Genomic DNA, 72089 nt, shown 5'->3' with positions numbered 1-72089 from the left:
TGATGGACCAACCCTGGATTTTTGAGTACGATCCTGAGACAAAGCGACAAGGTGAGGAGTGGCAAACTGAGACATCTCCTCGACTAAAAAAAGCCCAAATGAGCAAATCAAAAATTAAAACATTGCTGATTTGCTTTCTAGACGGCAGGGCTATATTGAGCTTAAAGAATTTGCTCCTCCAGGATAAACTGTCAACCAGGTATTTACAAAGATGCGCTTGAAAGGCTAAGGAAAAGGGTGAATCGAGTGAGACTGGATAGTGCAGTCAAGTGGATGATGGTTCATGACAACACCCGATATCACATGTCCATTTCCATCACGGAATTCTTGACTCCAAAAAGCATGCCTGTTATTTCACAGTCCCACTATTCACCTGATCTGACTCCTTGTGACTTTTTTCTTTTCCCGAAATTAAAGCATGTCTTGAAAAGACGTCATTTTGGGACTCTGGTGAACATTCAAAAGAATGTGACCGGCATGTTAAAGCCACTACCACTTGAAGCCTTTCAGCAGTGGTATTAAGACTGGGAACAACGACTCTACTTGTGTATAGCTGCCGAAGGGAACTACTCTGAAGGGGACAATATTGTGGACAGAATGAAATTTTCACTCTGCTGCGGAGTATGCGCTGATATGAAACTTCCTGGCAGACCGAGACTCGAACTCGGGACCTTTGCCCTTCGTGGGCAAGGGCTCTACTGACTGAACTGCCCAAGCACGACTCACGACCCATCGTCACAGCTTTACTTCCGCCAGTACCACGTCTCCTACCTTCCCCTAGGCTGTGGCTAAGCTATGTCTCCGCAATATCCTTTCTTCCAAGAGTGCTAGTCTTGCAAGTTCGCAGGAGAGTTTCTATGAAGTTTGGGAGGTAGGAGACGAGGTACTGGCGGAAGTAAAGCTGTGAGGACCGGGCGTGAATCGTGCTTGGGTAGCTCAGTCAGTAGAGCAACTGCCCGCGAAAGGGAAAGGTTCCAAATTTGAGTCTCGGACTGGCACAAAGTTTTAATCTACCAGGAAGTTTCACAGTATTGTTGTTTGAAAAAAAATGAAAACTTTTGTAGGCAAAAAATCAGTCTCATTACTTTTCTCAAACATCTCATACACAAAATTGCGGGAATACTGCCTGCTACACTCATCCGCCATCCCACATAGTCCCAGGCGTTTTCTACGGGATCAGAAGATTTAGTGGCTAGTCGAGGTACCATAGGGTGACAGTGTTTGTTAAAGAAGGAAAGTAAGCATGTAACGCTGTAAACAGAGCTTTTCCCATCTTGAAAGATGTGAGCGTCCACAGCATATTAATTGTGGATATGCAGCGAAAGGGGAACATTTTGTCACCAAAAACATTGAAATAAACATTCTGGTTCATGTTCACGGTATCCTGAGTGAGTAGGCCCAATTCATGATACGAGAAAAACCTTCAAACCATCACAGAACCACTTCCAGCCTGAATTACAGCCTCCACATAGTGCGGATTAATTGCCTAATTGGGCTCTCTTTGCAGTAGACGCCTTTCCTCATTTGAAAAGTGGCTCCTCGGACAACCTTACGTACCTCCAAATCAGTGTGCGATTTGCAGGGGTGGATGGGGGGGATTCCCCCCCCCCCCCCCCCCCCTCTGCATCAGACCATCCCCTCCTCTGGTTTTAGTTTATGCATCCTAACCTGGGATGTTTATTTCCCACGCACTGGAGTAAAACTTTACATATAATTTAAATTTGTGGAGCCGATCACTGAAAGTTTTTAATACAGTCTTACTATTAATACTATTAATATGATTGCTTATTAATTTTGAAAAAGTGTTATGTAGTAGTTAAGCATTTCAAAACATTTAGAACTAAATCATCATTATCATGTTGTCATCGTTGCTTTCGTCTAAGGTGCGTCAACCGTTTACTTGTGAGCTTGCGAGGGAAGTAGTGTGACAGTCATACCGCAGCAGCCGTACCGCAGAGTTGGGTTAGCTGGGGGCCGAAATTCCCACCCCGGGCCCTGACAGGGTGGTGACTGGCCCGGTACCCGTGCGAACATTTACTGTTAGGCCACCTTTTGGCAACGGTATGGCGCGGACTAACGCGCCTTGGACGAAAGCACAAAGTAGTGCGAAGTGAGCAACGGTACTGGTCAGACGGGATCGGACAGTCTGACTTCGCTAGCCGCGAACCACGTGGGTGGAGCTTAACACAGGCTCCCCAGCATCGTGTACTCCAAATTAATTGGTGCCGTTCGTTCGTTGCCTCGCGTCCGCCAAACACACGGTGATCTTCACACTTCCCGCTTCAGTAGCTTCATTAGTGAGTTGAGTGCGTCCGGGCCTGTAAGAACTACAGAATTTCAGGATGTCATTCAAACAAAGCAAAATTTCTGATTTCCTTAAGAGCAGTGCATTACCTGATACGTGTACAAACTCTGACAGTCAGGATACTAACAGTGATGCTAAAAGAGTTAAAATAGACAGTGAATGCAAAAAAGAAAACGGTAATGATGGTGCTAATACAGTGGAAGAGACTGAATCTCCGGTGACTGAAAACTGTGACACGTCTCAAGGTAGGAATGGGAGTAACAGTACTCTTGAGATTATAGTAGGAAATTGTGTTGCCTTATCACGTTTTCAAAACTGGCAGAAGACTAAGCCGTGGCTGTCCGTAAATGACAAAAACTTAGTAATATGCACAGTGTGCTTACAAGTTCGTGAACTTAAGGTGGAAAGCAGTGAACGTGTGCGTATCGATAAGGCGTTTTTAGCTGGTGCTTCTGCTAATAACGCCAAAAAACTAAATGATAAAATCGGGGATCATGCAAAGTGCAAATCACCCATGAAGTGCGTAGAAATCATGAGTATAAAAGAAAAGAAAAGTTTAGAAAAATGCGTGAGTGAAAGTGAAAAGTTGTGGGGAAAGCAGCATCAAGAAAAAGTAATCGGAACTGCTTCGTTGTTCAGATCTGCATATGTAATAGCTAAACAGAAATTATCATTTAAATCGTATCCTGCAGTAATCGAACTACCAAAGCGTAATGGTTTGTCAGTCGGTAATATGCTTCATTCTGACCATGCAAGCCGAAATATCATTATGTTTGTAGGAGAAGAAATGAAAAAGAATCTTGCTCACTTCCTTGTAGAATCGGATACAAACTTTAGTATCATGATGGACGAAACTACAACGGTTTCCAATAAAACTTGTTTAATAATATATTTACATTTGTCCTTTGAGGGAGTTGCTTGCAATTTTTTTTTTTTTTTGACATTGTTGAATTAGAAAGTGTGACAGGAGAATGCATTTTCAGCACACTGTTAGCAGCTCTTGAAAAGTATGGCATTACAAAAGACGTACTAAAAAAACCCCTTGTACGTATCGCAACAGATGGTGCCTCAACAATGCTTGCACCTTACAAAGGCGTAGCCGCTCTACTGCGTAGTCATTTACATAAGGATTTAACTGTCGTTCATTGTATGAACCACAAAATTGAATTAGCTGTCCACGATGTTATGAATGATGTAGCGGATGTATACCATATACAGGTTTTTTTTAGATTCCTTATATACTGTGTTTTCTCGAAGTCCCAAAAATCAGAGACTACTACAAAGTGTTTCACAAGAATTATCCTCGCAGCTATTAAAACTAGGCCGTATTTTTCGCGTACGTTGGGTTGCTTCCTCATTTAATGCTGTTCGAGCTTTTCTTGAAAGTCACAGCTCTCTTGTCCATTTTTTTGAAAAACTGAAACATGATGGTTCCTGATCACAGGATAGATCTAAATTTGGTTTACTAAAACATCTCACAAAGTGGTTGCTTGTAATGGAATTAGTTATGCTTTATGAGGCCCTAGAAGTTCTGCAAGTATTATCATTTTTTATGCAGAACAGAAATTCTTCAGTCCTTAAAGCAAAACAGGAAATTGACGTGGCTATAAGAACTCTTGAAACACTGAAAACAAATGACTCGCCTCGAATTAGGGTGATAGTACAAGAGTTGGAGGAAAAGCGCACATTCAAAGGGGTATTAATTAAATAACCATCTTGTGATGAATATAACAGATTTCAGACATTTCGGAAGAAATTTTTTCAGTCTTTGGTAGACAATATAAAAAACCGTTTGAGGACCTGGATTTCTTTTCGGGTGTACGCGTATTAAATTCAGATACATGGCCTTCAGATGATTATGAACGTGTGTTTTATGGTGACATGTCAATTTCTCGCTTGTGTAATAAGGTGGATTTTAAATTACGTGAAAGCACGTATGCATCACTAGTTAAAGATTTTCGAATCTATAGAGAAAATCCTCAACACATGCCCAATTCTGTGAAGGAACTTTTGAAAGCAGTCGATGTTATATCTACGGCTGAATGTGAACGCGGATTTAGTGCCATGAATTTAACACTGATCAGTGAAATCACTTACAAATTCCGACACTTTCAAATCTACTTTTCATTTCAATAAATGGACCTCCACTGCATTGCTTCGACGCAGAAAAATTTGCAGCAAGGTGGATCAAGTCTCAGCACCATAGCGCCCTTGACAAACCAACAGACAAACCCTCGAATCTTCAGGGGCAGTCTCATTCATATCATCTCTTCAACTAAACTCTGTAAGTTAAAATGGCAATTATATACTGCAGTACTAGCTGAACCGGCCACACTTTGCTGTGACTTTGTCATTATACGATGATTTAACAAATTAACATTCACTTATAATTTCAGAGTGTTAAAATTAAGCACAAAAAAACAAAAATTTTAATTTTACATTTTATTCATCTCTTATTTTAGTATAGTTTGAGTTTCGTATTCTCAAAAGTATTTCTACTATCGTACTCATTATTTAAAGTCGTTAAGATAGTACCTGCAGATTTTATTTAATTGCAATCTTTCATTTATAAATTTATATGTTACTTTCATAGTTCGCAATTGCCGAGTGATAGAAACCTTTGACCATTCGATTCATGTGTGTATGCTTATTGTATACTGTAGACTCAGCAGTATTTGGCCTTTAATGCGGCAACCACGTATCCCAGCCCCCTAGACAACAAAACCATCCAAAACTTTTAATATTTCTACTTTGAGTTGGAGGGCACATAGTTGAGGGCCACCACCTTTTCATCATTTTTTAATTAGAAAGCCTGCAATCGGGGGCTCATTCGGGATTTGTGTCCTGCAAAGTGGTAATTCCTTTGCTCTCTTTTATTCAGCATACTATGCGAAGTGTAAAAACCATTGCAAAACCAGTAGAGATTTCTGTAGAGTGAACCTCTCACAAAACACAGTGTGAGATCGTTTTTTTTTCCCACAAGTAGGTTCATGAGAATAGTGAAATTATGCAGTAATTTTCACAACTAACACATGCTATCGATAGAGATCCTAATCTATAACGTGAAAGGCAATTTGCATGGGGGCTCAGGGTCTAAATAAGTTGAGTGCGGGGAACAGTAGCGGTTAGCGCGTTTAATGGACAGCGGTATTGGAGACGGTTGGAACATGGCGGTAACCGGCAGCAGTTACAACTACATCAGGCAACTTCTCTAGTGGTGGATGCAGATCATCAGCAATACGACGGCAGCTTCTTCCAGTACTTCAGGACAGTCTTCAATGTCGACTTCCACTACAACCGATGGCTTCACCATGGCAGAGGGAACCATCTCAGATCAGATACGTGCCTGCGCAAATAGAGAGAAACTGTTTGTTTCTGAAGTTCACGCTCCACTTATAGATCTCGTGAATATGAAACAGTCACCTAATATGTGTTATTCTAAAAACAGAAGTGAGCTGGTTAGTCCGTAATCAGAGTGCGAAACTGTAACTAGTAGGAATTCAGGCAAGGGGAATGAATGTGGGGGAGATATGATGTCTCAGCTAATGCAAATGATCCATGGATTGGGAAATAATATGAAAACAATAATATATAATACCAATACAATTCAAACAGTTACGGATACAATTCGGGCTTATATAGGTACAATGCGAACTGAAATAGGTTCCGCTGTGAAAGAGGAAGTTGAAAAAATTATGGGTAACCATGAAAAAGCAATTGATGATAAATTAAAATGTGTCCGAATGGATATGGGGAAAATTACAGACGAAATTGTAATAGTAAAATCTAAAATCGAATCAGTGGAAAAAGATCTTGAGGAAGAAATGGACAAGATTCAGATGGAACTTGGGGGTAAGGTAAGCAACTGTATAAAAGCGCAAGATGCTCATAAAGGCGATATAAATTTAGCAGTTAGCGACATTGCCAATCGTTCAGGTGAGTGGGAGAAAGAAATGGGAAAATTAAAGATAAAATAGAGGCCAGTATCACTAGTGAAAATGAATTTAAAAAACAAATGCAACAGATAAAAGGTGATTTAAATTCGTTAGCGTCCCAACAGGCCACACTGGTTATAAATATCCCTTGTGAAAATACCGGATCTGTGAAATTTTACACAGATGACGGAAGATATCACGCAGTAAATTTCTTGGCCGCGGCATGTTGGAAAAAGCGAAAATAAAATATGTTAAAACGGCATTTGGAGGAAGACCCACAGTCTTGGGTAAATGTTAAATGTAGTTCATGCGAATCGTACGAAGAGTTCAAAAAGTGTTTCTTGAACAAATTTTGGAGTGAGGCAAAACAGACGCGGATCGAAAATGAATTCTTAAATGGGCCAAGTCACAGGTACGGTAATGGGACGATGATAGATTTTTGCAAGTGCGAACTTGGCAAACTTATGCATGTGAAAAATCCGTTGGGGGTTTTAACGGAAATCACCACGTTAAAAAGGCGATTACCCGAAAATTTGCAGTGGGATCTTGACCATAGTCCATGTGACTCCGTGGGCGAATTTCTAGAATTTGTAGAAAAAATAGAGAGGGCTTTGAAGTTCAAACCTCAGAGCAAACCGGGTGGTAGTTATGAAAATGGGAATCCAAATAATCACCACCAATCACCACGATAATAATCGTGAGAGAAATCAATGGAATTCTCAGGGAGATAGTAGCTGGAATGAGCAGATTGGTCAGAGAACGAACAGGAGTGATAACTTCCATGAATGGGATCCAACTAAAGAACGCAAATTTGACGGGGAAATTCGCGCGAAGTGCAATCGCGTAACAACCAGTCGGGAAACTGATGTTCGCCACGTCTCAGATCTGGGGAGGGCGATCTGAACAGGCGATGAAAAGGACTGGAGATAATGGTAATGGTAGAAATGTTGATAGGTTTGGAGAAAGGCAACAAATATATAATATGGAGTTTATTAAGGAGGAAGGCTATATCGGTAGCTCTTTCAATAAAAGCAGGCGCGAACGGCGGAAGCATAGATTTGTGAGAGATTCAAGTAATGGTAATAAATTTGCGGGGAATGATGTAAGTTATGAATGTGTAATGAATGGTGATAAAAGGAAAGATTCAGCGGTTCAAAAGGAAGTTAAAGAGGACATGAATTTTGTGAAAGCGAATTGTGTGGAGAGTTCTGAAGAGGTAATAGCAAATAGTGGCAGTTGGGATAAGGAATGTCTTGTAGTAACAAGTATTTGTGAGTCGGTGAAAAGCGTCAATGTTAGTGAAGGCGGCGTAGCTTTGGTCTCGCCAGCTGCAAGTGAGGGTGACTGTGTTTCTGGCGGAAAGCGTCAGTGTCACTAAGGAAGGCTTAGCATTGGTCTCGCCAGCAGTTGAAGTTAAAAATGTAACGGAGGAGGTAGATGATTTCTGTTTAAAGGAACAGAGTAATGGTAATTTATGTAATGATGTAAAAGCTACTGGTATTGATACTTCGGAGAAAGGAATTTACGCGTTTCTAGTCACAAATGAAGGCGAAACATAATGTATTGATGAATGTGTGGATCTAAAACGTTTGTCAGAGTATGAATGTGAGAATGTATGTAAAGTAGGATCGGGTGTTAATCTGGATGAAAAGTGTGTAGAAATGGCAGTGTGTGCTGATTTTTGTCCGATCACAGCGGAATGTAGCAAGCCTAGAAGTCGCAAAATTGTACAACAAGGTAGCAGCAATTTGTGTAATGTAGCGGCGGAGGATAAAGTTGTGTACAATTCATGTAAAGTTAATTTGTCGATGGAGGAAAGTAAGGTTTCTGATGTGAATTTTTGTAGTGATTTAAATAGTATATCAGCAGATAAGGTTCCTGAGATGAATATTTATGGTGATGATGGCTTAGGCATCGATGTATTATTTCAGGAAAATAAAGTGTTTAACAGTGGATTGATGTGTAATTTTGATGAAGCTGCAAGTGTCGATATTTTGGAGGGAAAAAACGGTAAAGTTGTGCATGCTGTGGGTAGTGAATCGGCAAAATGTGTGGAAGAACTAACAGAAAATTTAGAGACGGCTGAAATAAATAGTGTGGATGCGGACAGTTTGTGTAATGATGTTCGTAAAAATTGGTATACGAAGGAGGAGTGTGATTCTAGTGAGACTGATTGGCGTTGGTACGGTAGAACGTTATGGTCGTTGCTGCCGCATATTTGGAAACGTGAGAAGTTTAAAATGGCAGAGGGTATATAGAGAAAGGGCAGAAATGAAAAGCTGTTCTAATTTGTAATTGGTTGTAGTAGTTTTGGAGGGATAATTTTATGTTTTACTTGGGGATTAATTAATAATTTGTTAGTTTATTGTGGCACTGTAAGTGTGCAAAAGGGGGAAGTTCAGGCACTGAGGGTGCATGAAGGTCAGTGACCTCGTAGATTTAAGTAAAATATGTATTGATTTATGCTTGTATGAGAGTGTGGCAAAGAATTTAGTGGTCAATTTGAAGTGTATTAAAAATTTAATTGTATGTGCACGCAATATTTGGTGCTTGCAGGTAACAAGGATTGATTAAAGTCAATTAAATAGAACTTATGGGAATATGAGCTTACTGTGATTCAGTTGTTTGCCATATGAGGCCGGCCGCGGTGGTCTAGCGGTTCTAGGCGCTCAGTCCGGAGCCGCGCGACTGCTACGGTCGCAGGTTCGAATCCTGCCTCGGGCATGGATGTGTGTGATGTCTGACAGGTTTCAGATAGATTATATAATGGTAAGACAGAGATTTAGGGACCAGGTTTTAAAATGTAAAACATTTCCAGGGGCAGATGCGGACTCTGACCACAATCTATTGGTTATGAACTGTAGATTAAAACTGAAGAAACTGCAAAAAGGTGGGAATTTAAGGAGATGGGACCTGGATAAACTGACTAAACCGAGGTTGTACAGAGTTTCAGGGAGAGCATAAGGGAACAATTGACAGGAATGGGGGAAAGAAATACAGTAGAAGAACAATGGGTAGCTGTGAGGGACGAAGTAGTGAAGGCAGCAGCAGAGGATCAAGTAGGTAAAAAGACGAGGGATAGTAGAAATCCTTGGGTAACAGAAGAAATATTGAATTTAATTGATGAAAATATGAGAAAATATAAAAATGCAGTAAATGAAGTAGGCAAATAAGAATACAAACGTCTCAAAAATGAGATCGACAGGAAGTGCAAAATGGCTAAGCAGGGATGGCTAGAGGACAAATGTAAGGATGTAGAGGCATGTCTCACTAGGGCTAAGATAGATACAGCCTACAGGAAAATTAAAGAGACCTTTGGAGAAAAGAGAACTACTTATATGAATATCAAGAGCTCAGATGGAAACCCAGTTCTAAGCAAAGAAGGGAAAGCAGAAAGGTGGAAGGAGTATATAGAGGGTCTATACAAGGGCGATGTACTTGAGGACAATATTATGGAAATAGAAGAGGATGTAGATGAAGATGAAATGGGAGAGCCGGCCGCGGTGGTCTAGCGGTTCTAGGCGCTCAGTCCGGAACCGCGCGACTGCTACGGTCGCAGGTTCGAATCCTGCCTCAGGCATGGATGTGTGTGATGTCCTTAGGTTAGTTAGGTTTAAGTAGTTCTAAGTTCTAGGGGGCTGATGACCATAGATGTTAAGTCCCATAGTGCTCAGAGCCATTTGAACCATTTTGAGCCATATGACTTTGTTCCTAAAGTATCGTTTCTGCTGGAGGGGATCTTTAGCGAGCATCCTGGTTGTTTAGGAAATGGTTTTGTTGAGGGGTTTCTACTTTTGGTTTTCGTTGCAGACAGATTTGTCACGATAAACAGTGGAGCTCGGAATTCAGAGGCAGACACGATTTCTGCGAGGCACTTGGTCGAAAGACTGATGTGAGTTGATCAATATTTTGTGCGAAAATCCGTGTGAGCTTGTGTAGTGCGACGGAAAACATTAGTGCAAGAAGGCGCCTTAACGCTGAGGGATTGGCACAAGAAGTGCTTACAAAATCGCACATAAATGAAAGCTCATTTAAAAATTTTATATCTTGTCCAAAAAAAATTACATGCAGGCATTTATTTAATATGCCGTTTCGTACATAATTTGTGTTCGATTAAGCTTATTTCGAAATTCATACTGCTCCCACGCCACTACAAAAATCTTGTAAACACTATTGGCCTGGCGTTTTAATCACTTAATTCTGTTCTTTGAAATTTGTATTGTGTGTACTTGTATGAACTGAGCATTCTTGCAAGCCAGAATGTTAATAAGTGGAGGTGTGTGAGGTAACGGGTGAGTTGCGGCACCCTGGAAATATTCTATGTTTGGAATTGGGGCGGTCGCACAGGACGCTCGTCAAAGCCGCGGCTCGTTAGCCACCGCGTGATGCCGCACATTAGCTGGACCACGTGGTGCCGGACGTTAGCCGGGGTCCAGGCGTGGCGTGGCTGAGAATTCCATGTTGACGCTGTGACGAGGACGGTGCTCTGTGTCGATGAAGGAGATGTCTATACCGGGAGTGCCAAAGATGGCGGACTTTGTGAAACGATAATGGCAGACATATCACAGTTCGTATTGAAATTAATAGTAGCCAGATGAATCATGATACCCCAAAAAGAAACATGTACCTTACTATTATTTGCACGACGATTCTGATGGTGTAATCAGATTTTCAATATCTTTATTAGTTTAAAGTTTAGTATCTGACGATAAATTATACAAGTATCACCCAGCAATGAATTTCCAAAATGTAAACGCTTCATCCGATTTCGTCGATCGACGTGTCTTTAGAAAGCTATTAGTGTAAATCTAAATTGGTATAAATTACCGGCGTGTAACTTGAATAGTACATGAGTTATTGGAGGTTAAACTGGCCGATTCCTAACGATCGCGTCAGGCCATATGTACTCGTACTCCACAGTTACACGAAAAATCGGTAGCAGCATGATTAAAATATATTTATTCATCTATTTCTTTTTTATATCCGATATATACTATTCATGACTGGCAAGATATCGGTCCCACGGGCTCCAAAACCTTCCAGAATGTTTTAAGTTCAAGCTTAAAGACGGATAACAAATGACAAAAGAAATATTTTTCGTGTGATATAATTAACAATTTTCTAATTTTTTCCCTTTACTTGTACAGTGAAACCTTTCTTCCCGTCAAATTTCATGATCATACATAAAGGAGAAGTACCTTATAGTTTCTAATGAGGGAGTATCAAAATGTGTGACATGAATGGCCGTATCTTGTTATCGCATTGACTTAAAAACGTAACATTTTTACACCGCCAAAGGACTACAGACCTCAGTCTGTGACATAAATTCCAACTGCATACGTCTATCCGTGTCTGAGAAAAAGGGCTCTTAATAGACAGACAGATAGACGGACACTATGATAACAAATGACCAAAAAATTTGTTCGTGTCATATAATTAAAAATTACTGAGAAACCTTGCTTATTGCCAAATTTAATGATTCCATATCAACAGGGAGTACCCTGTAGATTTTAACGACTGAGTTTGCGAACATAAAATTATTTGACATAAACGGCAGTATCTTTTGATTGCATTGACTTTGACGTTTATTATACCGAAAGGTATCGTAGAACTTAATCAGACATATAATTTTGAGCTTGATACGTCTGCCCGTTCCTCAGAAAATGGGGTCTTAGCAAACGGACGAACGACAGACGCACAGTCTAATAACAAATGACTTTTTTTTTCGTGTGATATAATTTCAAATTAACAATTTTCGGATTTTTCCGTTAGGTTGTTGTGTGAAAGCCAGCTTCTCGGTAAATTTCATGATTCTAGATCAGCGGGAAGTCCCTGTGGGTTTCAATGGGTGTGTTTTCGAATATCAAAATATGTGACTTAATTTGCCTTATCATTTGATCGAATTGTTACATACTTCACTTTTTTTACATCACCAAGAGAACGTGAACCTCAATATGCGACATGAAATCTACCCTTTCCTGATAAACAGGGTTTTGAACAGTCGGACAGACCGACAAACACACAGACGGACAAAAAAGTGATCCTACTCTGAAAAGCCAATGACACTGGTACACCTGTCTCATATCATCTAGGGCCCCCGCTAACACGGAGAAGTGCCGCAACGCGACGTGACATGGACTCGACTAATGTCTGAAGTAGTGCTGCAGGGAACTGGCACCATGAATCCTGCAGGGGTGTCCATCAATCCGAAAGAATACGAGGGGCCGGAGGTCTCTTCTGAATAGCACGTTGCAAGGCATCCCAGGTATGCTCAATAGTGTTCATGCATGGGAAGTTTGATGGCCAGCGGAAGTGATTAAACCCAGAAGAGTGTTCCTGGAGCCACTCTGTAGCAATTCTGGACGTTTGGGTGCCACATTGTCTTGCTGGAATTACCCAAGTCCATCGGACAGCACAACGAACATGAATGGACGCAGGAGATCAGACAGGATGTCTACGTACGTGTCACTTGTCAGAGTCGTATCTAGAAGTATCAGAAGTCCCATATCAGTCGAACTCCACGCTCCCCACACCATTACAGAGCCTGCATCTGCTTGAACAGTCCCCAGCGGACATACAGGGTCCATGGATTCATGAGGTTGTCTCCACACAGGTTTCCGAGCGAGGTGGCGCACTGGACTCGTATTCGGGAGGACGACGGTTCAAACCCGAGTCCCGCCATCCTGATTTAGGTTTTCCGTGATTTCCCTAAATCGCTTCAGGCAAATGGCGGGATGGTTCCCTTGAAAGGGCACAGTCGACTTCCTTCCCCATCCTTCCCTAATCCGATGAGACTGATGACATCGCTGTTTGGTCTCCTCCCCGAAATCAACCCAACTCAATCCACACCTGTACACCCCCATCCGCTCGATACTATTTGAAACGAGACTCGTCCGACCAGGCAGCATGTTTCCAGTCATCAACGGTCCAATGTCGGTGCTGAAGGACCCATGTGAGTGCAAAGCTTTGTGTCGTGCAGTCATCAATAGCACACGAGTGGGCCTTCCGCTCCAAAAGCCTTCATCTATGATGCTTCGTTGAATGGTTCGCGCACTGACACTTGATGCCCAGCATTGGAATCTGCAACAAATTGTCGAAGATTTGAAGTTTTACTAGATTCCTGATATTCACGGTACACTCATGAAACGGTCGTGCGTGAAAATCCCCACTTCATCGTGACCTCGAAGATGCTTTGTCCCACCTTCAGACTCACTTAAATCTTGATAAACTGACCCTGTAGCAGCAGTAACCGATCTACTAACTGCGCCAGACATTGTTATCTTATATAGGCGTTGCCGATCAAAAATGGTTCAAATGGCTCTGAGCACTACGGGACTGAACATCTAAGATCATCAGTCCCCTAGAACTTAGAACTACTTAAACCTAACTAACCTAAGGACATCACATACATCCATGCCAGAGGCAGGATTCGAACCTGCGACCGTAGCGGTCGCGCGGTCCCTGACTGAAGCGCCTAGAACTGCTCGGCCATATCGGCCGGCGTTGCGATCGCAGCGTCGTATGCTGCCTGTTTACATATCTCAATATTTGAATACGCATGCCTATACCAATTTCTTTGGTGCTTCAGTGTATAAAAGTTCCTTTTTTATCGATTGAGGTACAGAACCCTAATAATAAAACGATGTTTTCATGTTTACTATTTGTATTATTTGCAAAGAACAAATAAAAGTACATAAATGTTTTTTTTAAGTCATAATTTGGTTATAGCCAATCCTGTTTCACTCGCATCCTATAGAGGATCTCTCAGCGTCAGCGTGGTCTTGTCCCTGGCTTTCTTTACATCTCGCCTCCAACTATGAACTGGGGTCTTTTTCGCGGACTCCAGTGTTTCCAAGACGGAGCGTGGAGCGCGACCTTCCTCCATGTTCCTCACGTGGTCCGAATACGCGAGCTGCTGTTGTCGCATGCCCGCCAAGGACCTTGTGTCGGCCCGCGTTCTCATGTTGTACCTCCTGCAGCCAGAATTCGTGGAATGTCGGAGGTAGCGATCTTCCATGGACTTCATGCGGGGAATGTCTGACTTGGCCGATATCCAACGCGTGGCACTCCCGCGCACCATTCTCTCGACATATTCAGAATCGAACAGAGCCTCCTTGGTCCGTTTCCCTACAACCCTGTGGTTACCGACGATTCCGTGCTTCGCAGCGTTGAAGAGTCGGCCCGCATCGCCGATGCGCCTGTTGAATTCCTCGGCTGTCAGGCGAGGACCTATACACAATCCGGAATACGAGAGACAAGGCACTTCCAATATGGCACGGCCGTCGATTTCCACTGTCCCAACGTCTTCACCCGCCAACACGGACATTACCCGCGCATCCTCTGGCAGCAGATGCAGACGTTTTCCGTTCGTCTCTTCACACCAGACGTCCAACTTGTGCTGCAGTTCTGTTCTCGTCGCAGCAAGGAGGACAACTTGATCGCAATATGCTGAAACTGATACCGGCATATATTTGCAAATGCTCTCTTTTGTTCGAGCCTGATAACTGTTGAAGACATCATCCAGTACTAGGATACTTATATAAGACGACAAACTGTCCTGAGGCCTTAGCGAGAAACCTGTTCCAAAAGCTCTGGACAGCACGTTTCCTGTCCGCACGTAGTTTATTCTTCCTTCGAACAAACTCAGAACAGCGAGTCTGGTGCAGGCAGGCACATGTTTTCGAGCTAGGGTTTCCATTACGACACTCAGTGCAAGTTTTCCTAACGCTCTCTCTAGGTTGATGTGGCAAAGATGAAGTGCAGTTCTTCGCACGTTTGACAACTCAATAAGTTGTCGAATGACGAATGCGTGATCATTCTTGGATCTATTTCGTCTGTAACCACACTGAGCTTCATTTAACTTTTCTTCCGTTCCCTTCCGGATGCGTTCCTCTAGTATCCTGGCGTATACCTTGGCAGCCGTATTTAGGAACGATATTGCTCCGTAGCTCTCACAGAGCGATCTATCTCCATTTCTGTAGCAAGGAAAAACTATAGTTTCTTTCCAGTCCTCTGGGACCTTCTTATCCTTCCACGCCATATTAAAAACCCTGAGAAGTTCCACATGTCCTTTTTCTCCCATATGCTTAACCATTTCTGGCGTTATTCTGTCATGACCAGCGGATCTGCCATTTTTTATCTTCTGTAATGAATTCTTCATTTCATTTCTGCTGATACTTTCTCCCACCTCATTTTCTGGCTTTTGCAAACCTGGATCTTCGGACAAAGCAAAACGCTCTTCGAAGTACCCGCGCCATTTTCCCACAATTTCATTCATGTCTGTAAGGAGAGACCCATCTGTAGACTTCAGATTTTGTGTAGTACAATGCGCATCCCGATTCACCTTCTTCAACACGTGGAAAAAGAGTTTCTGGTCTTCAGTGCGCGGACTTCCTAGCTTGTTTCCAAAATCCGTCCAAGAAAATCTTTTCGCTTTTTCTACAGCCTTTTTGGCCGTTGTTCTCTCATTTTTATAGTCCGACATGTGAACATGGTCACGTTCGATACGACAGTTACGCCACGCCACCTTCTTTTTCTGCACAGCACCTGCCACATCGTCTGTCCACCATGCCGTCCCCCGTCGGTTACAGCACGGCCTACTAGTACCACACACGTTCTCGGCTGCTTCGAGTAATGCGTTTCTGAGACTCGACCACCTATCTTCTAGACTCGCCGCACTTTGTTGAGGATTCCTGCTCAAGATATCTGACACATGGTTTTGATAACTCGTTTGAATGGCTTGTTGCCTTAACAAGTGATACCTTATCTGAGTGTCGATCTCATTATGTTGTCTGCATCTATTTACGCCATCTTTAGTGGGCTTCTGCTCCATCTCCATTTCCATTGTTACCAGACGGTGATCCTTTATTATCGCATCATCATGTGCTCTTGTGTCTCTGACGAGAGGCAACATGCTTCTTTTGACAATACAGTAGTCGATCACCGACTGTTGTATTTTCGTGCCTTCCCCTCCTGCGTTTTTTAGTTCACAATATCTGGTGTATTTTTGCCCGTCTTCGTGTTCGAAAAAAGTGTTAAGTATCACTAAGTCGTTGGCTACACACAACTGAAGTAGAAGCTCTCCGGAGTCTGTCAATACGTTTTCTCCTTCTTTTCCAATCACATTGTCCCACTTTTCCGCTTCTCTTCCTACTCTTGCATTGAAGTCTCCCACAATTATGATGTTATCTTCCTTTGTTTGATCGATAGTATTTTGCAGCTCGTTGAAGAACTCCATCTTATCTACCTTCAGGCGGCAATTATCTGGACCGTAGAAGACAAACAGCGCAATAGAGTGACCTCTTTCTACAATATGGGAGACCAACAGCCTTTCATTTACCCCTTTCCAGTCTTTCACATTGTTCTTGTACTCCCCACGTAGTATCAGTCCGACCCCAGCCCTGGCACGCCCGTATGTGACTCCCTTAAATAGCAGGTCGCAGTCGCGACCTATTTCTTTCCAATGTGAACCATTTTCATCTTTCATCTTGGTCTCTGTGACACCCAGGTAATGCAAGCCAGTTCTCCACATTTTTTCGGTAACAATGTACTTTCTCCTTTCCATAAAGGCGCCACCAACATTCCAGCAACCGAATATAGCACAGCTCCGTTCTTCCGAATTTGACTTCGCTGCCGCCATGTTGACTATTCCCCGCAGAGGCATCGGTTCATCCATCTAGATCAGCTGTAACAGTAAATGGGTGAAGTGTATAGCTAGGCTACTTTCCTTTTTCTGTTACATACTTATAATGAAAGGTTTCATACAAACCAAAGAATGTATTCATTGACATCTACTTTCCTCCATTCCTTCATCCAGGTAGTCTTAGAGCTGTTTCCCCTACGTCTCTGTACACAATCTGTTAGCCTCTGTAACAGAAAAGAATGTTATACACAGTCAGCACTATATAAATTACGTGACAAAATTTTCATAAGCTTAACTCATTTCCATCTTCACAAGAAGATTTGTCCACAAACCTGCTACTGAAAGAAGTATCGTCTTGAATTCTTATACAGATTAAATCGCTAGTGTGTATACAGGATGAGTGCAAACTCTACTAACAGGCTTTCAGAAGTTGTTCAACATTGTTAAGTGATTTGACGTAAGGAACGCTTGGTTCCCAGTGCCTCTCCAAATAATCATTCATTCCGCCTGTTACCCCAACTTTCCCTGTGAAAGTGCTGCACTGAGAATGTCTGCATACCCGTACAAATTCGTGTAATACAGCATGTGTGCCATGCTTGTAAATAGAACCTCTCCATTGAGTCAACATTCTCGCTGTTGGCAACATAGCCTTCCTCGCGCCTCTTTGCCTTCATACTTCACTTGGCTACACCCCAATCCATCAAGCGTTTTGACCGCCACTCTGTAGGTACCCCCTTCTTTTCAGTGAATCCACAATATACTTGACTCAAATTACAGACTTTGCTTCTACATGCGAGGCGTTTTTCCTACTGTGGATCTTTCTTCGTTACGCACCCCTTTCTGCTGTTAGGGAGAGTACCTTCTTTATTTGTTAGTTGTCTGACAGCATTCTTAATTCAGCCACGAGTTTTGGATATGTCAGGTGTGGTGTCAGAGGCCTCTAAATATAGAACAGAGATACTCCAGTCGCGAAGCCCACTGCAAAGTTGAAACGTAACGAGCATCTGGAACAGAATGACCTTCTCCGTGTCAACCAATATGGATTCTGAAAATACCGGCCACGTGAAACCCAACTGAGCTTCTATAACAAGATATCCTTGAAAGCTGTGGACGAAGGCAATCAAGTGCATGGAGAATTTCTTGACTTCCGAAATGCATTTGACTCAGTACCACACCAATGCTTATTAATAAAACTACGACCATATGGGGTAACAAACAAAATGTGTGACTGGATTGAAGATTTTTAGTAGGGAGACGCAGCGTGTTATCTTGAATGGAGAGTCATCGACAGATGTAGAAACGACTTCAGCCGAGTTGTAGGGAAGTGTCTTGAGACCGTTGCTGTTCATTATGTACATTAGTGACCTTACAGACAATATTAATACCAACCTCAGACTTTTTGTAGATGACTGAGTTAGCTATAATGAAGTGTTGTCTGGAAAACTTGCACAGATATCCAGTCAGATGTTGATAAGATTTCCAACAGGTGCAAATATTGAAAATTTACTTTAAATGCATCCCTCCATCCCTCCCGTGACCCATGGACGTTACTGTCGGTCGGACGGCTTGTGTCCCTCAGCAATACAGAAAGCCGTCCAGCAGCTGCAGCCACAACGAAGGGGTATCTGTTGAGAGGCCAGACAAACGTGTGCTGGAGACGGGCAGCAGCCTTTTCAGTAGTTACAGGCACAAAAGTTTGGGTGATAACTGATCTGGCCTTCTAACATCAACCGAAACGACCTTGCTGTGTTGGTGCTGCGATCGGCTGAAAGCAAGGGGAAACCACAGACGTAATTTTTGCCAAGGGCATGCAGCTCTGTTATATGATTAAATGATGATGGCGTCCACTTGCGTAAAATATTCCGGAGGTAAAATAGTCCCCCATTCGGAACTCCGGGCAGGGACAACGCAGGAGGCCGTTGTCATCAGGAGAAACAAAAGTGGCGTTCTACGGATCGGCGCATGGAGTGTTAATGCCCTTAATCGGGCAGTTAGGTTAGAAACTTTAAAAAGGGAAATGGATAGGCTGAAGTCAGACGTACTGAGAATCACTGAAGATCGGTGGCAGAAGGTACAGAACTTCTGATCGGGTGAATGCAGGGTTACAAATAAGAAGTCAAGTAGGAGTAATGCAGGAGTGGATTTAATAATAAGTAAGAAAATAGGAATACGGTTGAACTATTTTGAACAGCATAGTGAACGCGTTACCTTAGCCAAAACAGACATGAAGCCCACACCTGCCACAATAGTAAAAGTTTATATACCAGCTAGCTCCGCAGATGACGAGATTACAGAAGTGTATGATGAAATAAAAGAAATTATTCAGGAAGTTAAACGAGACGAAAATATAATCGTGATAGGGGACTGGAATTCGATAATAGGAAATGGGAGAGAAGGAAAAAAGAATAGGTAAACATCGACTGGGAAGAAGGAATGAAAGAGGAAGCTGCCTGGCAGAATTTTGTACAGTCGTGAACACTTGGTTTAAGAATCATGAAAGAAGGTTGTGTAAGAGACTTGGAGACACAGAAAGCTTCCCGATTGATTATGTAATGGTAAGATAGAGATTTTGGAACCAGATTTTAAATTTTAATATATTTCTAGGGGCAGATGTGGACTCTGACTACAATTTGTTGGCTATGAACTGTAGATTAAAACTGAAAAAATTGCAGAAAGATAGGAAATGAAGGAGACGGGGCTTGGATAAGTTGAAAGAACCAGAGATTGTTGAGAGTTTGATAGGGAGCGTTAGGCAATGGTTGACTGGAACAGGGGAAAGGAATACAGTTGAAGAGGAATGGGTAGCTTTGAGAGATGAAATAGTGAAAACGAGCAGAGTATCAAACAGGTAAAAAGTCAAGGCCTAATAGGAATGCAGAAAATGAAGGGGGCGAAAGGGAATATAAATGTCTAAAAATGCGATTGACAGGAAGTGCAAAATGGCTTAGTAGGAATGGCTAGACGATCAAAGTAAGAATTTAGAAGCATATTTCACTAGAGGGAAGAAAAATACCGCCTAAAGGAAACTTAAGGAGGCCTTGAAAAGAGAAGCAACTGTATGAACATCAAGAGCTCAGATGAAAAAAAAAAAAAAAAAAAAAACAGTCCTATGCAAAGAAGGGAAAGCTGAAAGGTGGAAGGAGTATATAGAGGATCTGTACAAGGGAGATGAAGTTGAAGGCAATATTATAGAAGTGGAAGAGGACGTAGATGGAGATCGAATGGGAGATATGATACTGCGAAAAGAAATTTACAGAGCACTGAAAGACCTAACTCGAAACATATCCCTGGGAGCAGATGACATTCCGTCAGAATTACTGAAAGCCTTGGTAGAGACTGCCACGACAAAAATTTTCCATCTGGTGTGCAAGATGTATGAGACAGGCGAAATACTACCAGACTTCAGGAAGAATGTAATAATTCCAATTCCAAAGAAAGCAGTTTCTGACAGGTGTGAAAATTACATGGCTACAAAAAACTAACAGGAATTCTTTACAGAAGAATGGAAAGACTGATGGAAACCGACCTCAGCGAAGATCAGTTTGGATGCTGGAGAAACAAAGGAACACGCTAGGCAATATTGTCACTACGACTTACCTTAGAAAATAGGCTAAGGAAAGGCAAACCTAAGCTATAACATTCGTAAACTTAAAGAAAGCTTTTGACAATGTCGACTGGAATACTCTCTTCGGAATTCTGTGCGTAGCAGGGTAAATGACAGAGAGCGGAAGGATATTTACACCTTGTACAGAAACCAGACGGCACTGATAAGAGTTGAAGCGCATGAAAGGGGAGCAGTGGTTGAGAAAGTAATAAGACAAGGTTGTAGCCTGTCGCCGATGTTATTCAATTTGTACTTTGAGTAAGCAGTAGAGGAAACCAAAGACAAGTTTGGAAAAGGAATTACAGTCTAGGGAATAGAAATAAAAACGTTGAAGTTTGCCAATGACATTGTAATTCTGCCAGAGACAGCAAAGAACATGGAAGAACACCTGAACAGAATGGATAGCGTCCTGAAAGGAGGATATAGAATGCCCATCAACAAAAGGATAATGGAATGCAGTCGAATTAAATCAGGTGATGTTGAGGGAATTAGATTAAGAAACGAGACACTCAAAATAGTAGATGAATTTTGCTATTTGAGCAGCAAGATAACTGATGATGGCCGAAGTAGAGCGGATATAACGCACCACAGGCTATTGATTTCCAAATTCTCAAGATCTTTAAAAAGAAATTACATCAGCAAGTTATCACTGCCACGAAATTATATAAAGGGAACAGTATTGTACTTTTGAAAAACGTGATTATGTGGGTAAAGTTTATGATTTTCTGAGACCCACATCCTTCCAAGTCCTTCCTAAAGACCCTACTAAATTATTCGAAGATGATATTCAGTGCACTGCACTGGTGGACTAGGGGGGGGGGGGGGGGGGCGGAAGGGTTGGCCTGCCCCAGACCTCTTGTCCTGAAGGGATCTCCTAATCTCGAGGGCCTCGAGAGTTGTAGACCCCCCCCCCCCCCCCCAGGAACAAACCATTTTTAATCAAATCCTAAACAAGGCCAAAGTATCATCAGCAAATAAAGAGTCAGTTTGGAGTTCGCGGCACCATACGTTTGCAAAACAGAAACTTATATACCTACTTATCTATTATCAGCCCGTGGCAATTGTCAGAGGCCGTGTTCAGAATTTTTAGAATTATCGTAAAACTTTGCATGAAACGTAGAAACTGTAGAATGATAACCAGTTGTCTGCTAGACACAGTTATTCTACATGAAGCATTTTTTGATACCTAGGTCATTTACAAAGGTGTTAAAAATACTCGAATAAGTACAGTGAAGAGGTTACCAGGGATTTATTAATTTTTTAACTAAGTATTACATTTTTAAAATCACTTTTTCAAGGTTATACATAATTATTACGTAGTTTGTTTTTTTTGACATGAAAATCCAACTAGATGAACTAGAGGACATGTCAAAAGATATTCAACAGGAGTTGGAAAAAGAAGGGCTGCATAGTGGATTGTTCAGGGACCAAGGTTTTGACAGTGCTGCATCGCTGTCGGGAGAAAGTTGAGGAGTACAACGAAAAATTCGAGAAGTCGAACCAAAAGCTCTGATCTGTCTCTGTGTTAATCATCTGTTAAATCTTTGTGGAGTATATGCATTCTCATGCGTTCCGTCTAGCTTCACCTGTTTTGGAACTGTGGAGAAGTTATATTCATTCATCTCATCTTCTACATACTGATGGGAATTACTTGTACAAGAGACACGAAAAAGTTTGAAACTGTTGTCTGATACTAGCTGGAGGGTTCACTGCCATTCAGTTAAATTCATGGAAGAAAACTTGGAAACAGTTGTGAGCACTTTGAAAGATATGCAAGATCCATCCAAGGGAAATTTTGATATTAGATCTGCAGCAAGCTTACCCCTTTAAGCTAAATATGATTTTACGTTTCTGTTCTACGTCGTCATTAGGCACACTATACTTTTCTTTTTTGTTTTGGTTTTAGGGCGCAAAACTGCTATGGTCATTAGCGCCCGGTACACTATACTGGAGGAAGTAAATTTAGTCCAATAATATCTATAGTCTCCAAAACTGACTTTGTAAGAAAAACTCGCCAAATTAAAAGCCCTGAATGAGAGTTTAATGACCGAACGAATTACAGTTGTTAATAATAAACTTTTGGCACTAAAAAATACAGTGATATATACATTAACATTGACTGACGAGAAAGAAGGAGGATAAATAAAACATGCTGGGTGAACTAGCTCCGGACACTGGACTATCGATTCTAGAAGTTCGTCGTTAAATGTTTGTGATGTGTCGACAGAAGTGCCGACACAGTGTTATTTTGAGGGGGCCGATATGCACGCTATAAGCTCACGCAGAATATCGTGAGCGTCTGAAACAGGACGCTCAATGAATGCTATAAAGAAAAGTACGTTGCTTTTGGAATACTTAACTTTAATCCATCCTTGTTGTATGCATCGTTCTTGAGACGATAATTATCAATTGCTATGTAAGGCTAATGGCGCCTTGCTAGGTCGTAGCCATGGACTTAGCTGAAGGCTATTCTAACTATCTGCTCGGCAAAGGAGCGAGGCTTCGTCAGTGTAGTCGCTAGCTACGTCGTCCGTACAACTGGGGCGAGTGCTAGTCCGTATCTCGAGACCTGCCTTGTGGTGGCGCTCGGTCTGCGATCCCTGACAGTGGCGACACGCGGGTCCGACATGTACTAGTGGACCGCGGCCGATTTAAAACTACCACCTAGCAAGTGTGGTGCCTGGCGGTGACACCACAGTTTGAATGCACAGACCAATTTGTATAACAATTGTCACAACGATACACGCCTGGCAGGAAATCACTAAAATTTTTCAGGTTGTTGAAACAAAATTTATGCTTGAATTTCCCGATGAAGCTCAGGCTGTAGCACTGGAGAACATGGTAGAAATTTGCAATGAGTTTGATACGGAGCAAGTGTTGCAAGAAATAAAAAGGTGTCATAGGCGCCGGCCGCTGTGGCCGAGCGGTTCTAGGCGCTTCAGTCTGGAACCGCGCGACCGCTACGGTCGCAGGTTCGAATCCTTCCTCGGGCATGGATGTGTGTGATGTCCTTAGGTTAGTTAGGTTTAAGTAGTTCTAAGTTCTAGAGGACTGATGACCTCAGATGTTAAGTCCCATAGTGCTCAGAGCCATTTGAACCATTTTTCATAGGCATCTACATGAACCGATACAAATGTGGAAGTTGCTGCTAGATGGACAGCCCAAAAAATCCTTCAGTTTATACTTTAAAATAATTAAATTGGACTTCAGTGATTCATTACCCTGGACGTCACTTCTTGACGATTTGTGTCTCAGTCACATCTTGGAGGCAAACTTTTCTCAACTGAAACCAATAAAAAAATTTTCCTCACATTACGATGTATCAAGAAAGACTATCCAATCTACCCATTTCATCAACTGAAAGAGAAGTTTCAAATACATTTCAACGAAGTTATTGAGAATGTATTCTTCCGTTTTGAGTTCAATAGAGCGGTGACAGCAGCGGAAGCAGCTACAAGCATTTGCGCTGAGTATGGGGGTAACGCTACTGGACAGAGCACGGCAAAAATATGGTTTTCTCGTTTTAAGGAGGGTCGTTTTCACATTAGTGACTCTCCACGTTCAGGAAGACCTTCGGGATTTGATGAAGACCGTTTAAACGCATTAGTCCACAATGATCCTGGTCACTCTACTCGAGAAACGGCAAATGTGATAAACTCTGATTACGTCACTATCATGCGACATTTGCAAACAACGTGGAAGGCTCAAAAATCAGATGTATGGATACCACATGCTCTAAGGCAATATCACAAAAATCAGCGGGTGGCCATACGTGCATCTCTGCTTACTCGTCATCAAACGGCTTATGAACAACACCAACCATTACTATTCTGCATCGCTACTAGTGACGAGAAATGGTGACTCTGTTAACACAAGGAAAGGAAAGGAATGGCTGAACCCAAACAAAGCAACAGTTCCCCGTTGGGGAGTCTGGCGAAACAGCGACGGTGTGGTGTATTAACAAATAGCTTCCCCTTGCTGTAACTATCACTGCTAACATTTATTGTCAACAACTGGGACGCAGTCGAAGAACAACAACCAGGAAGACTACGTGAAGTTAAGCTACTCCACGATAACGCCCGCTCGCATTATACTAGACCAGTGGTTCCCAACAGGTGGTCCGCGGATCCCCTGCCAGAGAGGTCAGCAAGATGCTATTAGAATAAAAAATATATTAAATATATTTCGTACGACAACAGATTTTTTTGTTTTGGCCGCTTTCTGCATCAGCAGAGCTTTAGCGAACGCTAACTTCTGAACCATGGACCTTGCCGTTGGTGGGGAGGCTTGCGTGCCTCAGCGATACAGATAGCCGTACCGTAGGTGCAACCACAACGGAGGGGTATCTGTTGAGAGGCCAGACAAACGTGTGGTTCCTGAAGAGGGGCAGCAGCCTTTTCAGTAGTTGCAAGGGCAACAGTCTGGATGATTGACTGATCTGGCCTTGTAACAATAACCAAAACGGCCTTGCTGTGCTGGTACTGCGAACGGCTGAAAGCAAGGGGAAACTAGAGCCGTAATTTTTCCCGAGGGCATGCAGCTTTACTGTATGATTACATGATGATGGCGTCCTCTTGGGTAAAATATTCCGGAGGTAAAATAGTCCCCCATTCGGATCTCCGGGCGGGGACTACTCAAGAGGATGTCGTTATCAGGAGAAAGAAAACTGGCGTTCTACGGATCGGAGCGTGGAATGTCAGATCCCTTAATCGGGCAGGTAGGTTAGAAAATTTAAAAAGGGAAATGGATAGGTTGAAGTTAGATATAGTGGGAATTAGTGAAGTTCGGTGGCAGGAGGAACAAGACTTCTGGTCAGGTGACTACAGGGTTATAAACACAAAATCAAATAGGGGTAATGCAGGAGTAGGTTTAATAATGAATAGGAAAATAGGAATGCGGGTAAGCTACTACAAACAGCATAGTGAACGCATTATTGTGGCCAAGATAGATACGAAGCCCACACCTACTACAGTAGTACAAGTTTATATGCCAACTAGCTCTGCAGATGACGAAGAAATTGAAGAAATGTATGATGAAATAAAAGAAATTATTCAGATTGTGAAGGCAGACGAAAATTTAATAGTCATGGGTGACTGGAATTCGAGTATAGGAAAAGGGAGAGAAGGAAACATAGTAGGTGAATATGGATTGGGGGACAGAAATGAAAGAGGAAGCCGCCTGGTAGAATTTTGCACAGAGCACAACATAATCATAACTAACACTTGGTTTAAGAATCATGAAAGAAGGTTGTATACATGGAAGAACCCTGGAGATACTAAAAGGTATCAGATAGATTATATAATGGTAAGACAGAGATTTAGGAACCAGGTTTTAAATTGTAAGACATTTCCAGGGGCAGATGTGGACTCTGACCACAATCTATTGGTTATGACCTGTAGATTAAAACTGAAGAAACTGCAAAAAGGTGGGAATGTAAGGAGATGGGACCTGGATAAACTAAAAGAACCAGAGGTTGTACAGAGATTCAGGGAGAGCATAAGGGAGCAATTGACAGGAATGGGGGAAATAAATACAGTAGAAGAAGAATGGGTAGCTTTGAGGGATGAAGTAGTGAAGGCAGCAGTGGATCAAGTAGGTAAAAAGACGAGGGCTAGTAGAAATCCTTGGGTAACAGAAGAAATATTGAATTTAATTGATGAAAGGAGAAAATATAAAAATGCAGTAAGTGAAACAGGCAAAAAGGAATACAAACGTCTCAAAAATGAGATCGACAGGAAGCGCAAAATGGCTAAGCAGGGATGGCTAGAGGACAAATGTAAGGATGTAGAGGCCTATCTCACTAGGGGTAAGATAGATACCGCCTACAGGAAAATTAAAGAGACCTTTGGAGATAAGAGAACGACTTGTATGAATATCAAGAGCTCAGATGGAAACCCAGTTCTTAGCAAAGAAGGGAAAGCAGAAAGGTGGAAGGAGTATATAGAGGGTCTATACAAGGGCGAGGTACTTGAGGACAATATTATGGAAATGGAAGAGGATGTAGATGAAGATGAAATGGGAGATATGATACTGCGTGAAGAGTTTGACAGAGCACTGAAAGACCTGAGTCGAAACAAGGCCCCCGGCGTAGACAATATTCCATTGGAACTACTGACGGCCATGGGAGACCCAGTCCTGACAAAACTCTACCATCTGGTGAGCAAGATGTATGAAACAGGCGAAATACCCACAGACTTCAAGAAGAATATAATAATTCCAATCCCAAAGAAAGCAGGTGTTGACAGATGTGAAAATTACCGAACTATCAGCTTAATAAGCCACAGCTGCAAAATACTAACACGAATTCTTTACAGACGAATGGAAAAACTAGTAGAAGCCAACCTCGGGGAAGATCAGTTTGGATTCCGTAGAAACACTGGAACACGTGAGGCAATACTGACCTTACGACTTATCTTAGAAGAAAGATTAAGGAAAGGCAAACCTACGTTTCTAGCATTTGTAGACTTAGAGAAAGCTTTTGACAATGTTGACTGGAATACTCTCTTTCAAATTCTAAAGGTGGCAGGGGTAAAATACAGGGAGCGAAAGGCTATCTACAATTTGTACAGAAACCAGATGGCAGTTATAAGAGTCGAGGGACATGAAAGGGAAGCAGTGGTTGGGAAGGGAGTAAGACAGGGTTGTAGCCTCTCCCCGATGTTGTTCAATCTGTATATTGAGCAAGCAGTAAAGGAAACAAAAGAAAAATTCGGAGTAGGTATTAAAATTCATGGAGTAGAAATAAAAACTTTGAGGTTCGCCGATGACATTGTAATTCTGTCAGAGACAGCAAAGGACTTGGAAGAGCAGTTGAATGATATGGACAGTGTCTTGAAAGGAGGATATAAGATGAACATCAACAAAAGCAAAACAAGGATAATGGAATGCAGTCTAATTAAGTCGGGTGATGCTGAGGGAATTAGATTAGGAAATGAGGCACTTTAAGTAGTAAAGGAGTTTTGCTATTTGGGGAGCAAAATAACTGATGATGGTCGAAGTAGAGAGGATATAAAATGTAGGCTGGCAATGGCAAGGAAAGCGTTTCTGAAGAAGAGAAATTTGTTAACATCCAGTATTGATTTAAGTGTCAGGAAGTCATTTCTGAAAGTATTCGTATGGAGTGTAGCCATGTATGGAAGTGAAACATGGACGATAAATAGTTTGGACAAGAAGAGAATAGAAGCTTTCGAAATGTGGTGCTACAGAAGAATGCTGAAGATTAGATGGGTAGATCACATAACTAATGAGGAAGTATTGAATAGGATTGGGGAGAAGAGAAGTTTGTGGCACAACTTGACCAGAAGAAGGGATCGGTTGGTAGGACATGTTCTGAGGCACCAAGGGATCACCAATTTAGTATTGGAGGGGAGCGTGGAGGGTAAAAATCGTAGAGGGAGACCAAGAGATGAATACACTAAGCAGATTCAGAAGGATGTAGGTTGCAGTAGGTACTGGGAGATGAAAAAGCTTGCACAGGATAGAGTAGCATGGAGAGCTGCATCAAACCAGTCTCAGGACTGAAGACCACAACAACAACAACTTCTGCTTCTAGCTTCTTCCTACAGCCAACTGACACTAGCACACTCTAGCGCAAAACTAGAATTAGATAGAGGCAAATAGTTCTGCTGTATGCCGTTAGACAGCGCGCGCTGCCTCTTTGCAGCTGACAACTGACAGTCACTTTACACAGAAACTCGCATTTCAGACGACAATCGGCCATTGTTAATTTATTGCTAGTGCTTTCACAGACCGTGTTGTTTACATATCCAATATTCTCTATTAAAACAGTAGTGTTTGTAAAGCGCTGTTTTTCGCGGAAGCTACAGTTCACGTAGTTAAAAATGGACCGTTGGTTAAAAAGTGGTTCGTTAAAACGAGAAATGCCTACAGAAATAATGGACTCAAAGGTCAGATTGAACTCATCTCATTAAGAACTGAAAATTAAAACTAACTGTATCCTGATGGAGTACTCTGTTGTAACTGTATTTTTTTAGATAAATAATACCTTGTATGAAATTAGTGTCTTCTTATTTTTCGCACATGTCTACTCAATGTAATCTCAAGTGTCGTACACTTGAAAAACCAATACAATCAGTTTTAATTTTTTCCTGTCTTTTTCAGTTCATAGTCAATTTTTATTTTGTTAAGGGGTTTGTTATACTAAACACCCAGATTTGAAGACAAAGATTTTGAGCAATAATCAAAAATTTAACAATAATAAATGTGACTAAATTGAAAAAGTTTTAAGTTCAGTATTTTTTCAATAACGAATATGTCAATGTTTTTTCTAAGTACCAAAAATAGAAAACGTATAAATAGACTCATAATTTGGCTTTTTAGGTACTTGATACTGTGATATGACAAGGTACCAATCATGCTCGATGAGGGGGTCCTCGAGAAAATTTTATTGGGAACCCCTGTACTAGACTAACAATAAACACAGGAGTTGGACTGAGAAGTCATTCCGCACCCACCTTATTCACCCTATTTTGCGTCCTCAGATTTTCACCTTTTCCGCTTTAAATTGAGCAGCCTTCAAGGAATTTCCTTTCCGGATGAAAATGCACTCCAAACACAGCTCGATAGTTCTTTGCCTTAAAACCAAGTGGTTTCTACATTCGCAGAACCGTAAAATCACACCATCATTGGCAGACTGTTGTAAGTAAAGGAGAATATAATCTTGACAACTAAACTCTCTGTTATCTGTATCTGTTGTGTTTATTAAATTTATGGAAAGACACTATGAACTCATGCAGTAACCCAATAGAGTACTTTCAGTAGTACCAAGTTCCGCACTGGTCGCGATTCGACACAAGATGCAGGTCGACCTGCGAGGCCAACCTCATTCATTACCAACATTACAACTCAAGCACCCACCCTATACCCCCGATCTCTTCCCACGCTATTATCACGCCTTTGGCCTCTATAAAAAGGCGTGGAAGGGTCGACAATTCGTATCGGATGAGGATGTGCAGCAGGCAGATATGGACTTTACACGCTGCATTACATGGTGTTTTACCAAACAGGTATGTTATACCTGGTACATCGGTGAGTGATTACCTCAGCAGTAACAGCGGTTTTACCAGATTGTCATACCGATTCTGGACTGTACGGCCTTTGAAGAGAAACTTTTTGATCGACCCTTATAATTTTCTTATTCTATTCTTTATTACTTCTTAGCACACTACCTAATGGTTAATGTGCTACATGCTGATTCATTTCTTAAGTTCCTCACCTATCTCTTTAAGTATGTATATTGTAATTACTAGATATTAGAGCACTCACATTATAAATAATTGATTTTTTATGTCAGCCATCACATCTATGGTACTGACTTTTTGAAAATGTACATTACAAGTACATTAATTTCTAAGCAGCTGGGAGACCTCATTTAGTTTTGCCATCTCGGGTTTCGAATGGACTTGCTCCACTACTGATACAGCAAGGCATCTCCTTGTTCACTGCATAAAAGAAGTGAAGGCCGCGCCATCCTTTATTATCACAGGAAGTCTTACAAGTACTTATTAACAAAAAGATCTGTCCATCTCATGCTGTGGTAATTGAGTATCCTTTGATATCTGCAGATTGTTTTCCAACATGCCAGTAGGGGAATGCGTTGATATTCAGACAGAATTGATGTACAGGTTTAATTTCAACACTGTAAAATTGAATGACTTGACACTGAGCACTCAAATATGCTTAGCACAAGACTGCTTCCATTTCCAAAGGAGTCTGCATAAACAGTTTGATGGATTAACTACAGAGCCCCCTCCTAGTCCACTTTGGATGAACTGATTTTTTTTTTTTTTTGAAAAAAAGAACCTTTGAGTGACAACATTAAATACTGATTTAGTCAAGTATATGATGTGGTGCGAATATGGACTGAGTCAAGCAGATGATGTGGTATGGATGTGGACTGCCACTATCAGACAGCTCAACACGTTTTTGTATAAACTAAATAAAAGTATTCAGTTCACAATGGAAATCGGTAAAAATCCAAAAACGTCAGAGATCTCACCATTGACATCAGCACTCAGACCACTGTTTCAATTTTTTAGAAAAACTACAGCTACAGACACAGTAATACCTTCTTGCTCATAACACCAAGTAACACACATTCAGCTTTCCACTCAGAGGTACACCGTATCATATCTGTTCCCATGTCCAAAAATTATTTCAAAGCAGAGTTAGATACAACAAAATTTATTGCCTCAACCAATAGTCACAGTCCTGTCCCGACTGACCACATCCTGCATAGGAAACAAAAACTGAAAATTATACCACTCCTCCATGCGCCATCTGCTGTCCCTTCCAGTGTCTGCTGGAAGTGATGTACAGTACCATATCAAGGTTAGACATTACTGACTGTAGCAAAAACACTGGAATCTACAACCATAGAATTTCCTACTATGCGAAGAACACCACAGACCAGCATAGTTCATCTACATCTACATTTATACTCCGCAAGCCACCCAACGGTGTGTGGCGGAGGGCACTTTACGTGCCACTGTCATTACCTCCCTTTCCTGTTCCAGTCGCGTATGGTTCGCGGGAAGAACGACTGTCTGAAAGCCTCCGTGCGCGCTCTAATCTCTCTAATTTTACATTCGTGATCTCCTCGGGCGGTATAAGTAGGGGGAAGCAATATATTCGATACCTCATCCAGAAACGCACCATCTAGAAACCTGACGAGCAAGCTACACCGCGATGCAGAGCGCCTCTCTTGCAGAGTCTGCCACTTGAGTTTGTTAAACATCTCCGTAACGCTATCACGGCTACCAAATAACCCCGTGACGAAACGCGCCGCTCTTCTTTGGATCTTCTCTATCTCCTCCGTCAACCCGATCTGGTACGGATCCCACACTGATGAGCAATACTCAAGTATAGGTCGAACGAGTGTTTTGTAAGCCACCTCCTTTGTTGATGGACTACATTTTCTAAGGACTCTCCCAATGAATCTCAACCTGGTACCCGCCTTACCAACAATTAATTTTATATGATCATTCCACTTCAAATCGTTCCGCACGCATACTCCCAGATATTTTACAGAAGTAACTGCTACCAGTGTTTGTTCCGCTATCATATAATCATACAATAAAGGATCCTTCTTTCTATGTATTCGCAATACATTACATTTGTCTATGTTAAGGGGCAGTTGCCACTCCCTGCACCAAGTGCCTATCCGTTGCAGATCTTCCTGCATTTCGCTACAATTTTCTAATGCTGCAACTTCTCTGTATACTACAGCATCATCCGCGAAAAGCAACATGGAACTTCCGACACTATCTACTAGGTCAGTTATATATATTGCGAAAAGCGATGGTCCCATAACACTCCCCTGCGGCACGCCAGAGGTTACTTTAACGTCTGTAGACGTCTCTCCATTGATAACAACATGCTGTGTTCTGTTTGCTAAAAACTCTTCAATCCAGCCACACAGCTGGTCTGAAGGCCAGTTTTAGTAGCAAAGATAAAAACCAGCTACTATCCAACAGTGGGGTGTACAAATTTATTAGTTCTGATTGTGATAAGGTTTATATTGGTCATTCAGGCTAGCTGACGTAATTGCAACTGAAGGTTGCAGAATTCTGACTCCACATGTGCTGAACATGTACAGAGTGAGGGCCACAGGTAATAAACACAGTCCCATGGCCTTCACTAGCAAATAAATGACAAAAGGTCAGCCTGTTGGAAGACCTGGAAATCAACAAACCAATAGCCCACAGTCCTGATTTAAACTTAAACGTACAAACACAGCTTAATACTTCCCCTGTGCTAAACTTCACATAATCATCTCAGTTTTTGATTACTTCCCACACTGTCTGTTCTTTTATATTTATCCATTTTCCTGTATTTATTGTTTTTTTTTATTTTATTGAGATTCCCAATGTACTACATATATTCAGTAGTTAAATTGTTAATTAAATCTTTTAATTGGTTTCTGTATCGCTTTCAACGATTAATATCTTTTGAAGTTGTCTCGCCAAGTACTAATTGTATTTAATTTGTTTATTTAATGTAAACTGTTATACAGGCATGCTTTTCGAATAAAATGTTAATGTTTTTACGTTTGCTCCCTTTATATGTACGAGGGGTGTTTGAAATGTCCGTGTAAAAATAGAAACTACTTACATGTTTGGGGTAAACCTTTCTTATTTTTCGACATTGTCTCCTTTTAGACTTATACACTTCGTCCAAGGCTGTTCTAATTTGTTGATCCCTTCTGAATAATAGGAATGTCCAAGTCTGCAAAATAGCTATTAGTTGCTGCAATCACCTCCTCGTTTAAATAAAATCTTTGTCCCGCCAGCTATTTCTTCAAATTAGAGAACAAATAGTAGTCCGAGGGAGCCAAGTCTGGAGAATAGGGGGGATGTGAAATGAGTTGGAATCCTATTTCCATTAATTCTGCGACCAAAACTGCTGAGGTGTGTACTGGTGCATTGTCATGATGGAAAAGGACTTTTTTGCGGTCCAATCGCCGGCGTTTTTCTTGTGGCTCGGTTTTCAAACGGTACAATAACGATGAATAATATACATCTGTAATAGTTTTACCCTTTTCCAGATAGTAGATGAGGATTATCCCTTGCGAATCCCAAAAGACAGTCGCAATAGCCTTTCCAGCCAAATGTCTGATCTTCGCCTTTTTTGTGCAGATTGTCTCTTGGTAACCCATTGTTTAGGTTGTTGTTTGGTATCAGGAGTATAGTAATGTATCCATGTTTCATCCACTGTGACGAAACGACACTTAATGTCCTACGGATTTTTCCTGACCAACTGTAAACCATCCTTGCGACACTTCACACAATACCGTTTTCGGTCAAGCGTGATCAATCGCGGAACCCATCTTGCAAATAGCTTCCTCGTGTCCAAATGTTTATACAAAATATTATGTATCCGTTCATTCGAGATGCCCACACCACTAGCAATCTCACGCACCTTAACTCTTCTGTCATCCATCATCAAGTCATGGATTTTATCAATGATTTGTGGAGTCATAACCTCAACAGGGCGTCCAGAACGTTCAGCATCACTTGTGCCCAAATGGCCACTCGGAAAATTTTGAAACCATTTATAAACTGATCTAATCGAAGGTGCAGAGTCACCGTAATGTTTATCAAGCTTCTCTTTAGTCCCACGAGGCATTTTGCCTTTCATGAAGCAATGTTTAATCACCACATAAAATTCTTTTTCGTCCTTTTTTTTATAGTCACTCGACTTCCTTGATTCACACGAATCCCAAACACAAAGAAATAGATCAATATGGCTAAAAGATGGTGTGCGTTCTTTCCAAAGATGCTACTAACTAAACATGACCTCGATATGCGCCTGTGGTGCCATCTCTCGGACTTTGCACAGACTGTACAAACGCCCCTAGTATCTACTGTTCAATTTTTACCTTTTAAATAACAGAACCACCACATTTTCAAAGATGACAATTACTGTGTGTTCCCTCATTTTTCAGCATTCATTCATTTCGATTTATCTTATTGAGATTGCTTATGTACTCCATACATTATGTTGTTAACAATTGTTCTTTCTTTTAATTGGTTTCTGTAGCACATTCCATGTTTAATATTCTTGAAGTAGCCTTATCTGGTACTAATTTCATTTTACTGGATTTTGTTTAGTAACATAAACTTTTCTTTAGGCACAGTTTCCCAGTTTAATGTTTAAAGTTTTTCCTGTATGCGGCTACTCCCGGCAGAGGTGCCCCTTGCGCATGGGTGTGTGCGTGTGTGTTTGTCCTTAGGATAATTTAGGTTAAGTAGTGTGTAAGCTTAGGGACTGATGACCTTAGCAGTTAAGTCCCATAAGATTTCACACACATTTGAACATTTTTTTTCCTGCATGATACCTTTATAATTATTTACTGTTAAACTTTTTACCTTTCAGTTTCCATTTCCAACACACTCTCAAAGATGTCATTTACTGTGTTTGTGTCTCAATTTCTTTGGTGACAACAGTCAGTTAAAGTCTGGTGACAGGCCTTGTAGAAAATCGGTTAACGAAATAAACTAATCGTGTAGAAAGTAAGCAACATAGTGTTTTTCATTTATTACAACTTTATTTTAGCAAGAAATGATGGAAGAATCAGTTCATCTCTTCCAAGTCTTAGTGCTAAAGGTGCTGGATCTCCATTTGCTGTTTATATCAATCCTTGGTACAACACCCCAGACTTTTCCCGTGCTTGACCCAGCACCAAAGAATGTTGATTAACAAAAGTATGGTCATATGAGAAAGCATACAACATTCGTGACTCCAAGGCTTGGTAGGTTTTGAAGTAACCTCAAGCGCATCACACAGAAGTCTCTAGGGACTTTCGCTCTCCATATTACATATTAATGACGTGGAAGAGAATATTAAGAGTAGCATCACACCTTTTGCAGATGATGCAATTATCTATAATGAAGTACTATCTCAAGTAGCTACACATATACACAATCAACTCATGATAAAACTTCAAAGTGGTATGAAGACTGGTATTGTGATTCAAATGTTAAAATTGTAAGACTGTGCACTTCACAAAACGAAAAAAAAACTTGGTCTCCTATGATTACGATATCAGGGAGTCACAACTGCAATAATTAAACTCATACAAATACCTAGGAGTAACAGTTTGTGGTGATACGAAATAAAATGATCATATCAATTCACGTAAATCTATTCCATACTAACGATAAATTCCGAAAGCTGTAATAGTTGCCGGCCGGAGTGGCCGAGCAGTTCTAGGCGCTACAGTCTGGAACTGCGCGACCGCTATGGTCGCCGGTTCGAATCCTGCCTCAGGCATGGATGTGTGTGTTGTCCTTAGGTTAGTTAGGTTTAAGTAGTTCTAAGTTCTAAGGGACTGATGACCTCAGAAGTTAAGTCGCATAGTGCTCAGAGCCATTTTTTGTAATAGTTGTTTGTTTGAACATACTTCTCCAAAACTACTAGAGAAATTTTCATGCAGTTTTCGGAGGTAACTTGAGTATAGCTTTCATCAGAATCGGATCATACAACAAAGATATCATGATTTAAAGTTTTATCTAAAACCGTTGTATCTGCCTGTCTCTCTGTCTGAATACACTAATCACCAAAACTTCTACGTGAATTTTCATGGGGTGTTCATTGATAACTTGAGCATAGTTTGGGGCACAGAATAGTCTTATTTAATAAAAATCGGATCACAGGATAAAGATTTCGCAATTAAAAGATTAATCCATAATTCCATACATATTATAAATGCGAAAGCAACTCTGCTTGTTATATTTTCAAGACTAACCGCTGAACTGAAGTACGTAGGCAAGGGGGGGGGGGGGTGCAGCCCCAAATCCAAGATGGTGGCCATGGCGTCAGCTGATGACGCGATTGACTTCATCCAAGATGGCTGCCCTGACGTCAGCTGATGAGGTGAGTACCGTTATCTACGATGGCGGGAAAGTGCCACGCCCCATTTGCATAAAGTTTGAATTTTCGTGGGAAATTGAATTTTGGAAGGAAGATAAGTCAATTGGGCTACCTCTACTAACCTAAAAAAATGGCAGGAACAAAAGGGCACTTGGACTACCTCCGCTAACCTAAGTCTCCTGACCATCAGCTCTTCCTAGGAACTGGGGGGAAAAGGACTTGGCCCATACTGGACATAAGTCTTTATCTTCAGTCTTTATTTAAACAATTAGAGGCAGTACCACCATCAAGTGTATTCGCCATCGGGTCCTGGCATGTCATCCTCTTGGAAAATGAGCGGGAATTTAGAATTTTGGAGGGAATATTGCTCTAAGGGCTTACTCCTGCAGCTGAGGGGAGTTAGTATGGTTTTGCCCCCACCAGAGACTGCTTGTGATGCCGTTCAATTCGAATATATTTTTTAAAAAAAATTGTTTAAATTTGTATAAATTTGTTTAAATTTATTATCTACCTACAGCATTAGTGTCACGTTACTGCCACAAGAGACTGAGATATCAGTGCTTGTTGAGCTGTAGGTGTTCAATTAGCGGGTTGTTGATGACAGACAGGGGGGGGGGGGAGTGTTTTAATAGACGTATTACATGCACTCATTCAGCTGAGGAGTGCATCCACAGCTCACTGCATGAAGAATGGAAGCGATCATTAATGCTTGAACATATGAAGAGGAATAATACGGTCCTGCAAATAAATGCTTTGCATTAAAGATGCATTGCACAATGCATGCAAACATCTGTCTCTGCTGGAATTGTCTGAATTTCTAAAACCTACGTATAAGCTTCCACCACATAAGAGACAACTGGCTCCGATCCACAAGACCAAAGAACTGACCTAGTTCACAAGTTCACCACTAGAGGGCACTGCGATAGGCCACAGGATCGTGCAGTTTAGTCCATAGGAGCACAGCATCATAATGACGTCATATGTTTTTCTCAGCTGCCCGTCTGCCCCAGCCTCCTCCCCCCCCCCCCCCCCCCCCCCGAGGTCTGGAGGGGATAACTGGTGGGAAATGTAATCAGCCTGTTCTCAGCTGCTGGAGATACGAATAAGTGCACTTTATTTCTTTTTGGAACAATTAATTTAGCGACGGATTTCACCTAGTTTATTTATTGCATTGATACAAAACACTCACCCTGCTTGTGGTCTGGAGGGGGAAAATTGGTGTGAAAAGGAATCAGCCTGCTCTGGGCTGCTGGAGAGAGGAAGGAGTGTACTTTATTTATTTTTGGAACAATTTATTTAGCGACGGATTTCATCTAGTTTATTTCTTATGCTGATACAAAACACTCATCCTGATGAGCTTGGGGGTCATAATATACGGTTTACAGACCTGGAAACTACTTGTAAATAATGGATTACGCTGATGTACAGAAACGCAAACAACTCGTAAATTATTCAAACAATCCAGTACACAGCATACAGACGTGCAAACTACTCGTAGATCATCGAAATAAAACATGCAAACACGCCCACAAAGCTTAAACAGCCGAAAATAATTCAGTGCACAAATACTCAGTCCACTGTTTGTCTGTTGAGGTACCAGTGGTATGTGCGAGTTGAATACTGTATTTTACGCTTTTTAGGAAGACAGCGAACCATCCACCTCTAAACTTACATGCATCTGTGTTAAATGATGACAGAGAGTGGATGGGGTGATAGATTGAGATGGATCTGTAATGAGGTACGATTTAATGGCATACTGATGATGTATTCTAAAGAGGGAGAAGTTGTTGCAGGTCAATTTTTCCACTGTTTCGTCAGGATGTATAAGTCACCTGACATAGCCTGTGTTCAACTAATATACAGCCACGTGTTCTGTATGTGATTTAAAGCACTGTCTACTTGCGATTGTTAACGCTAAACCTGTCAGTCATCAGAGTACTTCCATCTCATGTGTGATGAAACGTGACACATACCTCTAAATAAACTATGATTTATGTGATGTACTCCATTCCCCTGTCGCATCTTGGGTATAAAATCGAGACATCAGCTTCATAACAAAGTTAGCGATAGGTGCTTGTGAGGCACTGTAATCCCCGTGTATACATTTGCCTGACAGATGTGCTGTTTACAGAGTTAGTGGCGGAATGACTTGTAATCTTCACGTATCGGACACTGCTGCTATGCATTTATCTGTTTCCTTGTAAGAGGTATTCTCTGTTCTGTATAGAACTGATGCAGGCATAGTATAATTTCTGAACCATGATTGGATGTGTATAGTGGATGCTATACATCTCTGGAAAGCTATATTGTGCTCGTATCACACAGAGCCAATGTTTTAAGGAAGTAGTTTTTTCGTTTTACAGATCGATAACATAGTTTATCGTAGAGAAACCGGGAAGAAGGACGTATTCATGTGCTTGAAATATATTTCTTACATTGGACTATTAACAGCATCACATTCCATACAACTGATATGTCAGAAATATAAGCAATCTAAAATTATAGCCCGTTTTAAGTGCGGAATGTTGTAGCCTTAGGAGTGCATGTGTTTATGTTGTCTCTTGCCAGTACCTTCCATGTACTGATCATAGACTCTGGAATAATACTTTAAAATTGATGGCGTGGTTGATTTACGTAAAAATGCTTCGAACCCCATCACGCATAAAAATCACCTGTTTCTTTTTCTTCTTAACTGTCTGCTATTACATCAGAACACTTTCAAATCTGTTACTATTCGTTGATAAGGAGTGCTAACCTCATCAATATGGGCGCATCTCGAGAAATCTTGTGCATTTGGATGGGCGAGGACTCGGCAAGCTCCATTTATTCACAAGACGTGGAATGTAGCGGTATGCTTCTGTTTGGTTGCTGATTAAATCGGTAAAGGTGCTGCAGGGTGGTTTGGTCAATGACAGTGTGAGGAGGTCTTTCAGTCTCTAATTTTTCTCTAAGACTGTGAGAATGCTCTGTGGCTCCAATCAGCATAGATATAGATTGTAAGTTAAGCACTATGCTCGAGGTTTTAGAAATATGTAGAGCACATCTGATATACTTTGATGATGTATGTGTTCGATAATTAACAATGAATGGACATACTGTACAGTCATCTATCTATATTCGCAATGATACTCGCGAAGTGGAGAAGGGGTGGTTTAGCTATGATACTGAAATTGGGAAACATGCTGTCACATCATTGGTCGGTGTTGAAATTACTGTAAAATTGCTAAAATTGTTCACTCTATCAAATGTGATGTTTATTATTTCAGTACATCGGTGGGGTCTTTTCCATCTCATACGTCCACTGGTGTGCTGTTGGTTATCACATAATGATTGACTGATATCGCTTGTTTGAGTTGGAGAAAGAGTTTTGTGGAGGGGCGACATCTTCTGCGGATGGCTAACACCGAAACAATGATCGCGTACAAGACTGCAATATGAGGAATGAGTCGAAATGGAACGCAGAGCCATCAGTTATTCCGTCACTGTGCCAGATGTGTTTAAAGGTAGAGATCGTGAATCACCTTCGGACTGTAGTTTGGAAACTCTCCACAATGTGGCAAAACTCTTCCAGTTTCCTTATGTTGTAACTGACATTTATTTAAAATCATCCAGTGTGTGTGGTGTATTATGGTAGCAGCAATAACAAAATGATTTACACTGTGTGATGTATAGTTTTCTGCGAGAGGCCATGGATCGGAATGAGTTAATGTCAGTTCAGAAGCTGACACAGACTTCGAAGTAGTGGCGGAAAAACAAAATGTTTGGCAGTGTACAAAGCGTGTTTGAGCAGAAAGAAAACAATGTTTCAAACAATGAGACAGGGTCACAGGGAGTGTCTCTTGCGGTTTACAGTATAGTCTGTGGGATACCATCATCCTCCTGCAGTACAGGTGATGAAACTTTAAACTGGTCTGTGCGATTGATCAATACCTGTATATTTAATAGGATCATCATGTGTGCTCGATGCCTGCATGCATGCGGTATTTGTTTTCGATGTATGAGAGGAGAGAGATGCGGTAAAAATCTTATCGAGTTCTCTATCGGATGAAGTTAGTGGAGCTTTTATAGTTTGTAATTTTTCTCTGTTGGATGGTGCAGAATAATGAAGATAGCATGTTGGAGAGATAGCTGTGAATGGATGCAGATCTGTAGTACTTAAATGTAGTTTGGGGATGCACCACAGTGTAGTAGCAAAAATCCTCGTCCTTCTCCCAGTTCTAGGCGCTACAGTCTGGAACCGTCTGCCTCGGGCATGGATGTTTGTGATGTCCTTAGGTTAGTTAGGTTTAAGTAGTTCTAAGTTCTAGGGGACTGATGACCTCAGCAGTTAAGTCCCATAGTGCTCAGAGCCATTTTTGAACCTCTCCCAGTTCCCGTTTCCATTGAATAGCCTAAACACAGTCCTATCACAATAACGCAGCTTAGCCTGTTTCTACACGGGATGCAGAAGGTGGTGTATATAGTTTCCTCCGACTACTACTCAGTTCCGACTTACACTGGAACGATCACATGGGCAAAGCTGCAGGGATGGTAATGCAGAGTCTTAGGGGGCAGGTGCAGGATGCATAGGGACTATCTAAACCGAGGCTGGAATTTTACTGTAGCAGACAGGTTCGAGAAATATGACTTATTTCGAGATATGAGAGTACCAGAAATATGATTCTCTAGTGGCTGTAATCATTAAAGGAATTCTCCATAGGATACAACGCAGGTATGTGCTTGAATGGGGAGACTTGACTCCAAATCCTAGACAGCATTTCTAGCGGATAGGATAGCGGAGCATTAGAGATCTGAAAAGCTAGTATACATTTCGCATGACCTCAATCAGCACACCATCTGCTGTTTGTGATCCTTCTCTATTAACCATCAAATGTAGTCCAACGGATATATCACCGAACCTCTGACATGGCATCGAGACAGAATGCGTTACAGATACTGGAGAAATATCTAGCAGCAGTGGCGCGAGGGAGTTGGAAAAACCGGTTTCATACCACGTTCCTTAGCCAAATCACTTTCTAAATTCGGTAATTTTATTATGAGGTTGCACTGTCGGCGACGTGTAACTGCACTGCTGGCCTAAAACTATATACTCCAGCAATCACCGTCTATATTCAGTGTCACGGTATTTGTCTGGACAAAAAACCACCTCATTCAGAGGTAATGTTGTACCTCGATTTATGAAGCCAGTATAGTTTTTAACATGGATACTTGTGTGCACCTGTGGAACCAAGAGCGCTTGTGATGGTAATACGGTTGTGTTTTTTAACTTCTGACGGTTTGTAAGACGTTTATGCCTCTCTTTATAAGACACAGTGGTACCACCCGCAAGAGAAAGTTGTGAGACATACCCACCAATCGTTGATTTTCGGTCAGTATTATTTCGTTTCATCAGCAATCAGTTATTGATGACGTATTGTACTTAGTAGTAGAGGATGTGTGATAGGTTCGCCATGAGCATCAGGTTTATAAAGTATGTGTTTGTATTCCGACATGTGCAAAGGAGATGACTATGTCCAGTCGTAAGGAAGGTATGGATGTGATGTGGGATATTGTGATAGCAAAGGGAAGAGTATGTCAAGTCATACGAATGGTACAGATATTTCTATTTCCAGGGCCATCAGCAGGGTGTATTTCCGATACTTCACTCATTGCCGAATGTCATTCAACTGAAACCGCACTCGTATCATTTAATTGTAAGTATAGCGATCAAATATATATGTGATCGATTTCGTAGGATGATTCTGTCTACGCGTGGCCTGTGGAAGGAATAATTCACGATTCGCGCTTACGGCAGGGGCCATCCGAATGGAGAAGGTTGTTGAAATGCAGGAATGTAGTTCACTTAACCGTGTAGTCTGTAACACTATCTACCTTTTGAGAGTCAAGACACTTTACACTAATGAAGCAAAGAATGAGAATTGTACAGTGTGTAGGGTAGTAGTGTGTTTGAAGATGACTATGTGAAGATTAATGCTTATATGTAATTAACAAATGGTTATAATGCTATTAAGAAACAGTAACTATCTTTTATTTAACTATGTATAACTGTTTGTAAAGTGAAGTCAGCACCAGCTTAGGGCTAAAGTTAAATATAGGTGAAAACCAGTGGGGATCTACCGATGTTCTGGAAGGCCGAAAAAGGTGGATATTTTTTGCTGCTAACGGAAGCAGGGAGGAGAGGGGAGAAGCGGAGTGAGTCAGACAGGTGCAAGACTGGGGGCCGGTGACGAAAGCTGATGTGTGCGGTGCTCCGCAGTATTGTTTAACACGTTCGCTGCCATCGGCGCACCAGCGCGCCCGGCCGATACTGGTGCACGTGCCGTGGACGCGCCTGCGCGGAGAGAGACTCAGCTGTTGCGAGGCACCACGGTTTAGTCGGCACAGCCATTCGGTGTGGTTTATTGCCCAGGCACTCTATGAACGTATTGTTTTCAATTTTTACGGGTGCGGTTCGCGTTTTTCCGTCAGTTTTTCTCTGTTGTGGGACTGAAAATGGAAAACAATCGTGACACGGCGGGCCCTTCAGAACCTAAGAAACGTAAAATACGGGACACAATAAACGTACAAAAACTAACGGATGCGGAATTATTACGAATATTAGAAGAAAGCGATTCGGAAACAGAATTGGTCAGTGGGGAGGACGGGTGGGGAACCATTGAAGAGTCTGACGGAGCCGAGTTTGCTTTAGATGAGACTGTCCAAGCGACAGGGAAAGGGCAGAAGGAATGGTAGCAAGTGGTAACGCAGCTGATACAAGTGTTGCATGGGAATGCGAGCCAGTTGGAATGGTAAATTGCCCGTTTATAAAAAATGAGGGACTGCTAATTCAACCAACAGGAAACACTCCCTTAGATTATTTTCGTCTTTTGCTGACGGACGAATTTCTATTGAAAGTTGTAGGAGGAACAAATCGAAACGCAATTGAATTATTCCTTCCTGTGGGAACCAAAGAACTATCACGAATAAATTCTTGGAAAGATGTGACGGTTGGCGAATTGTTAGTGTTCTTGGGATTTTTCCTATTAAAAAAGAAAAAAAAGGCTCAAATGGCTCTGAGCACTGTGGGACTTAACTTCTGAGGTCATCAGTCCCCTAGAACTTAGAACTACTTAAACCTAACTAACCTACGTACATCACACACATCCATGCCCGAGGCAGGATTCGAACCTGCGACTGTAGCGGTCGCGCGGTTCCAGACTGAAGCGCCTAGAACCGCTCAGCTAGTTTTCTTGCACATGGGAAATGTAAGGATGAGGAAGTTGCAGGACTATTGGAAAAAGGACCCTTTATTTCACGTGAAAGGAAATGCCGATTGTATTTCACGAAATCGTTTTCTTCTAATACTTATTTGTTTGAGTGTAGTCGGTAAAGTTCTTGATTGTATCTTCTCTGAGATTTGATATACATTGTATTTCAGGAGTTTCTTCAAGATCTTGTGTTTGTTTTTGAATGCTGTTTCCACTATATTTTTGTTCAATAAATATGTCGTTTGTCAGTTGGATTTTTCGTTTTATTTATGAATATAAAATAAAAATGTAGTACTCTAAACTGCCACAATTTTCAGGAAAAATAAACGAGACGCACTAGCGCGTCCATGGCCACCTGCTACAGAATACGGCCTGATATGCCACTGACGCCCTAATGCGCCTCAAAAAATATTTGATTCGCGAGAGTAAATTTTATCTTTTACTTATATAATAAATACATTTTATATTACTTTTAGCAATACAGTTTGAGATTCTATTAAAAAAAATAATTGGTTACGTGGCAACGCAAGGCCAATTACAGTGGCAGCGAACGTGTTAAACAAAGGCAAAAGTTTAACTGCTTAATAGACGTGAGTGAAGGGGAAGTGCTAAGGTACATCTTTGCAACGCTTAAGAGGAGATATAAAATTACGTCTGCAACGAGTGTTGGTTCCTGGATGGGAAAGGTCCAACGCATCCATTACTTAGATCGACGCAGATCCCCAGGAAAGCCAAACTCATAATTGCGCCGGTATAAGTCGCATAATTCGACGCCATGAAGACAAGTAGCAATCCATGAAGCTGCAAAACAGTATGTGCCTTCTGAGCATCTAAATCTATAGCATCTGTTCTCACAACGACAGTACTGAAATTAACCGCCCATAGTTCTGTATAATAAGTCACAGCTGCAAAATACCAACGCGAATTCTTTACAGACAAATGGAAAAACTAGTAGAAGCCGATCTCGGGGAAGATCAGTTTGGATTCCGTAGAAATATTGGAACACGTGAGGCAATACTGACCCTACGACTTATCTTAGAAGCTAGATTAAGGAAAGGCAAACCTTCGTTTCTAGCATTTGTAGACTTAGAGAAAGCTTTTGACAATGTTGACTGGAATACTCTCTTTCAAATTCTGAAGGTAGCAGGGGTAAAATACAGGGAGCGAAAGGCTATTTACAATTTGTACAGAAACCAGATGGCAGTTATAAGAGTCGAGGGGCGTGAAACGGAAGCAGTGGTTGGGAAGGGAGTGAGACAGGGTTGTAGCCTCTCCCCAATGTTATTCAATCTGTATATTGAGCAAGCAGTAAAGGAAACAAAAGAAAAATTTAGAGTAGGAATTAAAATCCATGGAGAAGGAATAAAAACTTTGAGGTTTGCCAATGACATTGTAATTCTGTCAGAGACAGCAAAGGACTTGGAAGAGCAGTTGAACGGAATGGATAGTTTCTTGAAAGGAGGATATAAGATGAACATCAACAAAAGCAAAACGAGGATAATAGAATTTAGTCGAATTAAGTCGGGTGATGCTGAGGGAATTAGATTAGGAAATGAGACACTTAAAGTAGTAAAGGAATTTTGCTATTTGGGGAGCAAAATAACTGATGATGGTCGAAGTAGAGAGGATATAAAATGTAGACTGGCAATGGCAAGGAAATCGTTTCTGAAGAAGAGAAATTTGTTAACATCGAGTATAGATTTAAGTGTCAGGAAGTCGTTCCTGAAAGCATTTGTATGGAGTGTAGCCATGTATGGAAGTGAAACATGGACGATAAATAGTTTGGACAAGAAGACAATAGAAGCTTTTGAAATTTGGTGCTACAGAAGGATGCTAAAGATTAGATGGGTAGATCATATAACTAATGAGGAGGTATTGAATAGGATTGGGGAGAAGAGAAATTTGTGGCACAACTTGACTAGAAGAAGGGATCGGTTGGTAGGACATGTTCTGAGGCATCAAGGGATCACCAATTTAGTATTGGAGGGCAGCTTGGAGGGTACAAATCGTAGAGGGAGACCAAGAGATGAATACACTAAGCAGATTCAGAAGGATGTAGGTTGCAGTAGTTACTGGGAGGTGAAGAAGCTTGCACAGGATAGAGTAGCGTGGAGAGCTGCATCAAACCAGTCTCAGGACTGAAGACCACAACAACAACAACAACAGTTCTGTATATGAGCTGGGCTGACAAGTTTTTGTGTGTTTTAATCAATAATCATTTAATTGTTTTTAAACGCAAAATGACTCATTTAACCTAAAGTGTTCCAAGTTGGGATCCATTCTTATACTCAAGAGAAAGAAACCGAGAACCCATTGGTGTGAAACATTATTGCACAACTGAGTGTGCCATCTTGCATTTGGTGCCGCACCCCTCCCCCTTCCCCCCCTACCCCCCCCCCCCCAATTGCTCACCTAATAATAGATTTCGATGAAATTTGGTATGGACGTATCTTGAACCCCAAGGAAGAACATAGGCTACATTACAAAGTGTGTAGCACAAGGTAATTATAGATTTGAAGTAATATATAGATTAGAAGTAATATAAAAGACTTTACACTTTGAGAAACCTGTTTACTCCTTGACTTTTGATCTTTATTACACTTGTTAAAATGCTTTCACTGGTTGATAGGTGCTACATGATACAATTCAAAGTAATACAATGCTTATACAATCCATACTTCCACACTTTTTGTCCACAATGTACACGTTGTATAATGTATAGCTACTTCAACAGCACGACACATAGAAATGTGCTCCTGTCCAGTGCCCCTCTATATGCACTGCTCAGCAGCTACGCTGCACGTGCCAATGCATCATGTGTTAGGACAGTTTGGGAGGAGATATGTATGTTTCCTGACCAGGCAGAGACGTGAGGACAGCTGATGTTGTTGCACATAGAGTAGCTTATTTATTCACCATCACTCATCGTAACAAAACTACTAATATGCAAGTGCAGCCAAGGATAACAACTAGTAAATAAGTAAATAAATATAGCTCATTTGTAAGATGTTGGGAAAATGCTGTCAGTCTACAAGGGAGACTTCTAGTGGGAAGGAAAGAGCAGAAAGAGCTCAGTCTGCATTGTTGACAGATTTCTGATAAAGACACCTAATGATATCATGCACCATTTCCAGATTTCACCCCACTCCTCCCCCACTCCTATGATATGAGAAACCAGGAGGGCAGAACCAGCCCACTTGTCCTACATATCAAATAGTGGTAAATTAAAAAATCCGAAATAGTGGACATTTAAAAGGCAGGAAATTCAAAAGCCCACTTGAGATAAATATAGAATCCAAGATGGCGGACCTAGCCCACTTCCCATAGGTATAAAATCGTAATAAATTTAAAAAAAAAATCCCAGACGGCAGAACTAGTGCAGTTATCCTAGATAAAACGGTGGAAAATTAAAAAATCCAACATGGCAGAACTAAGCTACATTTGCTAAGTTTAAAATGGGAGGAGATTCGAAAAATCCACCATAAATTCAAATGTTCAGTATAAAATGGTGGAAAATTTAAAAAAAAACTCACTTATCCTAAGTTTAAGACTGTATGACATCACAGGCCACTTATGCTATTTAAACAGTTCAATTTTTGTTTAAACAACTGCCCATATTGCGCCAGGGGGTGGGGGGCAGACATCCAACACTCCCACTTGTCCTCAGTATAAAATCCAAGATGGACACTTATCCTGATTTTAAGTTAAAAATTCCCATCGGGATTTCCCAAGCCATAAGTTTAAAACTGTGTGACGTCATAGACCACTTGTGGATTAAGCTATTACTGCTGCTGTATACAGTAGTAGATAGGAACGTTTATTTGTTTGTTTAAACATTTGCCGCTCGGCACGGCACCCCCTTCGTGCCTGGAAGGGGTTTTGGACTGAGCCGCATCCACATTTGTCAGATGGCGACAGTCTGCACCAGCCACTGCTTCCTTCCAGTTTGGGTGGCTAACCATGAATATCGATGTCTATCCAGTCACTGCTATGTCATGACCAGTATGACTACAATGGCCAGTGCACCATCAGGTCGGGGCACATAGCTGTAAATGAGTAACACCATATGGTTGCTATTTCCTGCATCAGGAATGCCAAAAAGTGATACTATTTCTGCCAAGACACAAAGTTTCTGCAGATTCCTGGTGACACACTCAGATGAGAAACATTCTGTATATGCAACGTTAGAGTTTACAGGTAAATAATTAAAACTACAGGCAATGGAACCATCTTTTCCAAGCAGCTTTGCACCGTAACCTCGAATGCTGGTGTGTGTGAAATCTTATGGGACTTAATGAAGTGTTGGCAGAAGAGCCAACACCGTGTTGCTAGAGGAGGCCGAAATGCACGCTTTTAAGCTCACGCAGTCTGGCGTGAGGTCTGGAACAGTTAAGGGAATTTATAGTAGCAAATAAAGTACGTAGTTGATGTAATACTTAACTTTAATCCATAATTGGAGAACATCGGTCTGACGGTACAGGCATCACAAGTTAAATATCTATTGATAACGGCGCCTTGCTAGGTCGTAGCAAATGACGTAGCTGAAGGCTATGCTAACTATCGTCTCGGCAAATGAGAGCGTAATTTGTCAGTGAACCTTTCCTAGCAAAGTCGGCTGTACAACTGGGGCGAGTGCTAGGAAGTCTCTCTAGACCTGCCGTGTGGCGACGCTCGGTCTGCAATCACTGACAGTGGGGACACGCGGGTCCGACGTATACTAATGGACCGCGGCCGATTTAAAGGCTACCACCTAGCAAGTGTGGTGTCTGGCGGTGACACCACACTTAACTGCTAAGGTCATCAGTCCCTAAGCTTACACACTACTTAACCTAAATTATCATAAGGACAAACACACACACCCATGCCCGAGGGAGGACACGAACCTCCGCCGGGACCAGCCGCACAGTCCATGACTGCAGCTCCTTAGACCGCTCGGCTAATCCCCCGCGGCAAATCGAATGCTGGTGTGGCTTCATCAACAATGTCACTGATGACTTATACCAACGTCCGTTTGAGCTAGCACTATGTTTCTAAAGATGTAGGTGTTGCATTATTACGTGTTAACGTAAAGCACAGTCACTACCGATTAACGTATTACTGGCATGCCAATTTTGTATAGGCAGTTCCTGTTGTCGTCCTGATTTTTCTGATCTCAAGTATGACAGCGTTGTGTTACTGCTACTGCATTCAGCGCCGAGAAATCTAGAGATGTGTCTGATTAACATGCACTTAAGAATCACATTATGACCACCTACTTAATAGCAAGCCAATACATCGACGATTCTGGAGTAAACCGATTTGGGTTTCTGCAGGTATGTGACACCAAATGTTTACGAAATTTCCATAAATTTCGGTTGCTGAGAGGCAAACCGATTAAAACATGATAACCTATAAAAGTTGAAGAATGGTCTTCGGTGAAATGTGCTCCCTGGAGAGCAACACAGATCACAGAACAGGAGGAAATGAGCGGTTACAGTTCTGACAGGTGACTGATATCCATTGAATTATCACATTGAAAGTGTCATGGTTAGACGTCAAGGAGTCAGGAGGACAGAATGCACCCCAAGGTCACTGTCACTGGTGGAACAACATCAACGAACACTGATTTTTACAGTGTAGGAGCTAAAAAATAATTTCATAATAACACTGAACACATGTCATAAATCAGAACGTGAACGTACCGATGATTTAACGCACCCTGCAGTTCTCAGACACAGTTTAACCTACCAAAAGAATCCCACACACTCGCTAAAACATAAAAAATCACGGTGACCTCGGTATGATTATTGTCCCTGAATAAAAGTACCTTTGATGTTCGTCTCAATGCGTGTTTCTATCAGTTACATTCTGTACCATATTAGCAGTACTTTTTCTGTATCAGTCCACGTTACTTAGCAGTGATACAGCATGTAAAGTTACTTTCGCCCTTAAGTTTTGCACACCAGTGAAGTTCTAGACGTGGCTTCGTATGCACTGCGCACCCCCCCCCTCCCCCCCCCCCCCAGGTCAGACTCAGTAGTGATCTACTCTGTCGTCTGCCAACCTTGGTATTTACCTAGTGGGATGTGGAAAACAGCCTGAAATTACTTAACTCACAAGTGGACTGTGACATCACACAGTTTTAAAGTTTGGGCAACTGGGCTTGGGGAACTCTAGTTTTTTTTTTTTTATATTCAGGACAGGGAGAGCAAACCCCTCCCCCCCCCCCCCCCCCGCACCTGTCTCCACCCTCCTCTGCAGGCACTGAACAGATAGTTTAAACAAAGACTCAACTGTTTACACAGCATAAGCGGGCTGTAATGTCATACGGTTTTAAAATTAGCAAAAGTGATTTTTTTTAAGTTCCTGCCATTTTAAACTTAGTTCGAATGGCCTAGGTCCGTCATCATGGAATTTTTTGAATTTCTTGCTGTTTTACACTTTTGGAAAGTGGGTTAGGTCCGCCATCTTAGATGCTATATCTATCACAAGTGAGCTTTTCAATTTCCCACTATTTTCATACATTCACTATCTTGCATTTTAATTTTCTGCCATTATATAAAATGGAGAAGTTGTCAAACTCTCTCATTTTGGACTGTGTCATCAGAGGGATGGAAGAAGGCACTAAATGTGAAATCTGGTACTGCATGACATCATTGGGTGACATCATCAGAAATCTGCTAACAATACAGGCTGGGCTTGTTCTCCTCTTCCTTACTACCACTGCTTGCAAAACACTTGTGCAATCTGTACTGGAATACTGCTCAAGCTTGTGAAATCCAACCAAATGAAACGAAAAGAGAAGTTCAATGTGGTGGCTGTGATGATGCAAACAATGCAGCAGTAGCCGAGTGGCCTATAAGTGGGATGCTTTTAGTGTAACTGTGTGTAACCATTTCCAGAGGCACATCTGTCGCATGACAGCAGTGACAATAAAGTGGCCCGCAATTTGACTTCCTGGCAGCAAGTTTTAAATCTTTAATTCCTTCAATTTATCTAGTTGCAATGTTCCATCTGCTTTGTCTTTTAACTTTCTAAAGCATTCAAGGGAATGAGAAATGCCAAGTGATAAAATACGGACTGCACACAAAATATGGAAATCTAGTATTTTTTATTCTGGTGTCAGTGATTGAAAAGCCAATAGATTATTAACATCGACCAGTTACTACCGTCTTCAGATCTGCACTGAAATGTAGGAGCGTGTAATACACTATGCCAACATGGCAGCATCAGTTAACAGAAAGTTCCTAAAGCAGCTCAGTCAGTAGATTATCATACGGATTGTTTTCAGCAACTGATGCTCACATGTTGGCATGGTCTTGTTTTGTGTCTACATATACAATGAAATGACAAAAGTGATGGCATACTGATATGCTCGTATACAGATGGTGATAGTATCACGTACACGAGGTGTAAAAGGGCAGTGCATTGGCAATGTTGTCATTTGTACTCAGGTGATTCATGTCAAAAGGCGTCTGGCGTGATTTTGGAAACACGACGGAAAATAAAAGACTTTGAACGCGGAATGATAGTTACAGCTGGACGCATGGAACATTCCGTTTCGGAGATCGTTAGGGAATTCAATATACTGAGATTCGCACTGTCAAGAGTTTGCCGAAAAATACCAAAGTACTGGCAGTAGTTCTTACCACGGGCAACGAAGTGGCCGACGGCCTTCACTTAAAGACCGACAGCAGCGGTATTTGCGTAAAGTTGTCAATGCTAACAGATAAGCAACACTGCGTGAAATAACCGCAGGAATCAATGTGGGACGTACGACGAACGTATCCGTTAGGTCAGTGCGGCGAAATCTGGCGTTAATGGGCTACCGCAGCATACAACCAATGTAAGTGTCTTTGTTAACAGCACGACATCGCCTGCAACGCCATTCCTGAGCACGTGACCATATCGGTTGGACCCTAGACGACTGGAAAACCGTAGTCCGCTCAGATGAGTCCCGATTTCGGTTGGTAAGTGCTGACAGTAGGGTTCGAGTGTGGCGCAGACTCTACAAAGCCCTGGACCCAAGTTGTCAATGAGGCACTTGGCAAGGCGGTGGTGGCTCCAGAATAGTGTGGGCTGTGTTCACATGGAATGGACTGGGTCCTCTGGTCCAACTGTACCGGTCATGGACTGGAAACGGTTTTGTTTGGCTACTCGGAGAGTATTTGTAGTCATTCATGGACTTCATGTTCCCAAACAACGATGGAATTTTTATGGACAACAATGCACCATGTCGCCAGGTCACAATTGTTCGCGATTGGTTTGAAAAACATTCTGGACAATTCGAACGAATGATTTGGCCACCCAGATCGCCCGACATGAATCCCATCGAACATTTATGAGACATAATCGAGAGGTCACTTCATGCACAAAATCCTGCGTCGGCAACACTTTCGCAATTATGGACGGTTACAGAGGCACTATGGCTCAATATCTCTCCAGTGGACTTCCAACGACTTGCTGAGTCGATGCCACGCCAAATTGCTGCTCTTCCCCGGGCAAAAGGAGGTTCAGCACTATATTGGGAGGTATCCCATGACTTTTGTCATCTCAGCGTATACAGGGTGTTACAAAAAGGTACGGCCAAACTTTCAGGAAACATTCCTCACACACAAAGAAAGAAAATATGTTATGTGGACATGTGTCTGGAAACGCTTACTTTCCATGTTAGAGCTCATTTTATTACTTCTCTTCAAATCACATTAATCATGGAATGGAAACACACGGCAACAAAACGTACCAGCCTGACTCCAAACACTTTGTTACAGGAAATGTTCAAAATGTCCTCCGTTAGCGAGGATACATGCATCCACCCTCCGTCGCATGGAATAACTGATGCGCTGATGCAGCCCTGGAGAATGGCGTATTGTATAACAGCCTTCCACAATACGAGCACGAAGAGTCTCTACATTTGGTACCGGGGTTGCGTAGACAAGAGCTTTCAAATGCCCCCATAAATGAAAGTCAAGAGGGTAGAGGTCTGGAGAGCGTGGAGGCCATGGAATTGGTCCGCCTCTACCAATCCATCAGTCACCGAATCTGTTGTTCAGGAGCGTACGAACGCTTCGACTGAAATGTGCAGGAGCTCCATCGTGCATGAACCACATGTTGTGTCGTACTTGTAAAGGCACATGTTCTAGCAGCACAGGTAGAGTATCACGTATGAAATCATGATAACGTGCTCCATTGAGCGTAGGTGGAAGAACATGCCCGCCCAAACGTTCACAGAAAATCTGTGTTGATGGCGTGATTGCACAGTTGCGTCCGGATTCTCGTCAGCCCACACATGTTGATTGTGAAAATTTACAATTTGATCACGCTGGAATGAAGCCTCATCCGTAAAGAGAACCTTTGCACTGAAATGAGGATTGACACATGGTTGGATGAACCATTCGCAGAAGTGTACCCGTGGAGGCCAATCAGCTGCTGATAGTGCCTGCACACGCTGTATATGGTACGGAAACAACTGGTTTTCCCGTAGCACTCTCCATACAGTGACGTGGTCAACGTTACCTTGTACAGCAGCAACTTCTCTGACGCTGACATTAGGATTATTGTCAACTGCACGAAGAATTGCCTCGTCCATTGCAGATGTCTTTGTCGTTCTAGATATTCCCCAGTCGCGAGTCATAGGCTGGAATGTTCCGTGCTCTCTAAGACGCCGATCAATTGCTTCGAACGTCTTCCTGTCGGGACATCTTCGTTCTGGAAATCTGTCTCGATACAAACGTACCGCGCCACGGCTATTGCCCCGTGCTAATCCATACATCAAATGGGCATCTGCCAACTCCGCATTTGTAAACATTGCACTGACTGCAAAACCACGTTCGTGATGAACTCTAACCTGTTGATGCTACGTACTGATGTGCTTGGTGCTAGTACTGTAGAGCAATGAGTCGCATGTCAACACAAGCACCGAAGTCAACATTACCTTCCTTCAATTGGGCCAACTGGCGGTGAATCGAGTAAGTACAGTACATACTGACGAAACTAAAATGAGCTCTAACATGGAAATTAAGCGTTTCCGGACACATGTCCACATAACATCTTTTCTTTATTTGTGTGTGAGGAATGTTTCCTGAAAGTTTGGCCGTACCTTTTTGTAACACCCTGTATACTCTGCAAGTCACTGTACAGTACATACTGGAGGGTACTTCGAACCAACATGGACCCTTTTGTGCCCTATTCCACTAGCATATTGAGTGAGGGAACAATTATTTTCTACATGCCTTTGTAAACACCCTCATGTTTCATCTCTTACACTTATGATCCCTACGCGAGGTATACAATTTTGGCAGCTGAATTGTAGCACGTTGTTCCTCGAATACAGGTTTTCCATTTGTGTTTGTCATGTAGGTGGTGGCAGTGGAGTGATGTGTAGGAGATAGGATAGGAGAATGGGTGGATGATGTCGACGAGAGGGCGCTCTGTGTGTGTTTGACTTTTTAATTTTTTTAAAAAATAATTTGTAATAATTTATAATTTTTATGGTACGCTATGGATTGGTTCATGTAGGTCATGTTCTGAGGCATCAAGGGATCACCAATTTAGTACTGGAGGGCAGCGTGGAGGGTAAAAATCGTAGAGGGAGACCAAGAGATGAATACACTAAGCAGATTCAGAAGGATATAGGCTGCAGTAGGTACTGGGAGATGAAGAAGCTTGCACAGGATAGAGTAGCATGGAGAGCTGCATCAAACCAGTCTCAGGACTGAAGACCACAACAGCAACAATGGATTGGTTGGAATATTGTACTTTTGTTATTGCTTTTGTGATTATTGAGCGTACTTTAGTTTTTCTTGATGGCATCCGTACGAAATAAAAATGAAAATATGCTCAATGGCAAAAAAAAAAAAAAAAAAGAAACCAATAACAGAAACGCAATATTCTAGTTTACAATGTACCATAAAGTTTCTAAAAGTTATTTAAAAAGTAAACAAATAACAAAATTTAAGAGATGACACACTCAACTGTCACCACTACTACACCATCCCCCCACCCATCGGCCCTACCTTCCTACTTCAACGCCCCACTCTACAGCTCTCTCGGTTCCTCAATCAACGTCATGTGCAGTGTGTGCCAAGGAAGTTAAAAACAGTGAAATGCTCAGTCGTTGAAAGCGTCGTGAAACCCCGATATTACCGAGAAACTGAATAGAGAAAAAGTCTTCTGCGGTTCCTGTGGTAGGAGTGTGCATACGACATCGGTCGGATAGGTAACACTGGAGGAATCGGCGCAGGAGGCCAGCCACCAAAGAAGAACAACGGTTTTTAGTGTGGAGAGAGATCTCATTTCTAGATGGGCAGTGTCAGCGAGGAGGCATGCCACGGGCCCTCTCTGTGAAGGATGAGCCTCAGTATGCACGTAAACTTAGCTTAGCAAAACCGTGACACAATTTTTCCTGAGATTTCTGATATATGTACGTTCTTCTCGTCATCGAAAGTCTACGTCTACATCTACATGGATACTCTGCAAATCATATTTAAGCGCCTGAGAGAGGCTTCATCGAACCACCTTCACAATAATTCTCTATTATTCCAGTTTTGAACAGCGCGCGGAAAAAACGGACACTTGTATCTTTCCGTGCGAGCTCTGATTTCCATTATTTTATTGTGATGATTGTTTCTTCCTATGCAGTTCAGTGCCAACAAAATATTTTCGCATTCGGAACAGAAAGTTAGTGATTTAATTTTCGTGAGAAGATGCCGCTGCAACGAAAAAGCCTTTGTTTTAATAATGTCCACCCCCCATTCCTGCATCATTTCAGTGACACTTTCTCCCCTATTTCGTGATAATACAAAACGTGCTGCCGTTCTTTGAACTTTCTCGATGTACTCCGTCAATCCTATCTGGTAAGGATCCCACAGCAGTACTCTAAAAGAGGGCGGAGAAGAGTAATATAGGCAGTGTCTTTAGTGGATTTGTTACATTTTCTAAGTGTCCTGCCAATAAAACGCAGTCTTTGGTTTTCCTTCCCCACAACATTTTCTATGTGTTCTTTCCATTTTAAGTTGTCCATAATTGTAATTCATAGGTATTTAGTTGAATTTAAGGCCTTTAGATTTGACTGGTTTATCGTGTACCCGAAGGTTAACGGATTCCTTTTAGTACTCATGTGGATGACCTCCCAGTTTTCGTTTTTAGACTCAATTACCAATTTTTGCACCATACAGATATCTTCTTCACATCATTTTGCAATTTGTTTTGATCTTCTGATGACTTTACTGGTCGATAAACGACAGCATCATCTGCAAAGAACCTAAGACGGCTGCTCAGATTGTATCCTAAATCGTTTATATAGATAAGGAAGAGCGAAGGGCCTATAACACTACTTTGGGGAACGCCAGAAATCACTTCTGTTGTACTCGAGCACTCTCCATCAATTACTACAAACTGTGACTTCTCTGATTAGAAATCACGAATCCAGTCACATAACTGAGGCGATATTCCACAAGCACGCAATTTTACTCGAAGCCTCTTGTGTGGTAATCAAAAGCCTCCGGAAATTGAGATGTACAGAATCAATTTGAAATCCCTTGTCAATAACACTCAACTCTCAATGCACTGAAAATCGTTAAGAATTTATGCCGTTATTACCAGGATTCTTCTGTTTTAACCGAGCGAGGTGGCGCAGTGGTTAGACACTGGGCTCGCATTCGGGAGGACGACGGTTCAATCCCGCGTCCGGCCATCCTGATTTAGGTTTTCCGTGATTTCCCTAAATCACTCCAGGCAAATGCCGGGATGGTTCCTCTGAAAGGGCACGGCCGACGTCCTTCCCCGTCCTTCCCTAATCCGATGAGACCGATGACCACGCTGTCTGGTCTCCTTCCCCAAAACAACCAACCAACCAACCTCTGTTTAAAAGTTGTTTTGCGTGTCCAACCCAAATGATGGATTGCCTACTACTATCCCCACCTATCCTGCAACTCTGGAATCGATACACGGTTACAATATTGTTGTCTAACTCTGCTAGAAGCGTCGTACTGATGCCCTATGATCAGGAGCATTTCTATTTTCATCAATGTGCGCAGTTACTATTTCAGGGGAATCGTTGAGTAGCGTTAATCTGGATACAGTATTTTATTCAATTATTTCAGCTAGCGATACAGGCACAGTCGGTCGACATAATCAATACGCAATGGATAATTTACTAGTCTCAGCCGCCCGCATCTCGTGGTCGTGCGGTAGCGTTCTCGCTTCCCACGCCCGGGTTCCCGGGTTCGATTCCCGGCGGGGTCAGGGATTTTCTCTGCCTCGTGATGGCTGGGTGTTGTGTGCTGTCCTTAGGTTAGTTAGGTTTAAGTAGTTCTAAGTTCTAGGGGACTGATGACCATAGCTGTTAAGTCCCATAGTGCTCAGAGCCATTTGAACCATTAGAACTAGTCTCAGCCAGAGACCGAAAGAGGTGTTGTCAGCGTGAACTTTATCAGTATGCTGATCAGACAATAATGTCGCCCTTAGAAATTATACGATACAATATAACGGTCGCCATGAGCCGTACCTACACTACTCTCCATGTGTATTAGCAAGGTTCATGTCCATTCCAACACGTTTTCTCATCCCTTTCCTAGATGGCTTTCACGCAGAACGTTTTGTGTTATCTACAGTTTGAGATCTTCCTGTTGTATACCTTGTAAACCAAACATGAGCTGCAGAAATAGTACCACTCCAAGAAGTTACTGGCGCAGAGACACGATGAAGTGGTCTCAAAAGAAGAATCATAAATGCAGCAGATAAGTAACTAGGATTCAAGGCAGAAAAGAGGCAGTGGCGGACAACATATAATATACCGGATTTAATAAAGTGAACACCAATGTATTGAAACTATTCATAATCGTAGGAAAGCTGAAGAAGATTGTGTGGAGAGAAGACGTCATAATGTACATATAGAACTGAAACAGAGTAAATGTAGCTGCAGCCACTTTAGGGGGCACAAAACGAGGAGTATAATGATAAGAGAGGAAAAAAGTAACTGCGCAGTATAAGCAGAAAGTAAGGACAGAACATGCAAATAGTACTTGGAGAAACTTAGCAGTGGACCAGAAGAAATCAGGATAATATAAAATGAGAACAAAGTTGCAAGAAGAGGGGAGGAGCAAATCCAATACTTAATTCTGAATTTCTCTGGACAAACTCAGAAGGAAAAATGTCCACATATTCATGAAACACTAGAAGAACATTTACGGGCAATGAATAGAGCAAAAACTATATGAATTTATATACCGCGAGAAGTTCCACAGAGTTCGAAAAGTGTAATTATTACGCTTTCAAAAATATGAAATACTGGTAGGCGTGAATATTCCTGCACAGTCTAGAGTCAAGTGAACAAAAATACTTCCAACTGCGAAGAATGGAAGGGAAAATCGAAAGTAGAAGAGCACAATGAAGGTTTTCACGACTGGTTGTCTTCGTTGCTGGTGGATCTTCCAAGCTGTTTAGATGTGGCCCATGAAATTTTTCAAAAATGGTTCAAATGGCTCTGAGCACTATGCGACTTAATTTCTGAGGTCATCAGTCGCCAAGAACTTAGAATTAATTAAAACTAACTAACCTAAGAAGTGCCCGAGGCAGGATTCTAACCTGCGACCGGCGCGGTCGCTCGGTTCCAGACTGTAGCGCCTAGAACCGCACGGCCACTCCGGCCGGCAATGAAATTTTTCTGTCAGTCGTTTCGTCTATTGTTGCTTTTGACAATACATACAGGAGAAGTTTGTTTTTAAGTGTGGAATGTACACTTGAGAAGCAATTTTAGCATTGCAGTTATTAACAGAAGGCAGATTAAGGAAAAAAGTAGGAAACAAATATTGCAGTCGTAGATTTGGAGGAGGATTTGTATAATATGCAATGGAATAAAATATTTTTCCGTTTTTAGGAAGTATAGTGACGGAGATAGCAGTGTAATACATCCTCGTCACTTGATGGAGATTGTGGTAGTCAGTAAAGGCAGAACTGAACAAGACACAAAAATCAGGAAAGTTGTAAAACAGGAATTCCCATTATCACCACTGATATTTAATTTGTCTATGGAAGAAACAATGAGGGAAGTACAGGACTTTCTGAAGATGGTAGTTGTTTGGCACGGACTGACCGCATGTGCGACAGCAGTAGTCGCCGAAAGTGAACGTGTATTAGCTGATGGCTAATACACGATGGTGTGTGGAGCAGGTCAACATGCTATAACGACTAAATGCAAAACGTTGACAAGTGACTCTTCAAGAAGCGGACAAATTTTGGAATACAGTTTTCCTTGATAGGTACGAGTCTCAACTTTATCTATTATAATGACAGAGGCTGAAGAAATTAATTAAAAATTTGCGCAACATCCAGGACTTAGACCCAGGTCACCCGCTTCCTAGGCAAGTGTGCTTGCTAGCTGTTACACCACCACAACAGTGGTGGTGGTGGTGGGTAGTGTTTAACGTCCCGTCGACAACGAGGTCATTCGAGACGGAGCGCAAGCTCGGGTTAGGGAAGGATTGGGAAGGAAATCGGCCGTGCCCTTTCAAAGGAACCATCCCGGCATTTGCCTGAAACGATTTAGGGAAATCACGGAAAACCTAAATCAGGATGGCTGGAGACGGGATTGAACCGTCGTCCTCCCGAATGCGAGTCCAGTGTGCCACAACAGTACAAGTAAAACAGTTGCATCGACTACCCTACTCCAATGCCCTTTGTAACACCAATTTCAATTCACGCCTTCAGACTATTTTTCCCTTCTTAAATCGTCAGTATTGCCAAGGCACCGCCTATTGGAATAGCATAAAATTTTCCTTGACAAGTATGAGTCTAAGCTTCATTTACGATAATGATAGCCAGTGCTTTTTTTCTGAAAAAAAGTTTGAGGGTACTCCGTCATTGGATATAATGCAGCGAAAATTACTTATTACTGAAGCATGGGATACCACCCGTCTGCTTTTAGCCATGACTACATCAACATGTCGAACAAAAAAAAAGAAAAAAAGGTATCGGACTCTTCAGTTGACTCCAGCTCAAATGAAGCAGGCGATACCGAGAAAGACCCAAATATACTATAGAAATTGGTATCGAACACTTCAGTTTACATCACCTCAAATGAAGCATGCGATTCCCATCAACTCCTGAACAATAAAAGAAAATGGTATCGTACACTTCAATTGACCTATAATACACCTCAGATGAAACAGGTGAGTGCAATCAACCCTCCAGTCAATGACATCGCTTTTCCCACCAAAAACTGTACTGGTATCGTTCGTATTGCAATTACCAATACGAAAAAATGAAATAAAAAATTTACGTCCGTGAAATGAACCTTTGGCACTCTTCCAAGTTCTCAACATCGTAAGAAAATTACTTTGTCGACGAAAAAGTTTAGGGGTACGCATCCCCCAGCGTTCCCCCAGATAAACAGCACTGATGATAGCATAGTCTGTGCAGCTGCGTTGCCTATACTGCTATGGTGGTGGATGGCTACCACACCTGATGAATAATCAGGAGGCATGTGTTCAAATCCCAGGTGTGACATAAATTTTAATTCATTTCTTCAGCTCCCATTGTTGTCATGAAGAAATTTCATTGCTTTGGAAGTAGAATATATGAAAAAGAGGGATGCAAGACAGATATAGTGGCAAAGAGGTCACGAGCAAAAAAAGAAACAGCTGTTTGCACCAAAAAACATAAACCTTTAGTGTAGATAAATGCTCATACTTCGAGCACATCTCTCTGTGGGGCGAAACATAGAGCATAATGAAGACAGAAATAAAAAGATTAAGCGTATCTTGAATGCAGAGCTGCAAGAGGCTGTTGAATATCAGCTGAACCCATCGTCGAATGACGACTCCCAACAAGAAACCAATGAGGAAAAATACCACTAATGAATCGAAAAACGAGAATGTCTGGAAACACATTACGGTATGAGGTCTCTGCTGGAAACTGTAGCTGAAGAGATTGTAGAAAGCAAGAATCGCTAGGGAAACCAATATACTGATATACCGAGCGGTTAAAATTAAAGTGCAGTTACTCACAGAGGTCTAGTGTGGGCTGTAATTGTCGTATGGCACCGAAACTCGGTAGATATTCCAACGTGTTTATGCGAAAGTGATCTACGCTGGAGAAAATTAGTTACAATTTAGACAACTAATCGCAAATCTGGCATGAATACATGAAAGATGTATAGAAATGTTGCCATGTGTAATGGATAAGGAACGGGACATTGGCAGAAAAGGTCAAACAAGTAAGAAAGGCATTATGTTGATTTTATTATTAACCGTTAACCGCCGCTTACACAATTTTTTCAATATGAGCATCAGAGACACCGAAGAGCAGCTGTACAGTGGCAGATTTGCACCTGGTTGGCAAAATTGGTACTCTTGTTTTCCTAGCGTAAATCGGTTCCGCGTGGATGCATTAGAATATCTACCTAGTTCCGCTGCCATACGATAATTACAGCCTACACTGCACTTACGTCAATAGCTGTTCTTTAACTATAACCACCAGGTGTAAAGTAGATAGTTCATCCTGTGCTGTGGAGCAGTTCTTGGAACTGAAGAGGGCAGCTGACAAGAGACGAGTGGAACAGCTTCAAACAAACGTTAACACTGATGACAATAATAAGTTCTCCAGTCTGCTTAGTAGCGCTAGCAATGAGGCCTTTAGCGAACTGTCGGCGTTCGTACATTACTGTAACTCATTTACGAATGAGATATTTCGTTTTCTAACTCAAAACGTAATTTAAAATATGTCTGTCTTTCATCTTTTAGTCCTTAGGATATGCTATTGTTTATTTTCATTTGTGTTACTTATGGTCTCTTCATCATGTTTCCAAAGTGACATCACCATCTTGAAGCATCTAATACCGTGCAGCAATGTCTGAAAATTTCAAAAAGCAAAGCTCAGCCTTCTGACATAGACAGGCAAATCTGGACCGACGACTACCTTGTCATCCTCTGTCAGTGGCATCATTTGGATGAAGTATGGAGGGGCATGCTGTCAGCACACCGCTCTTTCGGCCATTGTCGGCTTTCTAGACCTTGGATCCGCTACTTCTCAGTCAAGTAGTCCAAGTGGCATCACGAAGATTCGTGCACTCCGTTCAGTTCTCCCACTAACCTTGTAGTACCACGAATCGAAGCCGGGTGTTCTGCATTGAAGTAAGACGCCTTGACCACTAGGCTGCGGAGGCGGACCCTGAAGATTGAGTTGTGCGTAACTTCGTCATGCATGTCGCACCTAATTTCGTACTGAGAACGCAAGCAGTTACAGTCCTATGGATATCAGGAGAGCTGGCCACTACAAACCGAGCAATCATTCGACGTCAATGAGTGGCAGCTTTGAGATGACGAAGCTAGGAACACACAGCTCTTCGTGAAATAGCATTAACCCTGCGAGATCGATGCAACCACTTCCGTCTCAAAAACAATTTACAAAGGAGGAAAGCCTTCATGTTGCACCCGTGAATATATGAACTATGGAATCGCATCTCTATTCTGCAAAATTTATTGGAAAGAGTATTTAGAAGTGTCGGATAAGATTTAAAAAAAAATGTCTGTACAGACTTACCATTTGCAGAAATGTTAACTCTCAGTGCGCCGCACCGCGACGCATTCTGCCGCCGCGTAGTAAGCCTGGCTGCGCGTCGCCCCATTCGATTGGGATGTGCATCCGGCGCAGTGTTGCCAACGGCAGTTCCCACTCCGGACTGCGCGAAGCTCTCAGCTGGCACTTGCAGAATATCTCATCCGAGTCTGAAGCTCGGGCCGCAGTACTTTCTACAAATTAATAAGTGTTTAGGAGCGGGCTTGAGTTTCACGTATTATATGTGGAACATTACACAGGACATGTAGGCCTACAAGGGATATAATTATAGCGCTACTACATGCAATTGTTGTAAGTAAATTTCACTGACCGAACGATGATATACTGCAACATAATAGGTTCCCCGCAAAATAGTCGAACGAAATGCTTCCAACGTACATCCGCCAAAACTGTGTGATCCCCATAAGGTTTCAGGAAAATAAATAAATATACTTTCTATCTCCCACCTAAGAAAACGAACAGAAGCAATTCCTACAGATCCGAACGCTGCTCCCAAGTAAGTGCAAAATTTGTTGTGCCTATAATACTTCTATTCCTTCAACTGTAATGCTCACCGAGAAATTTCCAAGCAATGCTGGGCAATCGACGGTTTCTGTTTACTATCAGTTTCCCTTTTTTACGTTCATAATAATGCATCTTGTGGCTAACGCATCAAAGATTTCGGTAGCTTTTGTACAAAAACAGAAAAGAAGTGTGGTTTGGGAAATAGACATTGTGGTATTGATTTCTTTGGGGAAGAACAGACAGTTTTGTGGGACAAAACTAAGGAAAATTGCAAGGTACACAAACGAAAAACTTGTGAACCAGTATATTCAAGAAACTAAATGGATCATATCAAGACACGAATGAGTAAAAAAAAATCTTTGTTTTTTTACAGCGTATAAATTCGTCCTACGCTAAGTTAAACTTAACAAGGCCTCAGACGATGGGAGAAAGTCAGAAATTCATAGTGTTATGCCTGCATAAGCAATGAATACATAGTGGTATAAATTAACAATGCTATGTGACTGGTGATGGCCGTAAAGACATAGTTATATGACTTACAAATCTAATCACAGGCTTGGTTGTTCAAAGAATTTATCAGGGGCGAGAAATAGTTATCAATCATTTTGAGAGCTTCGTGTAACATTTTTTTTATTGTACCAAACACAATCAGCTTAAATGCACGATGTCCTCTCAACTAGTGAGCAATGGCAATTCAGAGGGCGTGGTAACTTTAAAAGAAGCTTCGCTTTGTTTGTAGCGATGAGTCCTACTCTTGACATACTGGGTGTGGCAATCTCCTTCCCTGGAACCGATAATTAAGAAACCATGGGTGATGTGGCCCGCGCTTTTGGATAGCTCTTTATTAAGTTCCATTGACGTCAGTTTCCTCGCCACATAGCGCTGAATGTTAAATCTCTGTCTTAACTGCAAACAGTCCATAGTAATCGCAGTGTGGAAGAAGTGTTTAACTGTATGCTTATTGTTACACGTTTTCCCTTATGCTAGTGTTGCTTGCATATCAACGAAAATTATGTCATTTCTTCCAAATCCTTGAAAGCTATGCCCTCTGCCTAGCCTTCCCCACATGGGTCCTTTATCATTTCATCAAATTCCCTCCTCTCCGCAGACGCATTGGACACATTGGTATGCAGAGGTTTTCTTCCCATGAGCGATTCGCGAATGGAACAGGGAAGGTGGAGCGGGACCAAAAAAAAAAAAAATGCGTGTGAAATCTTATGGGACTTAACTGCTAAGGTCATCAGTCCCTTGGCTTACACACTACTTAACCTAAATTATCCTAAGGACAAACACACACACCCATGCTCGAGGGAGGACTCGAACCTTCGCCGGGAACAGCCGCACAGTCCATGACTGCAGTGCCGTAGACCGCTTTTTTTTAAATCTCATTTTGTTCGCGCATTTGCTCGTTGCATCTGCTCGGGGCGGACGTCGGAAGACATTCGTGCAGTTCGTTGTTGATCGATTAACTCAGTTTTTTTTATTACAGAGGGCAGCTAACGCTCTGACCGAACAAACTGAGCTACAGTGTCGGCTGACCGCTCGGCTAATCCCGCGGGGCGGGACCAGTTAGTGGTACCACACCGTCATGTGGGTTGCGGAATATTGATGTATAGGTAGATATCCTACACTATCCACAAACTTAGTTGTAACAACGCTGTTTTTTACTCTCTAATTTCCAATTCCCGGTTTTCTGCCGCGCCTTTCCAAGCACATCCCACCAATCCTACACCTACACAAACTCCACATCGTGTCTCAACAAAACACCAACGCACTCTCCCTCCTAGACAATGAAATCCGCTTCGACATTTATCCTTTCTATCAATGCAAACTCTTCCCTCCCGATCCCACCACACATCATAGTTCCTCCATGGCACATTTCTAGGCCTTTCTGCCTATGTAATGTGACCTGGCCAACCCTCACACTTCCACCTCCTTTGTGTTTCTCACCATCCAAGCCAGAACCTACCCTTATCTCTACACTTACAAACTACAATCTCTTTTGTTTACACCCATGCTCTACGACCTTACAGAATACCTAACATTTCTGCCCCGTTTTCTTTTATTTTACATTTTTTGTACTCTTAAAAATGAGGGACGTTAACAGTTTAATACCATCAATGACGAGGTACTGAATCAAATTCGGGAGAAAAGAAATGTATGGCACAGAGCTTGACTAAAAGAAGGGATCACTTTGTAGAACACATTCTGAGGTGTCAAGGAATTGACAATCTGATAATAAAGGAAGTGTGTGGGGTAAAAGCTTTAGAGGAAGGTCAAGGGCCGGCCGCGGTGGTCTAGCGGTTCTAGGCGCGCAGTCCGGAACCGCGCGACTGCTACGGTCGCAGGTTCGAATCCTGCCTCGGGCATGGATGTGTGTGATGTCATTAGGTTAATTAGGTTTAAGTAGTTCTAAGTTCTAGGGGACTGATGACCACAGATGTTAAGTCCCATAGTGTTCAGAGCCATTTGAACCATTTTTTTGAAGGTCAAGGATTGAATATAGTAAGCAGATTCAAAAGGATGTAGGTTGTAGTAGTTATTCGAAGATGAAGAGGCTTGCACAGTATGGGTTACCAAGGCGAGCTTCATCAAACCAGTCATCGGACTGAAGACCGTAACAACAACAACAACAATAACCATAAATGAAAATCGTATTTTAATCATCTAAAAAAATGTAAATTTTTCGTCTTTTAAACTATGTAATTTCAAACGAGATGTTAGTGCTGCTGGCGCTCTTCCCTGCCCTACCCCATCCCTCTTTCCCACATGAGAATGGGAGGGGAGGGGGGGGGGGGGGGAGGGAGAGTAGAGTCACAATTTTAAAAAAAGTTTCTGGAAAACACATTCGTCAGTCCTTATGCCGAAGTGGCCCATTATCAGTAGAAAACAAATCAATTTATGTAGGCCTTTAGGTATAAGAAGATACTTTAGGATGGCTTGCTCTAGATAGTGTGCAATTTTTTTCCAGAAGCTGCCTCGTAAGTAACAACAGAGCACTCGCAGGGTTTATCATGCCCGTAGCTCATTTCCACATATTACGGTCTATACCAACCTGCCAATAACTCTGCAGTTAGCATGGCCATCCACTTTCCTCACAGCTCTCTAAGATTTGGTTGCTGTTTTCGAACCATCTGTAAACACTTCGTGCCAACTGTTCGAAAATTAGTATAATTCAGACAGAATTGAGACTCTTTCGTTACTCTCAAATATCGTGGCTTTGTCAATTTGTTTTTCATTATGCGGAATAATGACGTGACCTTTAACATCACTTGATTGGCATCACGTTTCCCTGGTAAAGATGAATTAACATTGGACTGGCGAATATCCAAGGACTCCTCCGTGCTCTGTAGTAAGCACCAGCAAACCTTGCACCGCCGATTTTTTAGATTTAAAGGTTTGAACTCCCAAGTATAAAATAGCTTCAAACGTCCAATTACCTTACAAATAAGTCAGCGTGTTAAATATTTGACGTTAAGTTTCATAAAGGTTTGAAATTATGGAAAAGTTTGTTGGAAGTCACAAAGAGCTCTCTTTCTTCTCAAATAATGGATGAATATAGTCTGCGTAATTTGCCCGCTGTAAGTTTCACTGCCTCAAAACATGTACACACTTTCTGACTGTAGTTCTTGTCTTACTGTATCAAACCTTTACTGTATTAAACCTTTAACACAACATTATAACTCTTAATGAGTAAATTTTAAATTTAATGAGTAGACTTTAAATTTTCATGTAAGCGTAGGCTTTAAATTTTCAGTTTCGGTCAATACGTTTATTGTATGAAATACTGAAAATAAAATTTTGTTGCCCTTGGATGCCCTTAGATAGGCAACCTGCAAAGACAATTATGAGCCATAAACCGGATTAGTCTTTTAGTAGTATAAACAGTTTGTATTTCTTCGTCGCCTCGGCGTGTCCTACAATATTTTCTAGCCCTTTACATGTCACTGTGTAAGCATAGAATTGTTATCATTGACTATCGATAGTCGCCTCTCTGCCGAGCGCAGAGCAACAGTGGGGTAGTCGTGGCGTAGCTTTCGTGGAGCATGGGCGGAGTGTTGTGTTGATGCCACGGCTGCAGCGCGTATGTCACAAGTTATGTTGAAGCAATTCAAAATGTTAGCCACACAAGATTTGCGTTTAATTTCACTGTTAACGTCGCAGTATCAATCTTTATCCAAAAGGCGATGTTTCTCGGTTTCGTGTGTCGTGTTGGGAGGACACCAATCAACCGCGTCGCGACGATTACGGAAAAATAATGTGGACTGGAATGATGCTAACTGCAAGTTCTAAGTTAAAGAAACACATATCGTTTTGACTGGCTGAATATCAGGAACGCAGGTACTTTCTCGTTCGTATATCATACCCGAGATTTTATGGAGCATCCGCGTCGCGATTCGGCCACGCGCACGCTCTTGTTGTAAGCTATTGAATCGTTTAGTACCGTGGGAAGAACTGTGCCAATCGTCGACTGATAAAACATCCGTTGAATAGTGATTATTCTGTGTTTTTGCGTTGGATGCCATCATTTAGACAGCAACCTTATACGTCACAACGGACACGTACTTGTAGCACAAATACTGTTCACGTCCATTGTGGAATAATGTTAATTGTGAACAGTGCAGCCCCACCCTGTGCGAGTGTTTAACAGAATACAGTGAGTTCTACCAGATCAACTTGGTATTGTAAGTTTTACAGGCTCCTCTCCCTGCTAGGCATAGTTATTACAGGACACATCATAGTAGGCAGTGCAGAGAGCAACAGATCAGCCGTCGCAAAGAAGGACCAGGTACGTGGGTTTAGGCATAAGATCGTCAATTATCCAGACCCGTTCCTGTGTCTAGGGAGTGTTGTACAGTCTCGATTGCTAAAGGCTAGCGTTTATTAATACTGCACATATACCCCCTTTCCTCCCGGGCGTGTTACAACTGTTTCAGCAAGTCAGATTCAATGGTGACTGACTCGGTGTTTTTATTTTCAATGCTGGTTCCTCCACCATCGGCTGCAAGGCGCTTTCCATTATCGTTGTCACCAGCAGTAACAGTGTCCCCCGGAAACAAGTTATCCGTCTACAAAGGTATTCATTTTTAGGGTTCCGTAACTCAGACGTTAAAAACGGAACTCTTAACAGATCACTTTGTTGTCCGTCTGTCTGCCAAACTGTTGAGAACCCTTTTTTTCAGAAACTCGTAGTTGTGTGATTTATGTCACATACTGAGTCCTATAAACCCCTGCTGGTGGAAAAAAAAAGGAAACTTGTACGAGGGTTAGAACTTTAATACTGGCAACTATTTATTTACAGCTTTTACAAAATAGATACTTGTTTCAAAGTTTCACTAACGTTCAAAGTAGTCACCAGCATTGTGTATAACCCATTGCCAGCAATGTGGAAGTCATAGGATACTTTTAGCAGTGCCAGTTGTGTTGACAGTTCGAGCGGGGCGGTCGACAAATTTGTAGCTGTTCTGAAGCGAATGCCGTGAAGTGTTTCCTTCAGTTTAGAAATCGAGTTGAACTCACGAGGGCTTAAGTCAGCGGAGTGCAGTAGATGGTATAGCACTTAGCAGCCCCATCAGTCAAACAAATCAGTAACAGCTTACACTGTACATGCTTGAGCATTGTCCTGCAAAATGACGGTCAGGTCCTGCAGAAAGAGTCATCACTTCTGTCTCTAAGCTGGTCGTAGGTTGTGTGCCAAAAATGAACAGCTTAGAGACAGAAGTGATGGCACTTTCTGCAGGACCTGACCATCATTTTGCAGTCCAATGCTCAAGCACGTACAGTGCAAGCTGTTACTGATTTGTTTGACTGATGGGGCTGCTAAGTGCTATACCATCTACTGCACTCCCCCTACTTACGCCCTCGTGAGTTTTAATTCGATTTCTAAACTGAAGGAAACACACCACGGCATTCGCTTTCAGAACTGCTACAATTCGTCGGGCAATTGACCGCGCCGCTCGAACTGTCAACACAACTGGCACTGCTAAAAGTATCCTACGACTTCCACATCGCTGGCAACTGGTTATACACAATGCTGGTGACTACTTTGGAGGTCAGTAAAACTTTGAAACAAGTGTCTATTTTGTACGAGCCGTAAACAAATAGCTGCCACGATTATAGTTCCAACCCTCGTACATCAACGCAATCAAAAGATACTGCCATTTATGTCATATATGTTGACACTCGCAAACTCACTCATCAAAATCTGCAGGGTACTTCCCGTCGACCTAGAATCATGAAATTTGGCAGAAAGTAAGGTTTCACAATACAAGTAAAAAAAAAAAATCCGAAAATTGCTAATCTGGAATCAAATCGCACGAAAAAAATATTTTTGTCATGTTATCCGACTGTGTCTGTCCGTCAGTTAATATCCATTTTCTCACGAATAGGTGGAAGTATGAAGCTGACATTTATGACACACACTAAGATCTATAGTCCTTTGGGGATGTAAAAGATTTAAGCTTTCTGCGCCAATGCAACCAAAAGAGACAGCCTTTTATGTAACATGTTTTGATACCTTGCCAGCATCGATTCTCGAAATAGATGTACTATTTATATACGTAATTAAGTTTGTACGGAACCCTCGTTGCGCGAATCCTAATCACACTTTTCTGCACTTTTTTTCGGTTCCCCTAAGTGCACATGGATATCGAGTACGTGAAAATAGATTTAATGTTCCTGCCCCAAGGCGAAATATCAAAAGCCGGCCGAAGTGACGCCGGCACGGTAGCTCAGCGTGTTCGGTCAGAGGGTTAGCTGCCCTCTGCAACAAAAAACTGAGTTAATCGATCAACAACGAACTTAACACGGATGTCTTACGACGTCCGCCCCGAGCAGACGCAACGAACAAAAGTGAACAAAATGAGATTAAAAAAAAAAAAAAAAAAAAAAAAAAAAAGTGGCCGCGCGGTTCTGGCGCTGTAGTCTGGAACCGCGAGACCGCTGCGGTCGCAGGTTCGAATCCTGCCTCGGGCATGGATGTGTGTGATGTCCTTAGGTTAGTTAGGTTTAACTAGTTCTAAGTTCTAGGGGACTAATGACCTCAGCAGTTGAGTCCCATAGTGCTCAGAGCCATTTTTTTGAAATATCAAAACAAATGTAACAAGGCCGTGTCGTATATGACATGTAGCTAAAATATTGTTTTCCTTCTTATAAATCAGGTTCATTTGGTTTACATACATAAATACACGGAAAGAAAATATGTATATTTACAATTTTGTAAATTTCTAACAAATTTTTTATTTTTTAAGAACGAATGTTTTTATTTATATTTATTTAATGATATGCCTGACGCACAAATTCCTTTATTGTGTTGTCCAAAAACACTTTTATTGCACTTGGTGCATAGGTGGTTCTCTCTTCGACTCTTTTTCCACCCACACAAGGAACATTTCCCTGACCTTGTCGATGTTGAAGGAGTCAGTGACGGTGCATCTTCGGGCATTTCTAATCCTAGTATGTTGCTTATATCCTCTCTCAATATTTTACTAAAGTGGCAATTTGTCATCCTGTTTTTCATGTGTAGTGTTACCAGTGCAAAACAAAAGTTCCTTCAAAAACTCGGCCCGACAGGTGTTGCTTTTATGTTCTTGTGGCATGTTTAGCTTGTAGGCGTTTACTACCGCTGCATCTAAAATGTCACAGAAGTATCGCACAGGCCAGTGATTTGTCATTCTTTTGACGGATTTAGCATGACGTAATTTGTCAAAAACATCGAGGCCCCTTTAGCCAAATTGTAGAATTCAACTACGACAGGTTTTTGACTGACTGATCAATTTCGTCAGCGGAATGCCTGGGTGATGTGAGGAATACTGTTTTATTATTTTTGGACAGAAAGAAACAAGCATCTTCAAATCATCATACAGAAATTTTGAAGGATTCTTATTACGGCATTTGGGATTTACCATGGATGAAGGAAGTTATTTTCTGTTTTTCCGAAGCGTATCGACTAAAGTGAGATTTGTTTTCTTCAACAAATTCACAAGAGAAGAACCAGTTGTCGGTTTCTTTCAGTGGCTCAGTAAGATTTACAACATACTGTGTTGGCAAGAGTAAGGTATGTTCGGAATTTCTCTCTATTTACCTAAGAAAACCCACCACAAGGATAAAACTTCTCACATTACACATTGCAGTGATATTGAGGCCTTTTCTTGGGAGGAGGGGGGGGGGGGGAGGGGTGGTCTGCAGATACGAAAAGGCAATAACGATTCTGGAGGCCTGTACTATTCTGAACAATTTTGACTGAGCAAATTCCAAAATTCCCGGAACATCGCAAATTTATCTCTTTCTTTTCTAAGTTCCCTTGTAGTTTTTGTATCAAAACGCAGTGCACTCAGTAGAAATTCAAATCTATTTTTTGTTGTCATTCATCGAAAAGAAGGTTAATCATAAATGTGAGAAAACATGTCCTTTACGGCCAATCCAGAATCTTTTGGGACTCCAGACATGAACAGCATGCATGTAACAGCTTTGATCTCTGTTGAATCAGTTCAGCAGATGTAGCATTTTGTTGACTTGCACTTCTCTGCTTTCGGGTCAATTTCTCCGTTGGTGTATGTCACCAATAGGTCAATGATTCCATCATAGCGAAAATATTTTTCTCTCTTTGACAAGGCCTTTTGCCCTACCTTTAGGGTATGGAAGGTGAGTAATTATGTTTTTTGTTGGAAAACGTGAAAACATACTTACAACAGTCTTATATGACCAAATAGTTACGAAATCTCGACTAAGTTCTATATTTCCCATGTCGCTCACGGAAGAGGTTTCATCTGTAGAAAAACCTGATATAGCTTCATCGGACAGTGAAGCAGTGCCATTTACACCATCATCATTTTGTAAGATTACATCACTCGTTTCACTACACTACGTTCGTTGGTACTTTCACATTCGTCATGGGTATCTTCAACCAGTTGCCGTAACAATTCGTGACGAATTTCGTCTTTCGTAGTAAACCGTTGGTATTCTGCCATAGTAACTTGCAAAACAACGGTAAATAATCAAGGGATATCTCTGTAGGCTTTTCCTAAATAATGAAATATATTAACGTAGACACACGGGATTGTCGTAACCGACACCAGGGTAGAGTTCGCCCTAATAGTACCTGAACTATGGGACAAACTGAAGATCAACGACTTACCTTTCCACGCCGCTATCTTCCGAACTATTGCCTGATAGGGCGCTGTTTCCTGTGCAAACGAAAACAAGCAAGGTGTGTCGTATTTGACACCGCCTTGTGGTAGGATAGTACCCACACTTATCCGAACTTTCTTCAGTTTCCTTTACTGTAAATGGTTATCGAGCTCCCAGTAAAAGATTTCCGTATGTTTAGTATGGATTCTGACTAGTTCGCTAGCAGCTAACATTACGAAGCCAAGTTATATTAGACGTTGTAAATATGAGGGATAGTCATAAAGTTTTAATGTACGTACTCTAAAAAATAAAGCTATTTCATTCATTTTTTGTTTGTTTTCAGGTAGTGACATGTCTGCAGCCCTGGCACACAGCAGATACACATGCGCCGTAGTACCGTAGCGCGCTGATGGGGGAGACAAAAGAAAATAACGCAGCTCACTAATAAACTGGAATACCTGCGGCAATTCGTTTTCGGCAGCAGCGGAAATTCTGCAGCTGTATCAGGTCAAGCAAGACGATTTCTTTAGCGGTCTGCAACTCAAGTACGTAGACAGTATTTTGTCAAAAGAGGGGAGTGGCTCCGATTTTGTAAAGAGGACCTTAAAAAAGACTCGTGTTTTTCATTTATTCTGAAAATTTATACGAAGAACGATAAACCGTTTTATTTGAAAATGATATGGGAGTTTTTCACTAAGCGGAGGTATAATATCGCTGCTTATGAGTGCTGTATTTTGGAAAACCATTAAAAAGCAGTCATTTTGCAATCTCCCTT

General features: G+C 41.7%; 1 protein-coding gene across 1 annotated transcript; it reads right to left on the bottom strand.

The window, feature by feature from the left end:
- Window positions 1–13885: 13885 nt before the first annotated feature.
- LOC126457415 (uncharacterized) lies at window positions 13886–61771 on the bottom strand. Its single transcript, XM_050093686.1, has 3 exons — window positions 61646–61771; window positions 17009–17106; window positions 13886–16924 (listed from the first exon to the last, which is right to left on the bottom strand). The coding sequence occupies exon 3, from the start codon at window positions 16913–16915 to the stop codon at window positions 13991–13993; it is 2925 nt and encodes a 974-aa protein (XP_049949643.1). The 5' UTR covers window positions 16916–16924; window positions 17009–17106; window positions 61646–61771; the 3' UTR covers window positions 13886–13990.
- Window positions 61772–72089: the final 10318 nt, after the last annotated feature.

This window comes from Schistocerca serialis, chromosome 2 (genome assembly GCF_023864345.2).
Source record: "Schistocerca serialis cubense isolate TAMUIC-IGC-003099 chromosome 2, iqSchSeri2.2, whole genome shotgun sequence".
In the NCBI taxonomy this organism is placed as follows: Eukaryota; Metazoa; Arthropoda; class Insecta; order Orthoptera; family Acrididae; genus Schistocerca; species Schistocerca serialis.
Note: the sequence above shows the minus strand (reverse complement) of the source record. Positions and strands in the feature narration are given on the sequence as shown.

Bases quoted from the DNA above. Each gene is read 5' to 3' on its own strand.
- LOC126457415 (XM_050093686.1), bottom strand. From the start codon at position 16,915: ATGGATGAACCGATGCCTCTGCGGGGAATAGTCAACATGGCGGCAGCG.